Below are 72,089 nucleotides of genomic sequence, written 5' to 3'. Positions count from 1 at the left end.
CACGTATTAGTATGAAACTCAGTACACATATAGACCTCATCGGGCCGAACAACTTTCGTGCTCTAAGTTAAACGCCACGCCAACAGGAAGTCAGCTATTAAGGGTTGTTTGAAAAACGCATGCTCTGGAATTTGATATACTCCTCCTAGACGATTAATCCAATCGCCACCAAACTCGGTCAGCATGAAGTCAAGACACTGATGATGAAAAACTGCCAGGGGATTTTTGATATCTCGAACGGTTTGGCCGTGGCGAGGCAACGAATTTATGGCGAGAAAAAGGAAACAGGAAATGTGTTATAACGTCTGCATACATATATTGATCTTTATGAAACTTCACGAGTGTGTTCGTTATAGGAGTCTGATCACATGGATGTGACTATTGTGAGTCAAAGTTATAGCGCCACCAACTGGCAGCAGGAAGTGTATCACTTTTTGAAATGTTTTGAGATCACCCTCTTATTTTTACCTGATTTGCTTCAAACTTCATCAGTGTAATGTCAATACACAGCAGATGTAGACCTATGACAGGATTTTTGATATTTGAAATATTGTTGCCATGGCAACAGGTCAAACTGTAATAATATTCTTGAGTGTTTTTGAGGCTCTTAACATGCTTCAAATTGCATGAAACTCGACACACACATCAATATTGTCAACCAGTAGACATGGACAAAGCCATAGAAATGGGCGTGGTGGAGGGGCTCAGTAGCGCCACCTTTTGACAAAAGTGGGGGGGTTAGTTTTTCCTACAGTCACCAAACTCGGTACACATATTGTTCTCATCAAGCCGGACAATTTTCTAATTTACATTCATTAGCTCCGACCAACAGGAAGTCAGCTATTTTGGTTTGAATGTTAATTTTTTTAAAAAACAGGCTATGAATTTTATACTACTACTCCTACAGGGTTTATCCAATTTACACCAAGCTTTTTTTAACTTGTTGCTAACACATTGAAGTTGTTTAATTGCAAATGGATTTTGGATATCTCAAATGGTTTGGCCGTGGCGAGGCAACGAATTTATGGCAAGAAAAGGGAAACAAAGTGTTATAACTCCTGCATACATTAATTGATTTTGATGAAACTTCGGCTTAGTCTTCGTTGTACAAGGCTGATCACATGGATGTGACTATTGTGATTCAAAGTCATAGCGCCACCAACTGGAAGCAGAAAATGTGTCACTTTCAGCATACATTGAGATCACCCTCTTATTTTTACCTGATTTGCTTCAAAATTCATCAGAATAATGTTAAAACTTGGCACATGTAATCCTTTGAAAATGGGCAGGGAGGAGGGGCTCTATAGTGGCACCTTGTAGTGCAGTAAATGTGGAGTGAATTTGACATAGTCCTTTGATGTTTAACCGTTTTAAGTGCCTATTGCCCGCTGTGCACAGTTGCCCTGAAGCCACCGGGGTGGCGGTGCCACCGGGCTTGGGCCCGCCATCGCTGCTCGCAGCTATATTTTGTTTTGTTTTTTTGCCATGCATATAGACATATGTGCCTGTTGCCACTCTATACTGATACATTTGATCCTTACACTGTTTTTTTTTAACCTGTTCTTGTATGTACCATAGAGAGAGACTTTTTATTGCCTAAAACATTAATAAGTGGCTTGGTCCCAGGAAACCATACAGCGATAAGCAAGTTTAAACCTTTGTCCCATATCTATGGTGTATTATGGTACATTATAGTCCTCTGAGTCATGACTGTACCAAAACCTTTTCACTGAGCAACATATGACTTAACTCACAATCACTATGTTAATTTTCAAACAACCTACAGAGTCAGACCCCTCTCATTTATCATTTACTTTAATCTGTCTTCCCATACAGATCCTCCTATTCTTTGAATTTTACAATTATGTCTCTGTTCTTCCTGGTATTTAAAAAATTAATGTGCATAATATGTCATAGCCAAGAAATGCCACCTACCACATTGAGAATTTTACTGTTACTCATATGCGATTTTTCCATCTATGTTGCAACAATAATCTCACATCAAACAACACAATGTTGCAACATTTGTTATTATTTTATAATGTATGTATTATTCCATATTATTTTATACATAATGACCAAAAGTCAAAAGCAAAATAAAATATTGTTGTTGTTTTTTAAACATGTAAAAATAAAGTATTTTCCTCATAATTTGATGGTTTAATTAATAGGGTCATTAAACCTAATATCCCATCCAGACATCACTTCTGGCTTATTTGTTTAAGTTACTGTACACCGATCAGGGATAACATTATGACCACCTTCCTAATATTGTGTTGGTCCCTCTTTTGCTGCCAAAACAGACATGACCCATTGAGGCATGAACTCCACTAGACCCCTGAAGGTGCGCTGTGGTATCTGACACAAAGATGTTAGCAGCAGATCCTTTAAGTCCTGTAAGTTGCAAGGTGGGGCCCCATGGATCGGACTTATTTGTTCAGCACATCCTACAGATGCTCGATTGGATTGAGTTCTGGGGAATTTGGAGGCCAAGTCAACATGTCCATGTCTACAACAATGATTAGGTAGGTGGTACGTGTCAAAGTAACATCCATATGGATGGCAGGACCCTAGCTTTCCCAGAAGAACATTGCCCAAAGCATCAGCCTCTCTCCGCCGGCTTGCCTTCTTCCCATAGTGCATCCTGGTGCCATGTGTTCCCCAGGTAAGCGAAGCACACACACCCGGCCATTCATGTGATTTAAAAGAAAACGTGATTCATCAGACCGGGCCACCTTCTTCCATTGCTCTGTGGTCCAGTTCTGATGCTTTTTTTGAAATTTAATTCAAAAAGTAAAAGTTAAATATATTCTAGATTTATTAGACATAAAGTAAAATATTTCCAGACTTTTTTGTTTTCATTTTGATGATTACATCTTGCTGTTCATCAATATTAAAAAAAATCAGTATCTCAAATTATTAGAATATTTAACGAGTTCGTTTGCCCATATAATCTTTAGGGTATTAGGTTAGCTAATTTGGCTGGCTGTCCACTGAGGAGGGGCTTAATAAAGAATCTTCAACTCGAGCTCTGATACAACCCCCCCCCCCCGTGAATAAATATAGGATTTGATTACATAGGGCAAGGTACCTGAGATGAAGGTGGAGTTTGGGGAGGTGGAGGGATGCTGGAACAGCTGAGACTGAAGAGAGGTAAGCAGCTGCTTATATACTCTGGCTGTTGATTGGAAGATTAGATGGGCTCGCTCCTCCCTAAATTACGTTTAGGAACTTCACTTAATTTCAAGTTCTATTAAATTACCATTCTCGGGGTATAAATACTGGGTTTAGGTCAGTAATCCCAACAGCCGTCATGGGGAAGTCTATGTGGGTCTACAATGAGGGTAAGCCACAGAGGGTTATTGCTGAAAGAGCTGGCTGTTCACAGAGTGCTGTGCCAAAGCATATTCATGGAAAGTTGACTGGAAGGAAAAAGCGTGGCAGGAAAAGGTGCACAAGTGAAAGGAATGACCGCAGGCTTGAGAAGATTGTCAGGCGAAGCCGATTTAAGAACTTAGGAGAGCTTCAAAAGGAGTGGACTGAAGCTGGAGTCAGTGCATCAAGAGCCACCACACACAGACGTCATCAGGAAATGGGCTACAACTGTCACATTCCACCTACCAAGCCACTTCTGAACCAAAGACGTCAGAAGCGCCTTATCAGGGCTAAGGAGAAGAAGAACTGGACTGTTGCTCAGTGGTCCAAAGTCCTCCTTTCAGATGAAAGTAAATTTGCATTTCATTTGGAAATCAAAGTCCCAGAGTCTGGAGGAAGAGTGGAGAGGCACAGAAACCATGTTGCTTGAAGTCCAGTGTGAAGTTTCCACAGTCAGTAATGACTTGGGCTTCCATGTCATCTGCTGGTGTTGGTCCACTGTGTTTTCTGAAGTCCACAGTCAACGCAGCCATCTACCAGGAAATTTTAGAGCACTTCATGCTTCCTTCTGCTGACAAGCTTTATGGAGATCCTGATTTCATTTTCCAGCAGGATTTGGCACCTGCCCACACTGCCAAAGGTACCAAAAGCTGGTTCAATGACCATGGTGTTACTGTGCTTGATTGGCCAGCAAACTCACCTGACCTGAACCCTATGAGAGGAAGATGAGAGACACCAGACCCAACAATGCAGATGACCGGAAGGCCGCTATCAAAGCAACCTGGGCTTCCATTACACCTGAGCAGTGCCACAGGCTGATCGCCTCCATGCCACACTGCAATGATGCAGTAATTCATGCAAAAGGAGGCCCAATCAAGTATTGAGTACATAGAAATGAACATACTTTTCAGAAGCCTGACGTTTTTGTTTAAAATATCCTTTTTTTACTGATCTTATGAAGTATTCTAATTTATTGAGATTGTGAATTGGTGGGCTTTTGTTAAATGTGAGCCAAAATCATCACAATTAAAAGAACCAAAGACTTAAAGTACTTCAGTCTGTGTGCACTGAATTTATTTAATACACGAGTTCCACAATTTGAGTTGAATTACTGAAATAAATTAACTTTTCCATGACATTCTAATTTATTGAGATGCACCTGTATATACCACCCACTAACAGGTACCGTGATGAAGAGATAATCAGTGTTATTCACTTCACCTGTCAGTATAACTGAGCAGAGTAATACTTTTAAGTTGGAAAGAATGTCTGCAAAGTATGTTTTCAAAAAAGAACACTGAAGGTTTAAATCTATCTTGAATTTCATGGGGTTCAGGTGATGATACTGATTCTGTGGGGAGAGAGAGAGACAAACAAAGCATAGATTGGCCCAACAACAGAACAGCTCTGGACATAACAATATACAAAGATTTCTAAAGTATCAAACTCATCTTTACAGCATTACTTCTGTTCATTTATTCCTGTATGTACTGCTCTGCTGTCATAGCATTTTAACTGCATTTACCACTGTATGAAACGTTGATCTTTTTATATTTATTCAGTATCATTCTGGAATGATAGATTTTACAATTGTTGAAAACAGCCTTATAAACCCAGATTTAGAAGCAGTTACATTTGCTGCTTTGAGTTCATTTCTGGAGTCTGGTCCTCCTGCCATAGTGTTAAGACACACCTGAATACTTTAAGTCTCCTAAAAATTCTGTATATGGACACTTTATTACTCTCTTAATTTTGTCCCATGTTTGAAACCCAATTTTGGGTTCCACATTTTGGCTTTCCTTTGAAAAAATAATGACAGGATAGTGTGTTATATGTTATTTGAAACTAGAATTGAAGAATATAGAATATGTCTGTATTCAAGAATAACAGTGAAGATAATTTAACCTGACAATATGCTGAAAATAACTTTGAATGCTTCTTCATACTGATATTGGACAGATTTGTATCTGCTGGATTTAAAAAAAAACTATAGAATAGAATAGAATAGAATAGAATAGAATAGAATTTATACATGGCATAGCTTGTGGACTACAATATACTAACTATAATACAGTACAAGGAACAATACCAAACCATAAACAATACAGTATACAAAACCATATACAAACTGTGTTACAGTATAGTTGAGGAGGTCGTGGGAGGTAAAGAATGATAAATTAAGGTGCTTTTAATTTGACAGGGTGCTATATAAACATGGATTATACAGTGCTGTTACTTATAAGGTCACTTAGGAGTGTTTGTTGAAAAAGTTGACAGCTGTTAGAAAGAAGCTGTTCTTTAATCTGGATGTTTTTGTTGATCTCAGGCATCTAATCTTTTCATCCTATGTGATAGATGTACAGATTCCACTAGACTAGTGGGAGATCTCTACCTGTGGTTTTTTGCACACTGATGGATGATTTCAGGATTCTTTATACAAAGGCTTTGAAAAAAAAAAGTGGTGCTGACTGATTTCAAATTTTCTCAGTTGTAAGGACGAACAGTCTTTGTGTTTTACTGTCTGTGTTGAATTGCTGTTTTAAAATGCTGCAGAAGTTGATTTTCATAAATTTGAATGCGTGTTATGGAAATTGGTTTGTTGATGGCTGTTGTCCTGTGTGTCTAAATTCCAAAACACTATCTGATTTTTAGATTCTGTGGGTAGCCATGTGTAAAAGGTTGTAAACGTTTAATTGGAATTACGTGTGGCTATGATTTATGTGGTTGCCAGCAACAAAACTAAACAATGTTCTTGTGAAATGTGGGAAGAGTGCATTGATCTTTGTACAAAGAGGTCCACTTGGCTGAGCCATTGTATGATACTGGGTGCGGTTTAGACTTGGTCTGCCTTGTTGTAAGGTTAAACACTTAAACACTTTAGTCATGGACCTTATGTGGCATTTTGCTGCTGACCAGTTATTATTGACCCATCCTTGTCAAATTCTGATGCACTCTATAATTTATTATTTGATTTTAGCTACTGTGCAATATCATCAGACATATATTTAAATTGTAAGGGTTTGTATATAAAATGTATATAATCAGAGTAGCTCGTCCTGCTGACGTTAAATGCGACATCGATGTGCTATATGCTGTTTGCTGATAAGCCTTTTGGTTCTTTTTTCCCAGTTTTGTCTCATCACAGATACAGTAAAGTAACCCCGAGTGACCATCCACCTGATCTCCATGTGAAATTATTCCATCTACACACACAGTCACACACACACACACACACACACACACACATATATATATATATATATATATATATATATATATATATATATATATATATATATATATATATACATACAGTACAGTCCAAAAGCTTGGAACCACTAAGATTTTTAATGTTTTTAAAAGAAGTTTCGTCTGCTCACCAAGGCTACATTTATTTAATTAAAAATACAGTAAAAACAGTAATATTGTGAAATATTATATTATTACAATTTAAAATAACTGTTTTCTATTTGAATATATTTCACAAAGTAATTTATTCCTGTGATGGCAAAGCTGAATTTTCAGCATCATCACTCCAGTCTTCAGTGTCACATGATCCTTCAGAAATCATTCTAATATGCTGATCTGCTGCTCAAGAAACATTTAATGTGTACAATTGTACAAAATATTTGTGTACAATATTTTCTTTCAGGATTATTTGATGAATAGAAAGTTCAAAAGAACAGTGTTTATCTGAAATCTAATCTTTTGTAACATTATAAATGTCTTTACTGCCACTTTTGATTGATTTAATGCATCCTTGCTGAATAAAAGTATTCATTTCTGTAATTTCTTTTCAAAAAAATAAAAATAAAAATTCTTACTGACCCCAAACTTTTGAACGGTAGTGTATAATGCTACAGAAGCTTTGTATTTCAGATAAATGCTGTTCTTTTGAACTTTCTATTCATCAAGGAATCCTGAAAAAAAAAAGTACACAACTGTTTTCAACATTGAAAATAATCATAAATGTTTATTGAGCAGCAAATCAGCATATTAGAATGATTTCTGAAGGATCATGTGACAATGAAGACTGGAGTAATGATGCTGAAAATTCAGCTTTGCATCACAGGAATAAATTACTTTGTCAAATATATTTAAATAGTACACAGTTATTTTAAATTGTAATAACATTTCACAATATTACTGTTTTTTACTGTATTTTTAATTAAATAAATGTAGCCTTGGTGAGCAGACGCAACTTCTTTTAAAAACATTAAAAATCTTAGTGGTTCCAAACTTTTGGACTGTACTGTATATATACTGTACGATATTAATAGCATTTCTGTTCCTTTCCATGATAGTGTTTCATATATATATATATATATATATATATATATATATATATATATATATATATATATATATATATATATATATGAAACACTATCATGGAAAGGAACAGAAATGCTATTAATATCGTTCAGACACTTTAGGTGCTGATTCAAGGTCATCAGTTCAAAGACACATAGATATGACAAGATTATTTGTGATGTGAGTTGCTATTATTAGTTATATGAGGGGACACTGATAACTCCAAAGATTCTATACAGAGTACATTGATCATATAATTGGACATAGCCTCAAATATGACTTCACTTTTTCTGACACAGTACGTGTTAAAGTCTGGATATCCTGCAGATTCAGGGCTTTTCAGAAATACCAAATGTTTGGAGGTCTTTAAAATTACTGACATCTCTTATGGAAATCTGATAATATTTTGTAATTATCATTTAAATCTGACTAATTTTCAAATTGTTTATCATAAATCAACATCTCAGGAAATTGTTATGGGGTTTCAAATCAGAGTTACGAAAGGATATCAATTTCATACGTTCATACTGTAGTGGACACCAGGACTTAAAGCATGTAAATTAGACATTTTGGGAGACACAACAAGTGAATAGGGAAATAAATGATATATCAATATTCTTATGAAATATTAGATATTCTTTTGAAAATGTTGCCAAGTATTAGTCACATTATTACGCTTATTTTTTCCATTACATGTTGCCCCAAGAACATATTAATATGCAAATTAAAATACATTGTATAGATGCATTGTATTAAATGGGACTACCTATTTATGGCCATTTTACACACACATCACATAAAGTAAAATAATATATCAAATCATTCGGTTATATCTTTCATAACATAATTGAGAATCATCTTTGTACAATGCTTGGTTAAAAGAAAATCCTGAAACCTAAATATTAATTGGTGAATAAAAAACAATCCATTGTTTTTGCCTATACATGTCTTTTCATTCCTTGTTTTTTTTTAGAATAGGAAGTTCTAAAAGTCCCTATCAAAAATAGGAAGTTCTATGAACAACATATGAATAACACACACACATTTGTTTCTTACGCTTCAAACAGTTTAATGACTGGGGTAAAAAAAACAAAACAACAACAACAACAACAACAACAAAACCCCCACTAAATTCACAAAACTTTTCCCCTCGTTCTCAGGATGATATGAGCAGATTATGACATTATTTCTGTGGAATACCTCCACCTACTGGACGTTGACTGAAACATCCATGCATGTAACTTTTTAATTTTCCACACTATAGTACAGTACCAATTCTGTGTAGAAAAACCTATAATCACGTTGTAGTTTTATATATATATATATATATATATATATATATATATATATATATATATATATATATATATATATAGTTTTTTACTTGCAATAATTATACACAGCAGCCAACACTTTTCCACAATCCCACTTGCCAAACTGTTTTTTCACAAATACTGTAACAATGTATTGCTCATTGTTAGATAATATTATTTAATGCATTAACTAATGTTAACTACTAGGGACCTTATTGTAAATTGTTACCGAATAGCTATAAGAAATTTTTGTGCTGTCTGATTTGGTAAATATGAGGTTTTGCTCTTCACATTAGCTCTAAAATACATGTTTCTGTATATATTTCTTATACATATTTGGCCAAAATAATCATTAAATTATGAGAAAGGTGTTTTTAAAATATTTTGCGCATGCATTTACATTAAATCATCCATTTTGTGTATGTCAGCGTCAACTGTGTTACTCCCTATAAAAATCCCTATAAATCAGCAATGGTTTGTTCCAAAGTAACATGTCCAACATCACGTGATGTAATTTCCCTTTTTGGAAGGACATTTGAATACAGTGTGGGAAGTCATAACTTCTCCTCTTCAATATTTTATCTATATTATTGTCTGCAAATAGAGTAGATTAATTGACCATCATCTGTGTTATCAACACTTTCTATGAACTCAGTATCCATAATATTATATACACATTATATTCACATTTGTCAAGGGTTATGGTGCGATCAAGTCCTCCTGGGAAGTTCGTATTGACGACGTGGGAAGTCGTGTTTACGACGTCAGGTGCGTTCAAGTCACTTTCGTCGGCGCAAGATGGCGGTGTACCTTCTTTTAATGAATTACACGAAAATACAGCAAGGATTGTTAACTCTGCTAATAGAAAATGAAGAACAAAGAATGCGCATCAGGTGTGTTTTGCTTTTTTATTTTTTAATGAATTTATGAAGCCACCGTAATGTCGTTATAATTGTTATATTACAATTATCATATTTTGTGCAGACAGGTTACTTACAGTAGTTGTAAACAAAAAAGCCTGAAAATGTCACTGCTAAATACCTTAAAGGGCACCTATTATGCCCCTTTTTACAAGATGTAATATTGGTCTTGGGTGTCCCCAGAATGTATTTGTGAAGTTTCAGCACAAAATACCCCACAGTTAATTTATTATAACCATTTGAAAATGTCATTTTTGGGGCCTGTTTTAAAAAGAGCTGTTTTGGTGTGTACCACCTTAAATATAAATGAGCTGCATATCCCCGCCCTGCCTTTGGATGAGGGCGTAACTTGCATACCTGTGGCAATAAACAGTCGTTAGAAGCAGAATGGCTGAGAGTGAGAGATCCGCTGTTTTGTATGGCATTCAGCCGTACATGTTTGAACCGGAATCAGACCCAGATGATGAAGAGACTCCGGCAGAAGGAACACAATTGAGAATGGAGCCGGATGTCTCTGAATGGTTATTTGATACATTTATGTACTTATAGAGTTTTAATCGCGTCCCCTTTGCAATTATGGATGTGCACACACACACACACACACACACACACACACACACACACACACACACTGTGATAACGTTCGCGCAATTTTTTGAAACTACAAACACAAATACTGTGATAACGTTTGCTAAGTAGGCCTAAACATACACAGTTTTTAATACAATATCTTTAAAAAAAAAAAAAAAAAAAAAAAATATATATATATATATATATATATATATATATATACGTGTGGATACACACTATACAAACAAGGTTTAAATTATATACACAGACATTCTACGACGACGACAACAACTTTAGACGCATTTGTTATTGAATTGCCTGACATCGACTGAAATGACTATTTGCTCAAAAAACATTAAATACACTTACTTCTTCTGGAGGTGACGTTGGATCGCGAACAGTAGGCAACGATCCACACTTGAGGATTAACTTTGAAGCAAGACCTGCTTTAAATTGACCCTCGTTCTCAAAACAGTCAGTCAAAAAATGATTTGCGCAAACATAAACGTATTTTGGAATTTTGAGTGGCGCCTTTCCTTCGTAAATAAAATCCATCCACTGCGTTTTCAGTGGCTCTGATGTCGGAAGTAAGTGAAAACTACTATGTTCATTATTACATCCCACAACAGAACACTTATGTTTCTTAGGAGACATTACCGGCTGTCGTTGAAACAATGGAGGATGGTTGACCGATCACCGAGGGCGGGGTCTATGCCAAAACCAGATTGTCAATCAAACCACGTGGGTGGGGCTTAGCGCAATTCTACGTCACATTTACATTTACATTTAGTCATTTAGCAGACGTTTTTATCCAAAGCGACTTACAAATGAGAGTAGTAGAATCAATCAAATCAACATGAGAACAACAATATGCAAGTGCTGTGTTAAGTCACAGTTATGTCAGTAAAGTGCTCATAGCAAGACATTTTTTTTTTTTTTTTTTTTAATAAATACACAAATAGTTAGAAGAAGAATATTAGTCAAGGCAAGTGCTACTATTACTGGGTTAAGTGCTGACGAAAAAGATACGTCTTTAGCATTTTTTTGAAAATGGCTAGAGACTCCGCTGCTCGGATAGAGCGTGTCAGGTCATTCCACCAGCCAGGAACAGACCCGGAGAAGGTCCGTGAGAGTGATTTTGTGCCCCTATGTGATGGCACCACAAGACGGCGTTCACTTGCAGAACGCAAGCTTCTGGAGGGCACGTAAGTCTGAAGTAGTGAGTTAAGGTATAGCGGTGCAGAGCCAGCAGTCGTTCTGTAGGCAAACATCAGAGCCTTGAATTGGATGCGAGCAGCTACTGGCAGCCAGTGCAGACTGATGAAGAGAGGAGTGACGTGCGCTCTCTTCGGTTCGTTGAAGACCAGTCTTGCTGCAGCATTCTGGATCAGTTGTAGAGGCTTGATAGTGCATGCTGGAAGGCCAGCCAAGAGAGCATTACAGTAGTCCAGTCTGGATAGAACAAGAGCTTGGACAAGAATTTGTGTGGAAATGTTCCGATAGGAAGGGTCTAATCTTCCTGATGTTGTACAAGGCAAATCTGCAGGACCGGGTTGTTGCTGCAACATGATCTGTGAAGCTTAAACAATCATCCATCACCACTCCAAGGTTTCTGGCTGTCCTGGAAGGAGTGATGGTTGAAGACCCAAGCTGAACTGAAAGGTTGTGATGAAGTGTTGGGTTGGCACCGATCACAAGCAGTTCCGTTTTTGCAAGGTTGAGTTGAAGGTGGTGGTCCTTCATCCAGGCAGAAATGGCTGTCAGGCAGGCTGCAATGCGACCAGCAACCGTCGGATCATCTGGTTGGAATGAGAGGTAGAGTTGTGTGTCATCAGCATAACAGTGATAGGAGAAACCATGATCCTGAATGACTGATCCTAGTGATGATGTGTAGATGGAGAAGAGAAGTGGTCCAAGTACAGAGCCCTGAGGTACGCCAGTAGCAAGATGATGTGACTTGGACACCTCACCTCTCCAAGATACCCTGAAGGACCTACCTGAGAGGTAAGACTCGAACCACTGGAGTGCGGTTCCCGAGATGCCCTTCGACATGAGTGTTGACAGGAGGATCTGGTGGTTCACTGTGTCAAAAGCAGCAGACAGATCCAGCAAGATGAGTACTGATGATTTTGAAGATGCTCGTGCCAGTCTCAGGGCTTCTGTGACTGAGAGCAGGGCAGTCTCAGTTGAGTGGCCACTCTTGAAACCAGACTGGTGGTTGTCAAGGAGGTTGTTCTGTGTGAGATAAATAGACAGTTGGTTGAATACAACTCTCTCAAGTGTCTTAGCAATGAAAGGAAGAAGGGATACTGGTCTGTAGTTTTCTAAATGTGCTGGATTCAGGGTGGGTTTCTTAAGCAGTGGGGTAATCCTAGCCTGCTTAAAAGCTGTGGGAAATGTTCCAGTGTGAAGGGAAGAATTGATAATGTGAGTGAGTGCAGGTAGAATTGAGGAGGAGATGGCCTGAAGAAGATGAGTGGGGATAGGGTCTAGCGGACAGGTAGTGGGGTGATTGGAAAGGATGAGTTTGGAATAGCATCTGCCTCGGATAGCATGGAGAAGGAGGGGAGAGTTTGTGTGTTTTCAATTAAGATGTTATTATCAGTGTGTGGTGTGGAGAATTGGCTGCTGATGGTTGGTATTTTATGTGTGAAGAAAGTGGCAAAGTCATCAGCTGTAACAGCTGATGTGGCAGGGAGGGGAGGAGGGCAAAGAAGAGAAGAGAAAGTTTTAAAAAGTGTGCGGGAATCATTTGAGTTGTTAATTTTAGTGTGATAGTAAGAGGTTTTAGCATTGGAGATATTAGTAGAGAAAGAAGAAAGGAGTGACTGATATGAGCTAAGGTCAGTAGGATTTTTAGATTTGCGCCACTTCCTCTCTGCAGCCCCGAGTCTAGACCGATGCTCACGGAGAACATCAGAGAGCCAGGGGGCAGAGGGGGTGGCGCGGGCTGGTCTGGTTAGAAGGGGGCAGAAATCATCTAAGCAAGATGTTAGAGTGGTGCAAAGAGTGTCAGTAGCAGTGTTAGTGTCCAATGATGAGAATTGGTTAGCGGGAGGAAGTGTGGATGAGACCGAAGAGGATAGGTGGGATGGTGAGAGGGAGCGTAGGTAAAGTAATGAGAAAGTTGTCTGAAGTGTGTAGTGGAGTAACAGCTGAGACAGTGAGAGCAATCTTAGAACAGGGCGTTCTGAGACAGTGCTTATGAATTATTGAGATTGTAAAAAAAACACTGGGTGGATTTTTCTCATTCTAGGGTGGTTTTGCTCACACACTGCCAACACACATTTATGGTCAAACACCATGTAAAAGTGAATTTTGCATAATAGGTGCCCTTTAAAGTATTGCAATTTATATGTAATTTTGTTTCTTTTTCTCTCCCTCTGTCATGTTCCAGACATGCAGTTCTACAGTACTCCTCTCTGACAGCCCAGAGAGTTCTGAAAACTGGTTTAGAATGGGAAGTCCTTCTGAACATGGATCCTCGCAGTTTTCAAAGTCACATGCGCCTCACTAGAGAGCAGTTTAACTGCTTTGTTGATCAGCTGAAAAGATCAGGGCTTTCAGATGACCAGCAGCCTGGAGGTCTGTCCCGACCAACTGTTGTTCAGAAAGCCCTTGTGTTTTTGTGGTACATGGGCAATCAAAATTCCTTCAGGGAAATTTCTGACAAGTTTAATGTTTCCCGTGGAGCAGCCCATAATATTGTCCTTGAGGTTTTGAATGTCACCTGCTCACTTGCTCAGATGTACATAACATGGCCCACAGATTGTGACAAAAGAGTAATTTCAGCTGTGTTTTATCGCTTATGTGGCATTAGGGGCATCATTGGGGCCATAGATGGGTGCCACATACAAATTCAAAGGCCAGTTGTCAGAGGAGGTGATTATATGAATAGGAAAGGCTTCTATTCCCTTCTCCTACAAGGCATTGTGAATGACCAAGGACGCTTCCTAGACATTTTTACTGGTGTCCCAGGCAAAGTACATGACTCAAGAATGCTACGAGCCTCTACATTTTTTGAAAACTGGCAGCAAAGGATGGGTACAAGTTACCTACTTGGTGATACAGCATATATCTCTGGTGACTATCCCTTCATCATTACGCCCAAGCGTGACAATGGTGCACTTTCTGACGATGACCTGCAAAGGAACCTGAAAATCAGCCGTGGAAGGGTCTCAGTCGAGCAGGCCTTTGGGAGGATGAAGTGCATGTGGAGAAGGCTGCGTGATCTCCAAAATACGAGACTAGACATTTTGGTGAAAATAATTGTGGCAGCATGCACACTGCACAACATGAGTTTAAATGAAGGACAGTCAAATGTATGTGAAGAGCATCCCCATGGATGCCCACGACTCCAGGATGACAACTTGTAATCTTGTTTTGTAGGTGTTCCTTACAGATTTATAAATACAAGTAACAAATACATTTTTAAAAATTTCTCTATTTTATTATTGTGTAGCTTTTGTGTTTTTATCTTAAGTTGTTTTGAACTGTGGCTTTTCCTGAAATTTGTTAATTTTCTAGCTGAGAATATTTATCATTTGTTGTTTTGCTGAAAGGTATTGAACAATCTGGAAGAAATGGAAAAAACTATTTTATTACTTTTTTTTTTAACAATAGTACAATTCTACATTTGTTGTACTTTTCCTTCCATTTTGTGTTTAAAGTAAGGAAATTGAAGTAAACTTCAATAAACAAGCAATGTCTGGATTTTAAGAACTTAGTTACTTGTAAACAGGTTCTTGTATGAAGTGCAATTGAACAAAATGACAGAGCAACTCCATTAAACCTTTATAACAAAAGGAACACAAACACTAAGCATTTTTAAAATGCAGGTAAAATAATTAGCATTTTAGGGAACAATACAGTTACACTTTCTACTGCTTTTCCAGAACTGTTTGTAGAAGTGTGTCTAAAGTTTTCTGTGATGCAATCATCTGTGCCATGATTTCATCATGCCGCCGCTGGGTAGCTTCCTCCGATGCCTTGAGAAAATGAAGAAGTTCATGTTGACCAACACTCTTTTTCTTCTTGCGGCGACTAGAATTGATGGCTGAAGTATCAGAAGATTGGGTTTCAGCTTCAGGAGATGGTGGCCTGCTACTGGAGGAATATTGTGTAGACGCATCACTCGGCCAGGGAGAAGAGGGCCTTGAAGAATCCTTTCTGAGTGCCTCGGGTTTCTTTATTTGGACACCCATTGCATCACCGATTACTGGGAAGTCAACGTCGTGATTACTTCCAATCAATTCTTCCATCTCAGTGTAGAACTCAAATTTGATGACACCTCGTCCTGTTGATTTGTTATTGTCTTTAATTTTCTTAAAGGCATCCTCCAGAGTTACCCACTTTCTTGCCACTTTTGCCTTATCAAATTGCATATTAAACTGCTCGGTCAGTTTCTGGGCTATTTCTGACCAGAACATTTTCTTTTGTCCACGAGCCATCCGTATCCTAGCACCCAGCTCAGCCAGTGATTTTGGTAGCTCACCTTCAGCGCTGGTAAGGTATGCACGCATCAAGTCAATGAGGTACAGAGTTAGCTCTCGAGTGAAAATGTGGTGTGGGGGATAAGTGGACAAAGAAGGTACTGAAGTAGAAGGCGGTGAAGTAGAAGGAGGTGATGAGGTGAAGCCAGAGGGTTCAGGGTTGGAGTAGGTAGTGCAGGATGGCAATGTGTTAGAGGTAAAAGCATGGACATTGCTGCAATCTGTGTGGAAAAAACAGAAATGCAAGAATCATATTATGTACCTCTTATGCTACCATTTTTCCAACTGATAACTTGCACAGTACAAGTAATTGTTAAAAAACCGTTACTGCAGTTTTCAAAAGACAGACATTTGACACAATTTAAAACATATTAATGGGAAAATTATTCTTGTTCAGTTAATTGTACTGGCTTTTTATAGTGGTGTCTTTAATTTATCTTACTGATGTGTAATGATCAGCTGTACAGTATATTTTCTTCACTTTAATGAACGAATATGCTTTTGAATCAGCTGCAAGATATTTGCAGATTGTACAGATAAGTACAGTACCTGTCATCACTGTCACATGATCCTTCAGAAATCATTCTAATTCATTCTAATATTTTTATGGAAATGGTGATACATTTTTTAGGATTCTTTGATGAATAGTTCAATGAACAGCATGGATTTGTATTTATTACATTTATTAAATCATTAATTAAATACAATGTTTTGTAAAATTATAAATGTCTCCACTGTCTTTTCCATAACTTAATGCATCCTTTCTGAATAAAAGTATTAATTTATCTTGTTTAATCTTACCACAAATGTTTGAATGGTATTATTGTTTCAACAAATATTTTAAGCAGCAAAAATGGTTTTCAATGGATAATAATAATATATAATCATAAATGTTTCTTGAACAGCAAATCATGATTTCTGAAGGATCATGTGACACTGAAGACTGGAGTAATGATGCTGAAAACTCAGCTTTGATCACAGAAATAAATTACACTTTACTATATATTCACATAGAAAACAGCAGTTTTTTGTGTGCTATTTTTTATCAAATAAATGCAGCCTTGGTGAGCAGAAGAGACTTTTTTCAAAAAAAATTTTTTTTTTAAATCACTTTTAACAAGTACTACTAATCTATAATGTTTTATTTAGATAAACTGACAACAATATAAATAGATTCAATGTGTGTCTCAGACAAAGAAACTGTAAACTGATGCAAATAACAAAAAGTAAATTACCTGTGGTGTTGATTATGTTGAGTCGTATTGTCATTGCCTCATCAATATAAAGTAAAGGGGAACCCTCGGTTTGGTACAGCACCTGGGTCACTGGTATTGTCAGATCGCGATCCCAGTGCAACTGGTTTTCAGTATCAAGAAATGCTATAAAAGTACAAATATTTTAACAAAATGCCTGTGCATCATCGCAAATCGAACCATTTCTCGCCTCTAGGTGCACAAATGATAGCATTTTTTGTTGTATTTCATTAACCTTCTGCATATAACAAGCACATGATAAATGTCAGTTTCTAGGACGAGTAAACATTAAATTTCAGCAAAAATTTACCTTCAACTACAGAAGTGGCATCCATTGATTCCGCCATGTTTCTGACTGACACGCCCCCAACTCGTACAGATCGGAGCTTAAAGAAAATTACGAGCTTCCCACTGGTATTTACGACATTGTGGTGGCGTTCATGTCGGTTCTGCTCGTAAATACGATCTTTACGACATGACTTGAACGCACCATTATAAAGCATTGAGAATTCCTCATGATTGACTTAAACCTTTGTAATATTATAGATTTGACATATATCTATTTCTGCTTAGTCATGACTGAGAAAGTGTTATGATGTTATGGTATAATGGTCCTTACAACTTGAAGTGATCATGATGCATTATAAAACTTAATTTACCTTTATAATATATTCATTAACGTTTAGTTAACGTTCAGTAAAAACATATAGTTTTTCTCTGAGGCATGGTAATCTTGGAAAATCAAGAAAACTAGATTTAAATTCATATTTTCTAAAACTAGCCCCAAATTCATATTTTCAAATCAGTTAGAAAGAAAACCTCAAAAAAATCAAGCATTCTGCGTTAGTTCAGGCAGGCCTCGTAGTCAAGCTCCGCTATCAGCTGATTTGCAAATTCCAACCCCACCCATATCAGCTGATCTGATTTCTATGGACTCTATTGGCAACTCTAAAATAAGGCGCATTACTTAAACACAGCTTCCGTCTCTCTGCTTGCTTGGCTGCTTCCATTGCATGCTGCTTGCAACCCACCTCCTCCCCAGCTCCTCCTTAAACTTGTGTTTAACTAAAAAGTTTGTCTCTTGTCATTTTTGACTTAAGTGGTCCTGACTGAACTCTGGTGAATAGACTCAAAAACCTTCAAACAAATGTGTTATCAAACATGTGGTACTTCAATTCATGTTTCATTTGACACAGCATTTGTCTGTAACACAGTTGACAAAATAATGAATCATTAACATATTTAAAAAGTCATTAGAGCTTAAGCTTGCCAAATAATTAATTTAGCACATCAAGGGGATATATTATTCAACCACCTAGTTTATTTATCAAAAATGAATCCTGATTTCCTGACTTTTTTGACTGACCTGAAATGTATCCCTAAATATAGAATGACTCAAAAGCTGTTTAAGAAGAAAACTGTCTGTGTTTTCAAGTTGCAGGCCATGAAAAGACACATTAAAGCTGAATTTATTTAAATAAGGATAGTAAGTGTAAATCCATTCAGCTCAAGAAGAAATTAAGATGCTAAGTGGGTCTTACTAGTCGACGCAGTAAAAAGTGAGGTGGATAAAAGCAAAAAGTCTCCTAGTTTATAAAACAGACCTCTCTCGGGTCAGTGCAGATCCCTTGTCAACAAGTCACCAAGTTTCCATGACGTGCGCTCTTACTTTTTAGACTTGCCAGTCTGGGAAATCTTATTTGTTTATAGAAACTGTTTAATAAAATCAGAAAGTAGTTTATTGTATTGAAACAAACAGCCTTATTGATTGATTAATTACACCATAAATTTGAACGGGGAGGGCATCTGGCAACCAAAACCATCATGTGACGCTCTTTTTGATATAACAGGAAAGTAGGCCAGTTTGCTGGAGGTCCGCTGAAGCTGCATTTATTCTCTTGACATTCATTCACGGTACGATTTACCATTTTCCATATTTCCATAATTAACTCCAAATGCAAATAATTAATTTTATGATCGATGTGAAAATAGCTAATTGACAAAACTAAAAAAACAAACAAACATTAACATTGGCGTGCATTTTGGTTAGTAAAAGCTATATAATGTTACGTTCCAATTTGCACCGGGGCTTTTGCAATTTAATAAAGTTGTTTTAATACATTTCTTTAAGTGTTTTCTATATGAAATACACTTTGTTCAACAACAAAGGAGGAAGTTATGGAGTTCAGTTCCGGCGCTGCGATGGCCGAGTGGTTAAGGCGTTGGACTTGAAATCCAATGGGGTCTCCCCGCGCAGGTTCGAACCCTGCTCGCAGCGAAAAAATATTGTTTTGAGTAAATGAAAATTGCACTCGTATGACAGAAAAGTGTGTAAAGTATGTTGGTATTAAAAAAATGCTGAATCCAACAAGAAATTACATCTGATAGTAACTGAAAATAACCATTGCAGGCGAGGCAAGTAACAACCTTGTCAAGCACACTGCAATTCATATTTTAACTTTTGAGCAATTACTGATAAGTTAGTTCATACTGCCTTTAAATAGAACGCTTAGCTGTTTATGATCAAAATAAGTAGTCTTCACCAAGTCCATGTTAATATATTTTTTTCTTTCTAAATGTTATTAAAAACTCGTAATTTTAAAATACAGCCACGCATATTGCTATCTTCAATTCATATGTAAGCTTTTAAGTCAATTTGCAATGAAAATGTGACTTCAAACACGAAGGGTTAATCTGATTGCCGGGGAATCTGGACAGTTTCCAACACGTCTTCGATATAATTAGACGAGCATTCGCTTCGAGTGACTGACAGACCCCAGCACTGATCACCCGAGGACAGCTGTAGATACCGGTTTGAAATTCGGTTAGCAGATCATCAAAACCATTGTGAATTGAACAAGTTTTTTCACCTAGACTGGTTTCACCAAGGTATCTGTGGATTTGCGTTTATTTTGTCAGGTGTCGACTTCCTAGGTCATACCCGCATTTTGCATAACGATGGCCGGCTTTGGGAAGCTGCGCGTCGCTGTTGTCGGGGCCGGTGCTGCGGGACTCTGCGCGGCCCGACATCTGCTCTCCCGCTCGGACACTTTCGCGCCGCCTGTGGTGTACGAGCTCACCAAGAACATTGGAGGAACTTGGGTCTATGAGGAAAGAATAGGATGTTACGACAATGGCTTACCGATTCACAGCAGCATGTACAGGGACCTCAGGTGAATTGATCAGTGTCAGTGGTTATCTTTTTAGTGCTAATGTAACCGAAATAATTTATGTTTATTACATTGGACTGTGATTAAATATTGCAGGAGATATGGATTGACGACCCATAGTAAATTAACATCTTAATGAATTAATAAGAGTTTTTTTTTTATTATTAAAAGTAATGTAAATCCATCATTTTTATTTTATTGTTTACTTAATGTACTTTCCGTTTAAACTCTTCTTGGAGTATCACATATTTTAAGTGTATAAAGCTGTATTGTAGTTTTTAATGTGTTGCATGTATTCTCCTTGCATGACAGAACCAATATTCCCAAAGAGGTGATGTCCTTCCCTGACTTTCCTTTTGCAAAGCATCTCCCCTCTTTTGTCCATCACACAGAGGTACGGAAGTACCTTGAGCAGTACTGTGATCACTTTCGCCTGTGGGACCATATACAGGTGAAAAAGAATATACATTTTGCCCATTTCTTACATCTCCAAATACCTGCACATCTTTGTTCATGTTTAACGTGTCAGGTCAGTTCTTGCTCCTTGCATAGTTTGATAGATAATCATTACTTTCACTGTTTATGACCAGTCATTCCTGTTGGAAATCACATACCTTATCTTTTCTGTACATTTATGATCAGTCTATGGGATTGTGGAAAACTGCTGGAGAATTTATAGCCACCTATACAAAGGACTGAATGTTGCTGATTCATTCATTTGCTTGATAAACATCAGTCTGAATCTTTAAAAAAAAAAAAAAAAAGTATTGATGGGTGTATTCCTCTCTTCCACCAAGTTTGGCACCTCAGTGGCCTCAGTGACCCCGGTAGATGTGAAGGGAGGGTGGAATGGGTTGGCTTGGAATGTCACCTCCAATGATGGCATAGACCACAGCAAATCCACTACAGAGCGATTTGATGCTGTTATGGTGTGTAATGGGTAAGTGCACAGCAAAATGACTGAACTATGCTCTGCAAAACCTTCCTATGTGCAACATTGTTGAAATGTATGCCTAGATCAATAAGGTCATCGGGTACAATGGATTAAACAGTAACTAATGATGCAATGAAACTGTATTGCACTTTTACTTATATACTGTGCCAGTTTTCCTGTGTAAGATGTGATTATGTAATCAGGTGAGAAAATGATTACAAATTGAGTCTTACAAATTAAATTATGTGATTTATTTCAGACATTTCTATGACCCCTACATCCCTGCAATACCTGGACTGGAAAAATTCAAAGGTTTTCCCTTCCTTACATTACATAATAATTTTTACTTTTGTGAAGTGAATCAAAAGAATTTGATGTCTTGCAAACCAAGTGTGTGCTTAACAGCAAAACATTTTTAAAAATGTGCTTAGACTTGTTTTAGGCAAATGCCTAAAGCGCCCTTTGCTGTTGCAACATGTTATCAGTTTATCAGCATGGGGGGCTTACTGAGAAATGCTTGAGATATAACAGTGGCTTTGGTTGTAGAGTAGACAGTTTTGGTTAATCATTATATTACTTTATGTTTATCAGTGGAATAACTGCATTAGAAATTGGAAGTTAAACCTTTAAGTTTTTTATGATGTTGAGATTGGAATATTTGTTATCTATTTCTCAAAGTGCAATGAACGGTCAAGGCTTTATTGTATCACATTGTATAATAGAAAAGCTATATATGCCAATCTATTAATGCATGTAATGTACATTCAGTGCCGGTCCGAGACTGCTGGGGGCCCTAAGCAATAAAATCTATGCGTTCATAAAAACCCCAAAATGACCCAAACCCTTTAATCTGTTCTTTCAGTCAAACAACAGCGAGTTAAAACAGTCAGTAATTCCATAAAAAATACAATTACAATCAGTAGGGCAAATACAACAGAAAAAGATACAAATTAAATAAACAATTTAGTCTACTACTAATAATAGCCTACTATACAAAAACTGAATAAAGTAATCAAATGTAAAAAATAAAACTTGGGTATAGTCATCACTGTTTGAATTAAATATACATTGATTCTTAGTAAAGTTACTTAAGTGTTTCATTGAAGAGCAGTGAATGATTCTCTCGTTTTCTTTTGTTGTTAGATTAACAATAAAGGACACAGATAGCAGCAGGTTTATTGGGCTGCTGTCACTTTATGACCAAATGCACAGATCTACTGACAAGCATTCGATTACTTTCCCAACTGTTTATGGTCACTTAAGACATAACTGACTGCGCCAAGACTGGCATTTTGACATATTTTTGTGTGTATTTGTCCTTTTAAAGGGTTAGTTCACCCTAAAAATGAAAATTCTGTCATTAATTACTCACCCTCATGTTGTTCCAAACCCGTAAGACTTTCATTCATCTTCAGAATGCAAATGAAGATCATTTTGATGAAATCTGAGCAATTTCTGTCCCTCCATTGACCGCCTATGCAACTGCAACTTTGACACTTCAAAAAGTTCATAGTCTTAAGAGATCGTAAAACTAATCCCTATGAATTGAGTGGTTTAGTCCAAATTTTCTGAAGAGACTTGACAGATTTAATTTAGGCACAGAAGCTCAACCGAACCTGAATGATGTGCGAGAACAAACCTCTTCCGGAAGCTCAAACGTGTTGTGTAACCAATGAGGTTCATTCTCGTGTGTTACGCAGCAAGTTCTTCCACAAGAGGTTTGCTCTCTCACGCCATTCAGGTTTGGTTTAGTTTTTGTTCATGTTTTCTGAACGACATGAGGGTGAGTAATTAATGACAGAATTTTCATTTTTAGGTGAACTAACCCTTTAAGCACACGCCCGAAGCCCAAAGCAGCCTATATTTCGCTTCATCTTAGATTGTGCACACAGAAAGCTGCCTGGGGAACAGCATCTCGTTCGTGGCAGCTCAATACACTTTTAACTGTTTTAGTATCGAGGAAGTCTGACAGGAGACTGTATGTCACGACAATCATATTTACATGGTTTTACTTATTTGGACTTTCCTTTGAAGGAAGGGTGACAGCGCACAGCTTTAAAGGAAAGGAACGGAATTCAGCATAATGTTTTCATAATCCAAAACCAAAACTAAAATTCTATTAATCACATCCCTAGTCATTAAATCTTTGGAGAGCAAAGGGGCCCATTGGTGGTTCGAGGGCCCTACGCAACTTGCGGAGGACTGGCTCTGTGTACACATAATGCTTGCATGCTTTAGGGTTGCAGTTTTAGTAATTGTTGTTATTGCTATTAAACTTTGCAAAAAATAATGTATTTGTCCAAATGTTTGTTTTTTTTAGGGACGCTGATGCACAGTCATGATTACCGTAGTGCTGAACCTTTGGCAGGAAAGTCGGTGGTGCTGCTGGGAGCTGGTCTCTCTGGACTAGATATTGCCATGGAGCTCTCCAATGTTGATGCTAAGGTCCTTGTTATTAAACAATGTTAAATTGTTTAATTATTTGCAATGGTCCATATTTGACTAGGATGGAAGGCTGGAATACACTATGTCAGTGGTTCTCAAACTTTTTAGAGTGGAGTAACTTTAGACAACAGTGGAGTAACAGTGGAGAAGCATTTAACATCTTTCCGAGATGGAACTAATATTTTGTTGCAAAATTGAGCGAAGAATACTGACAATACTCCATTTAAAATGTTTGTCACTTAAAGGTGCCATCGAAAGTTTTTTTACAAGATGTAATATAAGTCTAAGGTGTCCCCTGAATGTGTCTGTGAAGTTTCAGCTCAAAATACCCCATAGATTTTTTTTTAATAAATTTTTTTAACTGCCTATTTTGAGGCATAATTAGAAATGCGCCGATTCATGCTGCGGCCCCTTTAAATTCTCGTGCTCTCCGCCCACGGAGCTCGCGCTTGCCTTGAAGAGCATAAACAAAGTTCACACAGCTAATATAACCCTCAAAATGGATCTTTACAAAGTGTTCGTCATGCATGCTGCATGCATACATCGGATTATGTGAGTATTGTATTTATTTGGATGTTTACATTTGATTCTGAATGAGTTTGAGGCTATGCTCCGTGGCTAACGGCTAATGCTACACTGTTGGAGAGATTTATAAAGAATGAAGTTGTGTTTATGAATTATACAGACTGCAAGTGTTTAATAATGAAAATAGTGACGGCTCTTGTCTCCGTGAATACAGTAAGAAACAATGGTAACTTTAACCACATTTAACAGTACATTAGCAACATGCTAACGAAACATTTAGAAAGATAGTTTACAAATATCACTAAAAATATCATGATATCATGGATCATGTCAGTTATTATCGCTCCATCTGCCATTTTTCGCTGTTGTTCTTGCTTGCTTACCTAGTCTGATGATTCAGCTGTGCAGCTCCAGACGGCTTGTGTAATGCCGTGAACATGGGCTGGCATATGCAAATATTGGGGGTGTACACCCCGACTGTTACCTAATTAGATTTATACAAGAAGGAGGAAACAATGGTGTTTGAGACTCACTGTATGTCATTTCCATGTACTGAACTCTTGTTATTCAAATATGCCTAGATAAATTAAATTTTTAATTCTAGGGCACCTTTAATATTACCCTTTTTTGTTGAACTGATAAAATCAATCATTTGCAGTCTTGTGAATATTTGGGGAAAAATTGCATTCTTGCTCATATAATATATCATCAACATTAAAAACAAGAACTCAGAGTTTTTGTATTGAAGAGAGTTTGAGTCATCGAGCACAGTCTGTGTTTTATAGGCTTTTTTGTTCTTAATGCTAGTAAGTGCTAAATCCCCACTTTTACAAAGGTACATTGTCGAGAATGGCAGTAATGTAGTGCGTTTTGATAAGACAGCATCTGCATTCAACATATTTGCATGCTGCTTGTATGGATGCAGTCAGTTTTGACCGCAAAAGATTGGATGTCATGTATTTACAACATTTTGCATGTTAGAAATACGTGCTTGGTTTGAATGTTATTTTAAGGTGGGGTAGAATACAATGAATGGCAAAACTCAGCATTTTGTTCGCGTACCCCCTCTTGTCATCTCACGTACCCCAGTTTGAGAACCACTGCACTATGTGAATTTTTCCCCCGATTTGCAGTCTGATTTGCAGTCTAAAAATAAGAGCCAGTCTGCAGTTTTGGGCAGTTGGAATCAACAGATTTCACAGAAAAGTGTAGTGTATGATGGGCACTGATTTTGATTTCATCCAGTCAGAGGATATCAAACACGTTTGATATTTTGATCTGGTTTTAGAATGTTTTAATTTGTCATGTGCCTCCTAGAAACGAGGTGCACATGTTACATGTACACATTAGGGGTGTGACGAGACCAGTATCTCACGAGACGAGACGAGACTCGAGATTGAGTTCACGAGACGAGACAAGATGGCGAAATACATGACTAGAAAAAATATTCTGCAGGTGTATTTGAAATGTTTTAACTAATCATTTTGTAATGAATGTCATTTCAGTTCTACTTTCTGAGACTGAATTATCATATGCAGTAAAAGACAACAATACTCAAGTAATGTAAAAGGTTTTGCCACTAACTCAACTGACTGACTTCTCTTCTGTATGATTTCAGTCTCTTCAGATCTTACTGTACATGAATTATGAGCTTCTACATCTTTTGACCTCCTAACTGAACTCCTCTCCACAATCTGATCACAGAAATAAAAACAGTATAAATAAAAATGGTAACACTTTACAATAAGGTCTCATTTATTAACATTAATGTATTAACCAACATCAACTAACAACAAGCAATATATTTGCTACAGTATTTATTAATCTTTGTTAGTTGATAAAAATAGTCATTCATTGTTAGTTCATGATAGTTCACAGTGCATTAACTAATGTTAACAAATGAAACCTTAATGTTTGTACTAGTAAATAATAAGAAGAGAAAACTGTTATTCATTTTTATGGTAACACTTTACAATAAGTGCAACCATAATCGCACTCTCTCAATATTCAAAGATCAAATAATACCAAATTTTTCTTTGATACAGAGCTGAGAGATGGTTACAACTACACTGCCCAGCCTAAAATAGCTTTCATATTGAGAGATATCTGCATTCATAAGGGAGCCGCTTTCAAAATGCGGGGTATTGAAATCACGTTTGAATGCGCGCACGCGCGCGCGCGTTTACTTTCACTTTTAAACGTCGCGCGTACTCTGTAAATATGGAGCGGCGGCGACCGTTATCCAACTGAATTAAATGTTTTTTTTTTTTTTAAATACAAAGCAAAACGACAGTGGAGGCATAATGTAAACGTAGCGGTGGCATATTCTTTCCTAATCATCCTTACACTCTGTCATGGCAACATCACGAGACTACTTTTCGCCTCGACGAGAAATCTCGTCACAGTTTAGTCTCGCGAGATCTCGTGCCACGAGATCTCGTCACACCCCTAGTACACATTGTAATAACTCAAATAAGTACTGAGTAATATTAATTAACTACATGAACGTACGTACTATAGAGTTACGATTAGGGTTAAGGTTTGGTTTAGGGTTAGTTACTTGTAATTATGCATAATTTACTGTTATTAATATAACAGTACATTATGCATAAATTTACTGTAAAATTTACTGTTATTAATATAATAAGTACATGTAATGTGTAACTACCTTAAAATAGTGTTACCAGTGCACGTTTCTTCAGGAGTTTGATGTGTTCGAAATGGCATGAAAAGTCTGTTAGTGTGTGATCCTCAGTGGTTTAGTGTATAATGCCCAGTTTTTCTCTGTAACTATAGTATTTACAAATTTATATTCACTTATACTCAGATTTGTGACAATAGAAACCTGTTCTGGTGCTTTTATAGATGATCGAATGTTTACTGCAAGCATAAAAAAACACCATCCAAAGTATTATATCTGGGATTTCTTTGCATATTTACCTTTATTTACACATTATTTACCTCCAGGTGATCCTGAGTCATGGACAGCGGCCTTTGACCTGCCCCCTTCCTCCAGGAGTCCAGCAGGCTCCTCCAGTAACCTCTGTACTGGATGATGGGACTCTAGAGTTTAAGGATGGGGAGAGGGCCAAGCCAGAGGTGTTCCTGTTTTGTACAGGCTACAACTTCACCTTCCCATTCCTGGATGAGAAAGTGGGTGTAAATGTGCAGGAGCACCTTGTCTGGCCTCTCTATAAGTTCCTAATTCCTCCGGCCTACCCATCTCTGTTTATAGTGGGCATCTGCAGAGCTATATGCCCCTTCCCACATTTCCATATTCAGGTTAGTTGTGAAAGATACATTTTGTTTGAGGGAATATGTGTGACTGAGGTATTTTTTTTAATCTTTTTTTTAGATTTTTTTTTTTTTTAGACACTTTACATTAAGGTTCCATTTATATATAGTTTTATATTCATTTATATTATAGTTATTCACATTTCAATTCAAATTTATTTGTATAGCATTTTTCACAAAACATATCCTTTCAAAGCAAGTAGTCTACCAGTAATATGTAGCTTTACAAATGAATATGAAGATACGTTTCTAGTTCTGACTGATTTTAAATTTTGGCCACCCCTGAAATGGGTCATACCATTAACTTTACCTAAGCTGTTAAATTAAATGCACTGTAAAACCATGCTCATTCAGGCATGGGCATTTATTGCATGGACGAAGAATATAATGTGTTTAAAATCCATATACACTGTTCAGTTGAATGATAACAAACCCTCTAATGCTTTAAAAAATGAACACAAGTAAACTGTCCACAACTTAACAACACTGAAAGAGGAACAGTGGAAACAGAAAATACTGAAAATATACTGAAAATAGCAGAGGGCCTAAAACAGACCCTCGCGACACATATTTTACTGACGTTAACTTGGATAATTCTCTGATTGCAAGCAGCAATTCGGGGCCAAGCCCCAGTAGGGGCAGTAGCGCAATACGGAGCAGGAAGAGCAAAAACAGCAGAAATTGAATGTACATGCAAAACATCTGGTTCAGAAGGACAGGTGGAAATGAAATGAAAATCAATAGAAGTTCAGAGAACGAACATGGAATGAACTAAAATACTTGTATCTCATTGAAGAGGAATAAAGATTAGCACAATCCTTATTTGGATAAAAAAGGTATCAAAATGACTCATTACACACAATTGTATAAAGGAACCCCACACGAGATTCGAATCCACGACCTCCGGGTCCAAGGTCCATTTCTCATCTCATTGCACCACTGTGCAAATGAATGTTTCCACACCTGCCGAAGTTTATTAGTTCATGTGAAAATGAACTCAAAATGAAGAATTCTTATAAAGCTGCACTTTAGATCATTCTGCAGCTCATCATGCTGTAGTGCAATACAGAGCAGGAAGAGGAAAAACAGCAGAAAATGAACAAACATGAAACAGCTGGTTCAGAATTACGGGCAAGAATGAACTCAGAATGTACATAAGCTTAGATGAAAATGAACACAGCATGAAACAAAAAGCATTTATTTCTAATCCAAGAGGCAGTAAAGGAATCAAAACACACTATTTTATAAAACCGCTCCACCTGGGATTCGAACCCACTAACTTCGGATACAGGGCTCTTCAGATAACTGGCTTTACACATTGAGCTACTTGAGGATGCACATTCAACAGACTGTGGAAGAAACCTTTTAGTCTAACAAAGAATTCACAAAAAAAGCATTACTTAGCATGCTAACCATATTAGCATGTTAAGCTAACTTAATGCTAATGAAGCTCATGGTTAACTTGATAACTGAAGAGCCACATTAAAGAGAATGACAACTGGTTAGCATGCTAAGCAATTAGCATGCTAAGCTAACTAGCATAAGACAACAAACACAAGCAAGGTCACATTCAGAGATGAATATCTTGGGAATGGTAGCGAATATCAAAAATCCATTCAGTCATTTCTGTGCGGCTCGGTCCAAAGATCACCTGAGCTGATTTTGGACAAAATTGGACAAAAATTGTAGGAGGAGTAGCGAAAAAACTGTTTTCCATTTATTTCAATATGGCGGACAGGTACATTTAAGGAAAATGACAAATGACACATCGTCGGAATCAGCATAAGCCAGGGAATAAAATGACATAAAGCATACACATTTTGGAAAGTGTTTTCAAAAGTTATAAGTGGTTTTGCAATAATCATTACATCTGTGGAACAGTAGGTGGCGCTGTGTTGAAACTTCTCAGGTACCTTCAGGACCTTCTAAAGGTCATACATACCAATTTGTGTGAAGATATGTCAAATTGTTTAAAAGTTATTGCAATTTATGACAAAATTCAAAATGGCGGACACGTGGTTCATCCGATGTTGACGAATTCGATATCCTCGGATTCGGCATGGCACAGGGAATCCATAGACACCAAGATCTTGATTTTCTAATAAAGTGTTCAAAAGTTATTGGCCAAAATAGCCATTTTTCAGATCTCATGACCTGTAGGTGGCGCTGTTCCCAAATTTGGCATGGAACCTCAGATCATGGTCTTGATCAAGTGTACCAATTTTAGTTTTGATTGCTCAAAGTTTGGCCGAGATACAGCCTCTATAGCAATTTTGGGTCAACCTCGTTAACTTCGTGACATCATAACTTTTGAACAAAGATGAATAAAAAAAATCTGTTCAGTCATTTCTGTGCGGCTCAGACCAAAGATCACCTGATCAAAGTTTGGACAAAATTGGACAAATTTTGAAGGAGGAGTAGCGAAAAAACGGAATACTGTACTTTTCAAAATGGCCGCTACTGTAATGGGCGGAGACTTAATGTAAGAATTTGAATAGAATCAGCATGAAGAGACGAATCAGATGTACTAAATTGTATTTTTCTAGAGCAAATGGTTCAAAAGTTATAAACTTTAGAATGTTGAATTTTTGAACTGGTGGTGGCGCTATAGAGTTGGTCCTAGAGACTCCAAAATTGGTCAGATTTCTAGACATGACCATCACTACAAGTGTGCCAAATTTCATCATTTTCTCATGTTCCGTTGATAGGGCTGCCATAGACTCCCATTCGGGAGGAAGAATAATAATAATAAAAGGGAAAACGTACAATTACAATAGGGGCTACAGCCCCTTTGGGGCTTGGCCCCTAAAAACTCATAAAGGTTTAGAACAACTTGAGGGTGAGTAAGTGATGACAAAAGATGATCTAAGAGTATGTCATGTGCTATAGTGTCGAACGAAGCACTAAGATCAAGTAAAACTAGTACTGAGATGCAGCCTTGATCAGAAGCTACAAACCCGATTCCAAAAAAGCTGGGACACTGTACAAATTGTGAATAAAAAAGGAATGCAATAATTTACAAATCTCATAAACTTATATTTTATTCACAATAGAATATAGATAACATATCAAATGTTGAAAGTGAGACATTTTTAAATGTCATGCCAAATATTGGCTCATTTTGGATTTCATAAGAGCTATACATTCCAAAAAAGTTGGGACAGGTAGCAATAAGAGGCCAGAAAAGTTAAATGTACATATAAGGAACAGCTGGAGGACCAATTTGCAACTTATTAGGTCAACTGGCAACATGATTGGGTATAAAAAGAGCCTCTAAAAAGAGTGGCAATGTCTCTCAGAAGTCAAGATGGGCAGAGGATCACCAATTCCCCCAATGCTGCAGCGAAAAATAGTGAAGCAATATCAGAAAGGATTTTCTCAGAGAAAAATTGCAAAGAGTTTGAAGTTATCATCATCTACAGTGCATAATATCATCCAAAGATTCAGAGAATCTGGAACAATCTCTGTGCGTAAGGGTCAAGGCCGGAAAACCATACTGGATCTTCGGGCCCTTAGACGGCACTGCATGGCATATAGGAATGCTACTGTAATGGAAATCACAACATGGGCTCAGGAATACTTCCAGAAGACATTGTCGGTGAACACAATCCACCGTGCCATTCGCCGTTACTGGCTAAAACTCTATAGTTCAAAAAAGAAGCCATATCTAAACATGATCCAGAAGCGCAGGCGTTTTCTCTGGGCCAAGGCTCATTTAAAATGGACTGTGGCAAAGTGGAAAACTGTTCTGTGGTCAGACGAATCAAAATTTAAGGTTCTTTTTTGGAAAACTGGGACGCCATGTCATCTGGACTAAAGAGGACAAGGACAACCCAAGTTGTTATCAGCGCTCAGTTCAGAAGCCTGTATCTCTGATGGTATGGGGTTGCATGAGTGCGTGTGGCATGGGCAGCTTACACATCTGGAAAGGCACCATCAATGCTGAAAAGTATATCCAAGTTCTAGAACAACATATGCTCCCATCCAGACGTCGTCTCTTTCGTCTCTTGCATTTTCCAACATGACAATGCCAGACCACATACTGCATCAATTACAACATCATGGCTGCGTAAAAGAAGGATCCGGGTACTGAAATGGCCAGCCTGCAGTCCAGATCTTTCACCCATAGAAAACATTTGGCGCATCATAAAGAGGAAGAGACAACAAAGAAGACCTAAGACAGTTGAGCAACTAGAAGCCTGTATTAGACAAGAATGGGACAACATTCCTATTCCTAAACTTGAGCAACTTGTCTCCTCAGTCCCCAGATGTTTGCAGACTGTTATAAAAAGAAGAGGGGATGCCACACAGTGGTAAACATGGCCTTGTCCCAATTTTTTTGAGATGTGTTGATGCCATGAAATTTAAAATCAACTTATTTTTCCCTTAAAATGATACATTTTCTCAGTTTAAACATTTGATATGTCATCTATGTTGTATTCTGAACAAAATATTGAAATTTGAAACTTCCACATCATTGCATTCTCGGGTTTGTAGAAGTCATTTGTAATTTTAATGAGCGCAGTATCTATGCTATGATGGGACCTGAATCCTGACAACATTTTTTAAAATCCACATATGGAAGATTTGAAATGGGTCTGTAATTTGCCAATTCATTTGAATCTAGTTGTGGTTTCTTTATGAGAGGCTTAATAACTGCCCGCTTAAAGGGTCTTGGGACATGACCCAGAGATCAGAGATATCATCACTTTGCTTTAGGATATCTATATCTGTAAGTCATATAATTAAATCTAGTGTTTGATTAAAACGTAGAGTGGGTCTCGTGATGTTTTGCTTGACCTGTTTTCTGCATTAGTTAATGTGAACTAACAATGAAAAATACTTCTAAAGCAGGTAATCATTTGAACATTTACTAATACATTATTAAAAACAAAAGTTGTATCTGTTAATAGTATTTAATGGACCAGAGCTAACATGAACTAACAATGAACAGTTGTATTTTTATTAACTACATTGCCAAAGGTTAATAGTAACAAATGTACTGCTCATTTTTAGTTAATGGTAGTTAAAGCAAAAGCTATTGGTAACTAATGGGATGGTATTGTAAAGTGTTACCTAATACTTATTTTAAAATACGTCCTCTTGTTTCCTCACTTTTTCCCCTCAGTCTCAGTTTGTCCTGTCAGTGTTGGATGGTTCTTTCCCCCTGCCTTCACGTGAGGATATGGAGAACGATATCGAGCAGGACATTGCCGCCCGTCGTGCCCGTGGGATTGCCACCCGCCATATCCTTAAACTGGATTCTGAGCAGTGGGCCTACAATGATGAGCTCGCCCGCCTGGGGGGTTTCCAACCCCTCCCACGCTACTGGAGCAACCTGTACGAATCCAACAAGGTGTTCCGTGCCCGAGACATGCTCAATTACAAGACCTACAACTACACTGTCCTCGAAAACATGGAGTGGAAGGTGCACGATTTGCATGGCCAGCAGCTGCAGAAGCCTCTGGCTGTTAAAAAACAAATATAAGCTATGATTGAAAAAATATACCATCATTCAGGTGCTAATAGGCATATGCCAGTGTAGCAAGTAAAATTAGGATATTAACAAATTGTTCAATATTTTGACTAATATGTTTATCAATTATTTGATAAAATATCTAAAAGTACTCTTTTATTTTTATGAGCCGAAATATCTTTAGTTTCTAATCTTGTTGTTTGTAATAAGCTGCTTTTAAAATAATAAACCATAAATAAACTTAAAACAATATGCACTTGCAGCGTGTTAAAATAATTCATGTCATCATTTAAAAAATGTCATCAGGACCAGAGATTCCCAACGCCAGGGGATGCTTATAGAGATCCACTCCAAAAAAATAAAAATAAAAAATTCACCATCATGTCATTCCAAACACATATGACTTTATTTCTTTTGTGGAAATATAAAATAAGATATTGAGAAATATCTCCATTTTTTTCCCCCCATACAACAGAAGTCAATGGTCACAATGGTAACATTATTCAAAATATATTTTTCAAAATAATAAAAAAAATAAAATTTATTTTGTGTTACACAGGAGAAAGTAAGTCATATAGATTTGTAATGACATGAGGTTAAGTAAATTATGACTTAATTTTCATTTTTGGGTGAACTATCCTTTTTAAGCAGGTTCCAGGGGATACTTTGAAAGATTGGATTGATGTTGTTTGCAATTAGTTAAATTGGTTTATTATAAACAAAACTGACTTAATGCTGAGCAAGATGTGTTATGTACCTGCAGTCTGCCTTTTTTGTGTCTGTTTGTATTTTGTGTGCTCTGTATGGAACATTAATGTCTTTTGTCAGTCACATGCCTGTTCAAGTGATGAACTCCACTAGTGGTTGTTTTCAGAGATGGTAACAGACATTTTATACTTGCGCTACAATTGTGTGGCCTGTGCTACAAAACTTTCAACCTCTGTAGCACCAGTACTATGTGCAAAAAAGTTAAGGATATCCAACACATTTCAGAATTGATGTTGTAGTGGGGCTTAAGATGTTCTAATACATAAAAGGTTGAGAAACACTGATCAAGACTTTGTAGTTGTAATTGTCTCTTCTCATTAGAATAAACGGTTTTTATTAAAGGTTAAAGCAGTCATAAATTGAAGAGTAATATCACAACCCAATCAAATGTATTTTCAGAATAATGTTAGATAGGCAGTACATGTTCCAAAAGAATAACCACAAGCAAAGTAGCCAATGGATGTCCAGTGCTATTTTATGAAATTAACACACAGACACACGAAAAGGCACCGCTGGGATTCGAACCCAGGATCTCCTGTTTACTAGACAGGCGCTTTAACCAACTAAGCCACGGCGCCTTGTGTCGACGCAACGAAATTTTGCTTTCAAGAATGCCACAGTGAGTCATAAATAAATAGCCATTACACATTAAATCATTTTTATACTCAAAACATTTGAACTTTGGAATGCCGCAAATAATGCAGAACTGTCAGAACATTTCATTTTGATATAGGCTGACATGAGATCCAGTTAACAGCATAGACACTTTTTAAGTGATTTACGAGCTTTAAATATAGTTAGTTAAATAACTCTAACACTCTAAATGCAATGCATTATCCAGAAGTTCGATCATGGAACAACTTCATGGAAGCACCGTGAAGAAACAACTGCATTACTCCGGCTGTTTATGTAACTCACGATGATGATGACGCTAATGCGGCGAATAATGCTCCAGCCACGCGATGGCAGCACACCATACATGACCACGAGCAGGCATACCATACAACAATTCTAGCATTTTGTGAACATATATCACAATATGACACACTGGAAATTTTAAACAGTGAAGCTGTTGAAATCATGATTAAGCAACGTGCTGCGCCGCGCATAAACATAGTCTACTCATATCTGGAACAATGCAGACACACAATCCAAGCACAATTCTGAGTCACTGTGGTTTTTTCCATGTGAGTAACTTTCACTGATGCCGCCATTCCAAAATAGGGTCTACAATGGAGATAAAGACCACGAATTATTTATTCAGTCACTTCACCAACCGCAATGTTGAAGTCGTTGTCTTATTCTAACTGCATTCACATATTTATTCACTTCCTTTTGGAAGCTTGAATCATCACAGAAGAAAGTGTCAGCATTCTCCTCACACAGATCATATAATTTAACAAAGCTAAAAACTAAAAGGTAGCGTGTAAATTGTAAGTGTTTTACAAAAGCTTTGTTCTTGTTAAATTGTTTAATTTTATTTTATAGTTTTCTCAAAACGGGATTCATTCCGCATGGATCTTGATTGACCAGGGGTTGAAATTAAAGGGATAATTCACCCAAAAATGAAAATAATGTCATTAATTACTCACCCTCATGTCGTTCCACACCTGTAAGACCTTCGTTCATCTTCGGAACACAAATTAAATTATTTTTGTTGAAATCCAATGGCTCAGTGAGGCCTGCATAGCCAGCAATGACATTTCCTCTCTCAAGATCCATAAAGGTACTAAAAACATATTTAAAACAGTTCATGTGAGTTCAGTAGTTCTACCTTAATATTATAAAGTGACTAGAATACTTTTGTGCACCAAAAAAAAATAAAAAAAATAAAAGACTTTTCAACAATATAGTGATGTGCCGATTTCAAAATACTGCTTCGGAGCTTTACGAATTGAATCAGTGACTCGGAGCGCCAAAATCACGTGATTTCAGCAGTTTATCAGTTTGATAGGAGATCCGAGTCACTGATTTGATTCGTAAAGCTCTGATGCAGAGTTTGAATGCAGGCCTCACTGAGCCATCGGATTTAATGAAGATGAACATGAGGGTGAGTAATTAATGACATTATTTTCATTTTTGGGTGAACTAACCCTTTAAAGGTTACATACACTGATTCATTTGTGCTCCGAATCTTCCTGAAGTAGTGTTTTGAAATCGGCCATCACTAAATAAGTCGTTATTTTGTTTTTTTTGGCGCACCAAAAATATTCTCGTCGCTTTATAATATTAATATTGAACCACTGTACTCACATGAACCGATTTAAATATGTTTTTAGTACCTTTATGGATCTTGAGAGAGGAAATGTCATTGCTCCCTGTGGAGGCCTCACTGAGTCATCGGATTTCAACTAAAATATCTTAATTTGTGTCAAGATTAATGAAGGTCTTACGGGTGTGGAACAGCATGAGGGTGAGTAATAAATGACATTATTTTCATTTTTGGGTGAACTAACCCTTTAAGTCGCAACATCTAGCTACTGGGGTGCCTCAGGGCTCAGTGCTTCGACCTACATGTCATCACTAGAATCTGTCATTCAGAAACTCTCATTGCTATGCTGATGACACACAACTCTACCTCTCATTCCAACCAGATGATCCGACTGTAGCTGCTTTCATCTCAGCCTTTATAACTCATTGCTAGAACTGCCCGGTCCTGCAGATTTGCCTTATAAAACATTAGGAATATTAGACACTTCCTATCAGAGCATGCTACACAACTTTTTGTCCAAGCTGTTGTTCTTCCCTTACAGAACAAAAATATATGGTAATATACTGCAAGATATAATGCGATATATTACATAATACATTTCCATAAATGGGAAACTAGTGCTTATATTTTTCAATATACTGTAATATATGCATTGACCATGTATAGCTATAATATTGATACATATAAAATATTTATAAATGAAGACAAAAATAGCTTTGCATTCATAAAGTTTTATCCTTTATTGTGAACATATATTGCAGATACATATTCCCATATAAATGTGAATGTATTGTACACACACATACACACTCACAGAATGAGTTACGATCAGTGGTTACAACAGATTTCTAGTTCCCAGCATGCTTTGCTTCTGACTGTTAAAGGAGAGTAAATGTTAAAATATTGGTATAGGGGAAGATCTGTTAGTTTTAAAGTTGTATTATTTTGGAATTTAAAAGGTTTTCTGGTATGTGTGAGTTTTTGGGGTTACCATTGTGCTGAAGAGTAGAGCCTGTGGTTAGGTTTATGATTGGCTGAACACCATTAAGACTGTAATAACTTTATGAAAAAGTTAAGGCTGTGCACGTCATAGCACAGTGATAGTCTCTTTGGTAGAAACTTCAGTACATGCAGGTGTGCTTTTGTTAACTACCTTGAAATGTTAATAATTATAAAATATAAGAAATGTGTTACATAATATATTTTACCATGTATATGTTTATACTGCATGAGTAAATATATCTGCAATATATTATGCATGTTGTACCATATCTGATCACATATAAATCTAAATATTATGAAGTTGTCCATTAGTCTAAAGTTAGTACATTTAGATAATTATTAGTGCATTTTTGTATGTTTAATTGCTTAAAGGTGCCCTAGAACCAGTTTTTACAAGATGTAATATAAGTCTAAGGTGTCCCCTGAATGTATCTGTGAAGTTTCAGCTCAAAATACCCCATAGATTTTACTATGATTTAACTGCCTATTTTGGGGCATCATTAACTATGCACCGATTCAGAGCGCGGCCCCTTTAAATCGCGCGCTCCCTGGGAGCACCCTAGGGCACCTTTAATTTGGAAAATCATTTCAGCTGTGTTATAGTTTTTCTGACAGCTAGATGGTATCAGAGTGATACATTCATGAAGCATTTATTTAGCTGTCAATGAAAGTTTGAAATGAATTGTACTTGTTGGCAGTTTAATGTCCACCCAAATGTCTCAGAAAGTTTAGGGGGACTATAGGGACTAGTGTTTAGGGTAACCAATAAGTTGTCTTGTTATTAATCCTGTGTAAACAGTTTAGTCAATGCTTTTAACAATTTTTCACATGTACTGTAATTTTAAAATTTTAATTTTAAAACAACTTTCATATTTAATTTCTTTTTGAAAGATAATTCCTTTAGACTTAATCCTCAGATGTGTAGACTGCTTCCAGATGTTTTTGCTCTTCTGTTCTGTACTATTCCTCTCTACTGTTTTTTTCTCTACACATTTTTCTAATTTTACTCAAAGCCACTGGTTTTCCAAGTGATGTAATATCCTATGTACAACAATGTCCTAGTAGTGCAGTGTAGAGTCATGACTTAAATATCTATGCATCATTCTGGGATATGTTTTACATTCCCGCTTGTCTATTTTTAGCTATAATATATTTTATTCAATTAATTATTTATGCACAAAAATCACTTTATTTGTAATGCATGATAAAATTAACAGTAAATATGATTAAAAAAGTGCTTTACAGTGCTTTAATTTATACACACACACACACACACACACACACACACACACACACACACACACACACACACACACACACACACATGCAGTATAATAGGATGTGACTAGTACTTTGCAGTCCAAGAAGTAGATATTTCACATTTCAATACAGATCAAGAGTGATTGTATTATGGATAGTTTATTTAGTTTGACCAAAACGTGGGTGGTGATGATTGAAAGCTGAATAGACATACCGCCGAGGCCGGCTGTTATTGTTTTTTTTTTGTTTTCTTGTTTTTTTATTCGAGCTGGAATGTGGAGACAGTGGAAGGTGACTAGAGCCAAATGATCTAAGACAGATTAAGAACATTGATTCAAATACAGAAGAACACATGTGTGTGGGTGTTTCCAACTGACTTGGTGGAGCCTGCTGTCTAACACAGAATTCAGTTTCACAATTGCACAAAAATTCATCCAGAGCTTAACAGTATATGCACTCTCATAATTTACTCTCACGTAATTTCATCACTATGATGCAATAAAAATGTCAGTAAGAAAAAAAATAGAGGAAATGGAGCAAAGCTTCCATAATGAGTCAAATATAAAGTGGACTTTTGAAGTCAGACTCGGACTACACATCATTACACTTTGCATTTGAAAGTGTTGAAATAGAGAAAAAGACAAACACACCTGAAGCGAAAGGGAATTTGGACTGAGAGATAGTAATGCTATGAAAGAAGGGAGATGGCAAATTAATAATCTCAGGTTTCTAAATCATTAAAGTCCAGATTTGATGGCATGGAAAGTATCATGCTTTAGTTCAACCTGTTGTATACAGTGCTATTATTATGTAATTCAAGGCAGTTACAAAAGTATTTCAGTAGATTAACTGATTTTGAATGAGGAATGAACAGTGGTAGTGAGAGAGCGGGGTGAGTGTGCAACATCTGCGAGGATAGACCTTACTCCGCAGAAACTATAGGAATCCCAAAACAGAGATTGCTTAGATTGACTTAGTTTAAATTTGGTTTTGGACAATGTTTTAACTTGCTTCTGATTAATATAGCTAAGAGAGTTGATTGTTTTGTGTACTGTGTGCTTAGTAATGACCTTTTAGCAGTGTTTGTTTGTGTGGGTGTTGGCAAAGCAACTCAATATTTTACTTCTCTCAGGTTGGCTTTTGTAGAACAGCATGTCTTCTGTAGTGTTTTTGGCGTCTTAAGGATTCCTCTTTTTCCACTTGAAAACACACCAAAGACCATGTGAATCATTGTGGTTTTACAGACTCACCTCCTTGAGCACTGGGAAAATATGAGCAAGCATTTCAACTGAATTGAATAAGGTCTTGTATTCTCAGCACAGAAATACAATTTTTTTATAATATATTGCTAGGTAAGGCTAAATGTTACGGAAGAGGCTTAGGGCCAAGCAATAATAAAAAAATAAAACTATCTCGAGATTAAAGTTGTTAAATTTCGAGAAAAAACTTGTTACATTTCGAGAAAAAAGTCGAAATAAAATGTTGAGAAAAAACTCATTAAATTACGAGAAAAAACTCGTTAAATTACGAGAACAAATTCGTTAAATTATGAGAAAAATGTCATTAAATTTTGAGAAAAAAGTCTAAATAAAATGTTGAGAATAAACTCATTAAATTACAAGAAAAAAGTCGTTAAATTATGAGAATAAATTCGTTAAATTATGAGAAAAATGTCGTTAAATTTCGAGAAAAAAATTGAGATAAAATGTTGAGAATAAACTCATTAAATTATGAGAAAAAAGTCGTTAAATTACGAGAACAAATTTGTTAAATTATGAGAAAAATGTCGTTAAATTTCGAGTAAAAATGTTGAAATAAAATGTTGAGAATAAACTCATTAAATTATGAGAAAAAAGTCGTTAAATTACGAGAACAAATTTGTTAAATTACGAATTTATTCTCAACATTTTATCTCGACTTTTTTCTTGAAATTTAACGAGTTTTTTCTCGTAATTTAAAGAGTTTATTCTCAACATTTTATCTCGACTTTTTTCTTGAAATTTAACAAGTTCTCGTAATTTAACGAGTTTATTCTCAACATTTTATTTAGACTTTTTTCTCGAAATTTAATGATTTTTTTCTTGAAATTTAACAACTTTAATCTAGAGATGGTTTTATTTTTTTATTATTGCTTGGCCCTAATCCTCTTCCGTACTAATACGTTCCTGTAGCCTTAGAGCACAATGTCAAGGTCGTAGGTTTGATTTTATAGGGAATTCCTTGTAAGTATCTGATGTAATTCACTTTAGACAAAAGTGTTAATAATGCATAAACGTAAAGGTTTGTTGACAGTATCATCTTCTATGTGTTACATATGTTACATATGCATATTTTCACAAGGTCCATTTACAATATTACATAAGATAGAGACACCAAAAAAATTGTAGTTATGTAATTGTATTTATTAATTAATTTGTTATTGTAATTTGTATTTGTATTTAAAATGTTAACTGTACGTATGCATGTACAAAAGTTTGGGGTCAGTAAGACTTTTTAATGTTTTTGAAAATGTCTCATGCTCACCAAGGCTGCATTTATTTAATTAAAAATACAGTAAAACAGAAATATCATTACAATTGAAAATAACTGCTTTCTATTTTAAAATGTAATTTATTCCTGTAATGGCAAAGCTTTATAGTTTTAGCGTCATTACTCCAGTCTTTTACTCCAGCGTCACATGATCCCTCAGAATTCATTCTAAGATGCTGATTTGATGTAAAGGTCTTCAATTTTAATCAAATGAATGCATTCCTGCTTAATAAAAGTATTAGTTAATAAATAAACCCCAGACTTTTGAATGATAGTGAGCATAATGTAGACTTTAATTGTTCTCTTTCACAGTTTTCTGTGAAAAAAAGACATCCCTATAAAGGCAAGTATTCATTTAGAGAGTAAAGTGAGTAATACTTTGCCAAAGGAAAAAGTTTAGTGTCAAACTCACATTTTTGTACCCATAAATCCTTGTACCTGCCAATGATTCAGTTCGAGCCACACTCCAAAAATAAGCGTGTCAAAAGTCAGCATGAGTGTGCGGTGCGATATTGTTGCTTTTTAATGTTGTTTTCATCTCCAGACTGATGAACACTTCCTGAACCATCTCAGACAGTGACTGTGGGGAAACACACTGAAGGTAAGAAGAGATAAGACCAATTAAATGGCAGCACATGTGCGGCATGTGTGATTCAGCAGCTCCTGTACCCACTGCTGTCACTGAGTCATAGATGCTCATACACATGCACACACATGCTGCATGCTTTCTGTTTTGTTAATGCCATAGATGTCTATAAGTTCTTGAAATGTCTAGGGCACAATATCTGTCTGGTATATTTGTTTCAGGGAGGTGTGTTGTGGATATGTGTCTCTGCAAGGTTCTTTGTCAGGTGAAGACAGGTTTATGTTATGTAAGCGTCTGGATCCTGTGACCTGTGCGCATTTGTGTGTGTTTAGATCATTGTGTGTGAAATGAGATTTATTTTATCACCTGCACTATATTGAAAAGTTTGGGCATGGTAAGATTTTTTTAATGTTTATGAAAGAAGTCTCTTATGTATGTATTTGATCAAAAATTGACTGTGAAATATTATTACAATTTGAAAACTTAACCTTTCTAAGCTATTTGTTTGGATGGTCTAAAGGGTTGCCACTTCACTTCTGTGTACTTGTGTTCTTTGTTGTGGCTCTTCTCGGGAGACCCCGAACATCCTGAGAGGGACTTTTTTCCATACAAACATACAACCAGATATCATTCCATTCTATTTTTTGTTTGTAGAGCTAGCAAGCTCAACCACAACATCAAGTCTCATGCCATTTAGATTAAGGGATTTTATATATATATATATATATATATATATATATATATATATATATATATATATATATATATAACATCATTTGGGGTCAAAAAGACCCCAGATAGCTTAGAAAGGTTAAGAATGTAATTTATTCCTTTGATGGTAAAGCTGAATTTTCTGCAGCCATTACTCCGCTCTTCAGTGTCACATGATTCTAATATGCTGATTTGGTGCTCAAGTAACATTTCTGATTATTATCAATATTGAAAACCATTGAAAACCCTGATACATTATTTTAGAAAATTGTAAATGCACCTTTCCTTATCAGTGTGCATCCTTGCTGAGTAAAAGTATTTTTTTCATACAGTAGTGTACTTCAGAAGTAGCATTCATGAAATATAAAGTTGGAATCGTTTGTTTTAGAGTCACAGTTATGGGAAATACTTTTAAAATTGAAAGATTTGAAGTCAAAAATTCAGAATGGAAAGTTGCAAAAAAATAAAATAAAAAAAATAAATTAAGTACCAGTTAATGTGGCTGTGGATGTGCGTGCAGATGAGGAGAAGATTCTGACCACAGTTTGTTCTCTGACTGCAACCACAGCTTCTACTCCTAAGACACCACAGCCACAAAACAGGTTTACACAAGTTGTGGCTCTCAAGACTTTGAACTGTCAGCCTCTGAATCATTTCATAAATCTGTAGACTAATTATTTTCTTTTGTGTACACCCTCTATGGCAGTGGTAGATGTTTATCTTGTTGGTTGATGTCTTTGCCAGATATAATTGTTTTGGCATGTTATGCCTGCAATTATGTAACCTTGAACAAAATGTCTCTTGTTAGCAACCTAGTTCGCCAGTAAAGCAAATGTTACAGTGATAATTTGAAATATATAAAAAATCATATATATATATATATATATATATATATATATATATATATATATATATATATATATAAATTAAATAGGCTCTTTCAAAACTAAACACATTTAAATATCTTTGGGGCACTGAGTAAAAGATGCCTCCTCAACATTTCTCAACTAAAAACATCAAGCATATCTATTGCAAAATACTCATTGTCATTGTCTGGTTTTCAAAAAATTCCACCCTTCCCATCAGCAACACCCTTCATCTAGAGAAACACGCAATTTCATGTAAATGTTAAAAGAGTTCAAGGCCTTGAATGGTTCATCTTTCCAACGAAGCTCATTTCTCATGCCTCTAAGTACAAGCTGTATTTGTAGACCTGGATATATGAATTTGTTGTGACTCTTGGAGCTCAAGGCTGAGACACAGGACATGTTTTTGCCTAATGCAGCGCTCTCTCCTCATTGGTCATATCCTGTGCCTTATCTATTTGGCCAGAGCTTTGTGGTTCAAATGCAGTCATTGTTCAGAAATAAATCTTGCTGCGAATCATATACACTGAAATATTAAATGGGAATTTGTGGTTGATCACTTGTTTAGTAGTAGTTCAGTGATGGCAGAGTAAATAAGTAGGAGTCTTTTTTGTAACCATAGTGTGCAATGATTCTTTTTAATGAAGAGCTAATGAGTTTAAATTTCTTCTCCATGAATCGCAATAAACTTTTGCTCCATATTGTTAAATAACATCAACATTGGTTTTTCAAGACTATTTTGTTATGTTAATGAAAGATAATGAACTATTACTGTTTATGTAAATCTCAAATGTAAGCTTTACAGTGGCCTTTAACTTGCTAGAAAATGAAACCTGGCTGAATTAACTTTCATTTTATTTGCAGAATATAAATTCATCATCAGGTTGCAAATCATCACTTTCTTGGGTGAACCACGCAAGTGCTCAGGGGTCAAGGAATACCCCATGTCCCACTTACACAGCATTCTTTGTCATCCACTCATCTTTTTACCCACTGTTTCCCTCAGTCATTTCCACTTACTCATCTCTTTCAAAATAGAGAACCCCAGAGAATCACATATCCTCCTTATTTAAACCCATCTGGGTATGGTTATGATAATATATTGATGTGATATGTATATCTAAATAATACGCTTCTTGGCTACTGGTTCATTAAATAGGATGACCTGCCAGATGCCTATTTGTGCAACAGAGAAACAAGATTTCTGCAAATAAAGAAGGCATTAAGTAACGTCCAGGATTAGGTTATAGGTTATGATGTTATGAACATCTGGAAACAACATTTCCTGTTTATTATCACATCAGCACTTTTTAGTCTAGAAAAGTTTCTTTAAATACACATAAATCATAATTCTTCATTTGAAAGATCCTCAATCAGCATGGCTGCCATTTTCCATGGACACTGCATAAAAGTTAAGTGAGCTTCTACACAATGTTCTGAATTTGAATTTTGAATTTTCAGCTCTGATACAGTTTTACTTTTAAAGGCCAATTCACACCGCACAGACAAACACCAACAAACACGTTTGTTGGGTTTTGTTTGATCAGTGTGTTACCCCTGTTGGCATCTGTTCGAGTTGGTCAGAGTTTGTTTTCATGTGACTGGCCATGTTCAATCAGTGTCTGTTGGGGCAGTGTAAACATGACAGTTATTTCTCATAAAATTCCAAATCCAGCTGCCAACTTGTTTGTTGGTGTTTGTTGGCGTTTGTATGTGCGGTGTAAATTGGCCTTGAGATCTCTTATATCCTCCTCTCTTCACAGCAAGATGCTCCCACATGTTTAAAGTTTCCACTTGGTCTTCCTCAACTACATCTGGTGTCTTTCACCCACTCTTCAGCTATTGTTTATCAGTTATTAGTCATAATGACCACAAATAAATTATTTCAATATTTTCAGACTGTTTGTATGAACTCCTTGACAACAGAATAAAACAATGCTGAAATTTAACATTAGGGTCAAATGAAAAGGTCAAGTGAGCCCTACCCACACAACAAATTACTGCTGGATTATAGTTGGTTAATGTGGGTTTGCATATTATATTTAATAGAAGGGTTTCTCTGTCGTAATTTTTTAACGGTACATTAAGACTAATGCACCTCTCTCGCTCTCTCTCTCTCTCTCTCTCTATATATATATATATATATGAAGACTTAAGATGCAAAAACCTCTTAGTGCTATCTGAAATTTTCTTCTAAAAATAAGCATTTTTATCAAGCTTGTATGTTTAGTTTCAGTAATTCCACTTTAATAGCAATTAATAGGTCCTTTTCTTTGCCATTAAAGTGAAATAACTGAACATACAGGTTGACTGGACCATTGACTTTTTACCATTGAGATGAGTGGGAAAAAGTGTCCCAATCAACCTGAATTCACCCTACCAATAGTGGTTGTTGCCACCAAGTGCAAAAAATATAACATTGGCTTTACTGAGAAACTTGAGGGTGATGCAGTGGAGCTAGGAGACCATGAAGCCCACCTCTGCTTTTCACACACACATTTTGTGCTAAAAAATTTACCCCAAAACAACAACACTCTAAGAAAATGGTGCTATATAGTACTAAAAGTGGTTCTTTGCCTCCTAATAATAGGGGAACCACTTTAAGTGCTGTATAGCACCAAATCTTGGTGCTTCAGTGGTTCTTCAGCAGTTCTTTGGGATGACTGGGTTGCTATATAGCACCGCTACCATATACAGAACCTGTTAAGCCCCTGTATGGTTCTTCAGCGGTTCTTCAGTGGTTCTTTGGGGTGGTTAAGGTGCTATATAGCACCACTGCCGTAAAAGAACCTGTTAAGCCCCTATAAAGGTTCTTTACGAGCCAAAGAACCACTGTTGGTGCTGTTAGCACCATTTTTGTTGAAGAAATACAATGCGATATGGCACCTCTTATGGGTTCTACATAGCACCATTTGACAAAGGTTTTTTTAGAGTGAACAACGAAAAATTAATATTATGTTCTGCGTGTTAAAATAAGGTATCATTCTGTAGATGCATATTTTTGTTTATTATCAGTTACTATCAGTTTTGTTTTCTGAGGGCTTGAAGCTGGAGTTTTTGAATATTGCATAAAAGCACTTAATCTTTCAAAATGTGGTTTTAGATTGTTCCTTTCCCAAACGTTCCTTGGATGGATGCCTGTGGTTACAGGCTACACTTAGCAAACTCATTCCATTGGGAAATGGAGTTGGCGTTCCTTTGTGAGCGCTGCGAGTCCAATTTTCCATTCACAAGTTTACTAGAGGAGAGGCTGAGTTGACATGACAACATGACACATGACATCATTATTAGAAGGGTGTTAAAAGTAAAACGTTACTGTAACACATCAGTATTATGTACTAATAAAGCAGACTAATTCACAATAGTACTACTTGGCAGAATTTTTATATAGGCCATTATGTTTGTGGGAATGAAGTGTAAATTTATAAGACACCTACGTGTAAGTGTATAAAGAGGAGATATTACAATACATTTGACATTGTATTTTACTGTTTAGTGCCTGTATGCGAGTCATAAAAACAAAGACATGTAAAAACATCTGTGAACTTAATTAAAGCATGACATAATGTTTACTTTATGGCCAGTGAATTTTGTATTTTGACACTTCATTGTCTGGTCCTTTCAAGCTCTCGCTCCCTTTACAGTTAGTTGCTAAGGAGACAGATTTTGTATTCCAGTAAAACAGCTGGTAAGTACTTTAACATTACTTAAAAGAAGTACATGGCTTGTGTGTGTTTTTCCTGTTTTATAGACATGCTTCTCTGCAGACTTGCTTTTCATATTGAGTGCCATGTTTGGCCTTGATGATAAAGCTCATTCCAGAGTGGATTAAACGTGACATGAAACATAGCTCCAGCCTCCAAGTTATTTCATCAGTAGTTTTTCTGAGTCCCCTGTCCTTCTGTCCCTAGACACCAAACTATTCCTTACACTCAGAGAATGTAGCCTTCTTTGTGAGCATGTGTGAAGGAATGTGTTTGTGGTAGAACCAAATATGGTCATGTGATACATCTTCTTCCCAAAGGTGAGTCAGTGGTTCAGCTTAATGTTCTTAATTACTCCAGATGAAGAACCTATTTTTATAGACATTCTGGAGTGTTGAGGGGATGAATCTACCCATCCACTCACCCATCTATCTATCTATCTATCTATCTATCTATCTATCTATCTATCTATCTATCTATCTATCTATCTATCTATCTATCTGGCCAGTGAAGATGGAGTGGAAGTGGCCAGCGGTGTCATGGTCGACAGGAAGATAATCTTGGAAAAGGTCTTTAGACGCAGCCTGACCAAAGCCTTCCAGAGCGTCCCACACCAAATCGACTTCAGCCACCCAGAGATGGCCAAGCAGGTGATCAACTCCTGGACATCTGACCACACTGGTGGTAAGTAGGCCTAATTAAAGTTACTGCTATTTTGAATAAATTGCCATAAATTGTATATCACTTTGGATTAAAAACATCTGCTAAATTATTAAGAGTAAATGTAAGTTCATTCATCATACGCTTAATGTGTCTATTGTTTTCATTTCTTAGGAATGATTTCTGAATTCCTGATGTCCAAATGCCGCCCACTTCCATGGGATCTGGATGACACCCTTCGACCCTAAACTTACTAGGGAACAGCTCTTCCACAGAGCCAACGGCAGTGCTGTATCTGTTCCCATGATGACAACGACTCAAAAATTCAACTATGAGTATCAAGGATTCGTTTAAAGGAACTGATCTATCTATCTATCTATCTATCTATCTATCTATCTATCTATCTATCTATCTATCTATCTATCTATCTATCTATCTATCTATCTATCTATCTATCCACCCATCCACTCACCCATCTATCCATTTATCTATCTATCTATCTATCTATCTATCTATCTATCTATCTATCTATCTATCTATCTATCTATCTATCTCTTGTTTTGAACCTCATTTATTTTACTCGGTTATATATTTAGTCTGGCAAAATAATAATAATAATAATAATATATATATATATATATATATATATATATATATATATATATATATATATATATATAATATGCACATTAAAAGTGGATTTGAGAGTTTTATTAAACAGCGAAACTCTATTCAAAGCTTTAATGACTGAACGAAGAGCTGTGACTTCTGCCTTAGACTAAACGTATGACTTTGCTGTTTAGCAGTCCCGTAAAAATGAAAAGAGACAGACGAGGAAAGAGACTGGGTGGGAAAAGTGTTTATGTTTGTCTGTGTGAAAAAAGGGGAGAGGGGGACGAAAAAGGCAGACAAGGATGACTTCATAACTTCCGCTAGTGTGTGAGCGGCTGAAGGGGAGGTCTTAAGTCCTTTAAATAGCGCAGCGCTACTCACAGACACTCAGAACAACTCTGGACTTGCACCGCTTTGGAGGATCACAATAACACGCTATATCTACAAAGAAACTCTACAAAAATAAAGCATCTTTCAGGTAATTGTATAATCTTGTTCTGTCTATAACCGATAAAGTTTTAAACTATTTTCGTTGTTATTATGCCCACGTTTTGGTCTGAACAGCATGGGAAAAACTTGAAAATTTGAAACTTAATTTAATTACTAGTTGTGTAACTATCAGTTATGAGTGAACTGTTGTAGACAAAGGTTTTTATGTATTTATCTGAGTCAAGAGAGACAAACAGAAATAGCATTGCGTTTGAACAGTGGGTGTTGTGTCTTGCACCTGAGGGAGAATTTTCACAAGGGAAAGTGAACATTTCTCCATGATTTTGCCAAGTAAACCACATATTGTGACCAGAAACATACTTAAGAAGAAATTAACTATCTTTACCAAGCATTTACAATTTGAAATTAACACCGCTGACATTTCTCTCCTCTTTCTCACTTATTCAGAATGCAGAGCCTCAGTATACTGCTGATCTTCACCCTTTGCGGGTCAAGCTTGTGCAACCTTTTTGAAGAGAAATATACAGACTTTGGACTTCAAGTGTTCTCTGAAGCTATTCAGTCTGCTCCGGACAGAAATCTGGCTCTCTCTCCCTATGGCATCTCCTCAGTGCTGGGCATGGCTCAGCTGGGTGCCTATGGCAGCACACTTGAAATGCTCACCTCCAAGATGGGCTACTCACTGCAAGGTAGATAAATAAGAGCAGTAGATGTAATTCAGATGAACTGAAAATTTTCTTCTGGAACAGCTTTGAAGAAATGTAATTCAAAATATATCATTTGAATCTTTGTATAGAGCCTACATGTATCATTTATATAATATACTCAGATATTTAAATCGTAATAGTTTGCATTCCTAATGCAATGTGTAAAGTTTATCTTAACTCTCTTCTTTCTTTCTCTTTGATAGCACGAGGAATGCCAAAGCTCCAGAAGCTTCTTCAGAGAGATTTGGCCAGTGAAGATGGAGTGGAAGTGGCCAGCGGTGTAATGGTCGACAGGAAGATAATCTTGGAAAAGGTCTTTAGACGCAGCCTGACCAAAGCCTTCCAGAGCGTCCCACACCAAATCGACTTCAGCCACCCAGAGATGGCCAGGCAGGTGATCAACTCCTGGACATCTGACCACACTGGTGGTAAGTAGGCCTAATTAAAGTTACTGCTATTTTGAATAAATTGCCATAAATTGTATATCACTTTGGATGAAAAATTATTAAGAGTAAATGTAAGTTCATTCATCATACGCTTAATGTGTCTATTGTTTTCATTTCTTAGGAATGATTTCTGAATTCCTCCCATCTGGAATGCTGAGTGAACAGACACGTTTAGTCCTGTTAAATGCCGTCCACTTCCATGGGATCTGGATGACACCCTTCGACCCTAAACTTACTAGGGAACAGCTCTTCCACAGAGCCAACGGCAGTGCTGTATCTGTTCCCATGATGACAACGACTCAAAAATTCAACTACGGTGAGTGTCAAGGATTCGTTTAAAGGAACTGATAGACGGATTGATGGCAGGAAAAAAAATGCTTAGGTGGTTTACAATGTTACATATATATATTTTTCTTCATCCAGGTGAGTTTGTGACTGAGGACGGTGTGGACTACGATGTCATTGAGGTGCCTTATGAGGGGGAGTCACTAAGTATGCTTCTGGTGACACCATTTGAGAAGGATGTGCCTCTGATGGCCTTGATCAAAGAGCTAAGAAGCAGCAGGATTCACCAATGGAGAAAAGAGATGAGAAAGATTAGCAAACAACTGGCTATTCCAAGGTAACCGAGACTTTGATCCATTTCTGTGAATTTTCTTGGGTTTTTTTTAAAAAGAAATTGATAAACATTTAAAACAGCAGGCCTAATATGTGTTACATGATGATATTTTACAGGTTTTCTATGGATACAGAAATTGATCTGAAGTCTACACTGAGCAAGATGGGTCTTGGAGATATTTTCAGCCAGAGCAAAGCTGATTTCTCTCGCATTACCAGTGAGTATTGGAAATGATTTTGGCAACTATGTAGCTGTTTTGTTAAGGAATAAATGTTAATGGATTAATCTAATATAGTTGTTTCTCTATCTCTGCTCTGTCCACCTAGCTGAGGAACCTTTATGTGTATCCAAGGTCCTTCAGAGAGTAAAACTTGAGGTGAATGAAGAAGGAACCAAAGGCTCATCTGCCACAGGTACAATCCCTAAATTACAGCCTACCACAACAAAGATTTAATAGCATTAACAATCATTACAGCGATACCAAAATGCATTTTTGACATTATTCTGTGGTTCCACAGCGGCTGTCATCTACTCTCGCATGGCTGTCGAGGAGATCACGCTGGATAGACCGTTCTACTTCCTCATTCAACACAAACCCACTGGTCAGTTGTGCTTTCACCTCGTTACATTACATTTTGATGGCTTTTTATCTAAATAAATGTCAGTGTAATTTAGGACTTTTGTTTGTTGGCTTCCTCAATATTAATACCCCCTGGTTAACTTCACAGGTGCATTGTTGTTCAGCGGTCAAGTTAACCAGCCTCAGGAATACTAACAGACCAAGGTTGTGACTGAAGTAACCACACACGCAGAAGGACCAAGGAAAAGTCTGCACACAACATACTACTGAAGACAAGAGATCTGCAAAACTTTCTATATCTGCCATTTGAGCATAGCTTGGAGTGCCAAACTTTAATAAGAAATGTATAAACAAGGTTATTCAGTATGTTATCTCTGCTATAGTGGGGAAAAGATCTAGACTATAAAAAGAAAGGACACGAATTTAAAGCCTCAGCAGACAGAAGTTCTACATGCACTAACTATTTGAAGATTGTATTAATTTCTATGCTTGTTTCATCTGATGTTTAATGTGCTTGTATTTTTTTTTAAAGTATTTATATTTATTTATTGTCGAAGGTCATATTTTCTTGAAGATTGTGTATAAAAATTGTTTCCTTTTATAATAAAAGCAACCATATGCGACCATAAAACACTTCTGCATTCTTTATTAAATTACTTTGGAGCTGGCGACACCTTGTGTTCAAAATTTGGCAACAACAAAAAGTCAAGTATATTACAACACTTTTCAGATTAAATGAAAGGCGTAGGTAGGCTATTGTAATAATAAACTTTCAGATTAATGTGTGATTAGCAAGAGTTAGTTCTTGACTACAGATGGCATTGCGATGTTAGTGGCAATTAATGACCAAACTGAGCAGCACGAATCTGGGTTATATTGTACAGTGAAAAGATAAAATTTCTTTGACTCACCCTATCTCGGTTACCATGGTAACCCGAATCAGCCCCCCGTTTTGTCATGGCAACAACATCTGAACATCTTGCCCTAATGTCAGAGGCAAAGCTGTTAATTTTCACAAACCCCACTTCATTCCTTTTGTAGACAAACACATCACTATTTTCTTTTTTAAATATTTTTTAAAGCAGGAATTAATTTCTTGTGAAGGCAGCAAACGGACTTTCTGCAAGAGATCTTGTGGAGACAGGAATTCGCACAGCGCATGCGCGCTGGTGGTGATGACGTTATACCTGACTCATCTCTAGTGACGGAAAGTCCGCTTCAGTTCCGCGAATCGGTTCTTTCAAACAGTTCGTTTCAATTAACCGATTCAACAGTTCTTTTAAGTCATGATAAACTGTGGCCCTTGGCATCTCGGCCTAGCATATTACATACTCCAAAATTTTGTCGACACATTATTACGTTACGTTTCATTAATACGGCCGTTTACAGTAATTCATCAATCTATTTCGTGAACGAATCGGTTCACACGATGCATTGAAAAGATCCGACTCAAAAGAACAATTCGTTCACGAATCGGACAGCGCTACTTCAGGCAGCTTCAATGGGGCTCTGAAACTACGAGCAGTCAATTAGACATGAATTGATATTATTTTGCGGTATTTACCAAAAAGCGGGTTGCTGTTCACTGAAATTACCCGACTGCTCTCATTAAGCCGTCAGAATGGTAAGTTATACTCTTATAGCGCCATTAATGTGCACTTTTCAAGACAGAGCTAGATAGCTAAAGCTAAGTTAGTACCTGGACACCTCAAAACCTGTTTAAAGATTCACTTTTCACCTGTCGGGCCCTTGGTGGTCTTTTCAGTTTGGACGCGTTGTTTGGTTAAACGTCTCTCAAATAAATCGTGAAATTCTCTAGATGTCATAGATTGAAAAGCGTTTGTTCATTACCCGGTTAGTTTGACAGCTAGGTTTAATGTGTTAAGTTGATATTATTAATTAATCAGATAAATGCTACTGCTTGGTGCTCAAACGGAGTATTTTCTAAATACCTGAGGTATTGATGATTGAACCTACATTTTCAAAATGAAATAATTTTCCGAAATAAATTGAAACTAAATTTTTTAAAAGTTGTCTTTTGACTCTTTTGATCCGACCCGGAAACGGTTGTCTATTTGCAGCAGTGTAATTGTAATATGAGATTCAGCTGAACTGTGAGTCAGAAATAAATGCCTTAAACTCTACGGTACATTTAATCGCGGGTTGTTAGCATCATAACAGTGTGTTCTCTCGAAACCATGTCGTTATAGAAGTATTTCACAACATATTTCCTTTGTTTAATCAGTTAAGCATGAAAGGAAGTGCTGCTCTGAGAGATAACATCCAACACATCATAAAACAGTGTTTACTAACTGAGGAAAGGACTAATGCTCATGACAGAGGAAAGCAAAATGTGATGACTTTTTACACTGTCCAAACATTTCCCTGTTTGCCATATTTAATCAACTGGCTGACCTGAACTTGCTTATTCTTACATCTATTAACAGATGTTACAAACCTTACAAGTCTAAAGAGAGCATTTTTCCTATATAAGACCTTTTGTTTTCCCCTCTTTCTACATTGCTAGAAAAACAGCAGAAAACATTGGTCACAGTAAGTAAAGATGTGTAGTTTAGCAGTAGACGGTGATCTGATTGTCTGTTCTGTAGATTTTAATATTCGTTATTAACAGTAGATTTTCATTAATGTGTGAGTTTAAAGTTCAACATCTGTGTTTAATCTACTAACAAGTGTTATAAGACATGCTATTGATCTAGTAAATACAATGCATAGTTTTAGCAAACTTGTCTATACATGTGGAGGCTAAATTTTCACTTAATTTGTCTGTGAAATATAGACCTTTTTATAGCATTGAAGAATATAGTCTCTTTCCCTTAGGAGGTTACTATTCTCGTCTTTGGCCTCAATACATTTTTTTTTTCTGCCACATCTCTGTCGTCTTTTTTATCTCTTTCTTTTTTTTGGATATTAAGCGGCTGTTGTACATCAGAGCCTTTCGCTCACAAGTGCAGTGCACCATTTTTAGACTCTTTCAAGGGCTGATGTAGGCTGACAAATTCTGGCACATAGTGAATGTCCTCAATTTAGCAAGCTGATAAAAATGCTCCACAATTAAACTAATGTGTGCTTAGAGTAGTATTCCATGTGACAGTCTTGTGGTTTTTAATCATAGTGTGTTGTATACTAGTTCTGTGATCATAAAAAATGAGATGGTTATAGATAGCATTTGGAGTGGATTGAGCTGAATGCACCGTGTTGGATATGTGGGCCGTGTCTGTTGGGAGCAGATGCAGTGCTCTTCAGCTCTCTTCTTAAATATTTAACACATCTGAAATGTATAGGCCAGCTCGTTTTCTAATTTTATAGTGACGGATGATGCTGAACTTCTTTTGGGGAGGGGAAAAAAGTACAATTTTTACACAATTTTCCATTACGCCTTCATCCTTTCTGATATGTCTGGTTATGAGTACAGTTCTATAAAATCATCATTTGTATGTGGGTAGTTGACAAATAACATGGACATGACCCTTTTTTTCGACATCAGGATTTTAAGTTGTAATTTATTTGAATGTGTAGGTGTATGCTTTGTCATCAGTTGATAAATGTCTTTCACCACCAGTTATAGTTGCTTTTGGTCATTAGTCCAAATTAGTCCACTTTATTTAAAATGTTCTTTGATAAGTAACTGCATGCCATGCCATTACTCACTTATAGTTTTTGATCATTATTCAGTGTTTTTTGTTGTTGATATTGCAAACTAAAACTATAAAGACAGTTGTTTTCATTAATTAAAATTCATTTAAAATAAAATTAAAATATAAATATTAGATGAAAAATTTTATGAGTTAAGTTTGTTGAAATGCTAAAATTACTAAACCTAAATCTGATATATATAATATATATATATATATATATATATATATATATATATATATATATATACACACACACAGACACACACACACACACACACACACACACACACACACACACACACACACTGCTCAGTGTAATTGAGTACACCCCCTTTGAAAAGTAACATTTTTGAACAATATCTCAATGAACACAAAAACAATTTCCAAAATGTTGACAAGACTAAGTTTAATATAACATCTGTGTAACAGATAAAAGTAAGGTTAATAATATAACTTAGATTACACATTTTTACTCAAATTAGGGTGATGCAAAAATGAGTACACCCCACAACAAAAACTACTACATCTAGTACTTTGTATGGCCTCCATGATATTTAATGACAGCACCAAGTCTTCTAGGCATAGAATGAAGAAGTTGGCGACATTTTGCAACATCTATCTTTTTCCATTCTTCAAGATTGACCTCTTTTAGAGACTGGATGCTGGATGGAGAGTGATGCTCAACTTGTCTCTTCAGAATTCCCCATCGGTGTTCGATTGGGTTCAGATCAGAAGCCACTAAATCACTTTCACCCTGTTCTTCTTCAGAAATCCAACATTGGCCTTAGATGTGTGTTTAGGATCATTGTCATGTTGGAAAAGTGCACGGCGACCAAGGGCACGGAGTGATGGTAGCATCTTCTCTTTCAGTATAGAGCAGTTAATCTGTGAATTCATGATGCCATCAATGAAATGCAGCTCCCGACACCAGCGGCACTCATGCAGCCCCACATAAGGACACTGCCACCACCATGTTTCACTGTAGGCACCATGCATTTTTCTTTGTATTCATACAGTTTTGAAGCCGTCAGTTCCAAAAACATTTATCTTGGTCTCATCACTCCAGAGTATAGAGTCCCAATAGTCTTCATCTTTGTCAGCAAACTGGCAAACTCTAGGCGGGCTTTTTTGTGCCTGGGCTTTAGGAGAGGCTTCTTTCGTGGACGGCATCCATGCATGCCATTCCTCTGCAGTGTACGCCGTTTTGTGTCACAGGAAATAGTCACCCCAGTTTGGCTTTCTACTTCTTTAGATAACAGCAGTGAACTTGCGTGCCGATTTTCTTCAAGACGCTCCTGTCGAGGTGTTAACTTCTGTGGACAACCTGGACGTCTCTGTGAGATGGTTGCAGTTCCATCATTTTTTTTTTTATTTTTGTTCCACTTTTGCTACAGTATTCTGACTGATAAGTAAATGATTTGCTGATCTTCTTGTAGTCTTCACCTTTCTGGTGTAAAGAAATTATTTTCTTGAGACATTTCCATGTGGTGCCATTGCTGACAGCATGAAATGGGAAGGGGTTTTAACAGTCTTTTATAGTCAACTGTCTGCTGGACACCTGTGTAATGAATAATTAGACTTACCTGTGGTTCAATTCTTGTTATTAGACATTTGTAGTCTAAAATTTAGCTTTGCTCCAGAGACTTTCAGTGGGGTGCACTCATTTTTGCATCACCCTAATTTGAGTAAAACTGAAAATTTTGTTCTCCAAGTTATATTATTAACCTTTTTTCATGTTATAAGTTAAATAGATGTTATATAAAACTACATTCAACATTTTGGAAATAGTTTTTGTGTTCATAGAGATATTGTTTAAAATGTTTCTTTTCAAAGGGGGTTGTACTCATTTACGCTGAGCAACTGTATATATTTAAGTAACTAATAAAAAAAAGTCAGAAGCACAACAAAATTGCTAAATCTTCATAAAAATAACAATAATAATAAAAGTTAATAAATACTATAATAGTAGATAAATAATTCTAAAATAACAACTTTATTTTCCGCAGAATTATTTATTTTTTACATTCTTTGCCATATTGATATTTTCTGAGGAACTAACTATTTTTCTTTATGCAATCCTCTCCTGTCTTTCTCTCTCTCTCTGTGCGATCCTCTCCTGTCTTTCTCTCTCTCTCTGTGCGATCCTCTCCTGTCTTTCTCTCTCTCTCTGTTTTTCTGTAGATGCGCTTTATGCTTCTGTTCAGCCGGCAGGGGAAGCTGCGACTCCAGAAATGGTACACGGCTACAGCTGAGCGTGACAAAAAAAAGATGGTCAGAGAGCTCATGCAGGTGGTGCTGGCCAGAAAACCCAAAATGTGCAGCTTCCTGGAATGGAGAGATCTAAAGATAGTCTACAAGAGGTAGAAAACCACACATGCATTTGCTGTCTTTGTGAGACAGAAATGTCGGTTGCAAATGTGTCACTATTTTTCACATACACACAAAAAGTTATCTGAAATAAAAGCTAAAGTTAAAAAAAAAAAAAAAAATGTAGTGCTGGTACACACTAAACACCTTTTTTCCCATCTGGCCTGTTATTTATGTTCTGTAACTGTCTAGTGAAGCATGCATCAAATTATTGTGAACAATGAGTCATTTAATGCGTCACTTAAAGAGTGGAATTGTTTGAAACATCAAGATACATTTCTAGTTACCTACGCACATACACTGACTTGATTCATTACCTCTTGGAAACTCTCACAGTGCACTTTTGCATTGCGTAATAATATGTGTAAAGTGTTGAATACTGTCACTGCACTTGACAATAAAAAGAAGTGTAGTGAGAGGTTATTGTTTTTTTTTGCCACAAGGGGGCACTAAAAGTAAAGCAGCTTTGTTCTGTTGCGTATGATGCTTGTTTTTCACTTCAGCACTGCATCTGATGATATGTTCTTGATTTGCCAACTACTTAATGTCATTGAGGTTTGATTAAAGTGCCCCTATTATGCTATTTCAAAGGTTTCTAATTTTGTTTTGGAGATCTCCCACAATAGGTTTACATTCATCCAAGGTCAAAAACACTAATTATCATAATATACATTGCACATCACCTCATTTTTCAAAGAGTCTGACAGTTCATTTAAAGATTGAGTCTCTCTCTAAACCCCTCCTTTACGGCCCAGTTTGTTGTGGTTGGTCTACCGCTTATAGTGATAAATGCTCATTACCATATCTGAATTTTAGCACAAGAGGCTTCCTCAGCGTTTGATACACAGTGATACGAATGATGCTGTTGTTTTTACTGTATCAATTCAAGCACGAATTCTCATTCTTTTGAAGTGCATGCAAAGTGAATTCTCAGTGCTGAAAACAGCGTCTTTACGACATGTCAACAACTCAAACCAAACTTTTCAAAGTCTCAACTAACTACAGTGTTTGAGGGCGGGTCAAAAGTAAACATCATTCGGGGGCAGCCAATGAAGACCATAGGTTCAGAATTGATTCTTTCTTTTAAGAGACAATAACTTTATTTGTCGTGCACTTTAATGTTTAAAACTTTGCAGACCTTTTAGCTTCACAAACAGCTATATTTAATGGTTGTGAGAATGTGATATGGCTTGGTGCGATCATCAAATCGCAATGGTTGCGATGCAGTTATGTAAATATAGTCTGACGCACTGCATGTTTCATAGAAAAGTCAAAGCACAGCACTGTTCATTTTCAGTTTAGATTCACACAGTAAGTGGTACTCTGCAAGTGCTGTGTGTTTAAATTGCTTATACAACATTTTGTATCTATCTCTCTATATATCTTTTTTTCAGTTTTATTTAAATTCACAAAAAATGTTTTTTTAATTTAAGGTTTAGTTAATGATCGTAACCCTGGTTTTTATGCTTGCTTTTTTTCTTTTTTTTTACATGATTGACTGCATATACACTTTTTTTGATGGATGTATTATAGGTAACCCATTTATCGGGGTGTGTTTGGTTGTGTAGGTATGCCAGTCTATATTTCTGCTGTGCGGTGGAGGAGCAGGACAATGAGCTGATTACCCTGGAGGTCATCCATCGCTTTGTGGAGCTGCTGGATAAGTACTTTGGCAGTGTGAGTCATTCCTCACCACCACCCCTCTTTCATCTGGCCTCTCTATTTCTCTCATCCTTACTCGCCATTTCATACCTCACATCACAGCAACCCAAAACCTCTGAAATTCTCTTTACTTTCCTATCCTTTTTGCTTTTTCGTCCATCCACTCCTCTGCTATTTGTCCTATGTCCACATGCCACATGACACCCTCTGTATTGATATTATTTGCTGTTGTTCTCATGGCTTTTCTGTTTTGATGATGTGACTGTTTTGGTTGCCTGTCATTTATTAAGGTTAATTCCCTTGTGCGTCATAGTGTTACAGTTTTGAGTGTAGCATTCACAATGTTTCTCTTGGACCATTTTAACATTCACAGAATTGTCCTATTACAGTTATTGTTTTGATTTAGTTGTTCTTGCCAATTATTAAAGGGTTAGTTCACCCAAAAATGAAAATTCTGCCATTAATTACTCACCCTCATGTCGTTCCAAACCCGTAAGACTTTAGTTCATCTTTGGAACACAAACGAAGATCTTTTTGAGGAAATCTGAGAGCTTTCTGTCCCTCGATAGACAGCTACATGACTACCACTTTGACGCATTAAAAAGTTCATAAAGAGATCGTAAAACTTATCCATATGAATTGTGGTTTCGCTTTATATGATGAACAGATTGAATTTGGGCTTTTATTCACATATAAACATTGATCAGCGTACATAAACAAAAGCTCAACCGAACCTGAATGACGCGCAAGAACAAACCTCTTCCGGAAGCTCAAACGTGCTACAAAAACACATGAGAATGAACCTTGGTATATCTCGCACGTCAAGCAAACATGCTTGAGCTTCCGTTTACCACAACTTATGTGAAAGTTGGTGAATGTATATGTGAATAAAGGCCTAAAATCAAACTGTTATAAAGCGATCGAGAAAATTATATATGTTTTGGACTATATAAAACGATAGTCCAAAAGCAGAATTACAAAAAGGAACACATTACTTATGGATGATGATCTAGTTGATCTCAATTAGAACAAAAATTAACAAAATTACAGAGTAAAGAAGATTTTAAAATTTTAAAAACCATACACAAATTTTAAAAAAGTCTAAAATTGTCAAAACTCAAACTTATGTTTCTCTAAGATCCTACAATGATGAAAATGTTTTTTGTTTAAAGTCTGTTTATATAGGGATTTTAAAGGTTTAAACACAGTTTCACCAGCTTGACCCCAACATGTATGACCGTATGAAATGTAAGAAAGTATTGTAGCATGCATAAAAGTCTTAGCTACATCAACAGAGAGATGTTGTCTAATTTGTCTAAAATTTGTTATTTAATATTCCTCACCATTTTCTTTACATGTTTTTTTTTTTAAAACTAAGATTTGAGTCCAATATTAGACCAAGATAATTTAACTCATTAACTATTTCTATCATTTCACCATTAATAAAAATATCATTTGTCTTTGAGAAGAACAATCCTTTTGTAATGTTTAGGCTAAGACATGATTTCTGTGTAATCCTTTCCAATCCTTTCCAGCAGCTTTTAACTTCTCATCTGCTAACTCTGCTGTTCTCGCATGTGTAAAAATAACAATATCATCAGCATACATTTACACTTGTATCCCTTCACACTATTGTGGGAGCTCATTAATATACAGACGAAATAATAAGGGACCTAACACTGATCCTTGGGGTACACCCATTGTATAATGTAAGTTACAGGTTACTTAACCCCTTTTTAATTTTTACACATTGTTCTCTATTTGATAAATATGAGGATATCCACCCTAATCCTCCAGATGAAAACTGAAAGTTAGACCGTTTAGAAAGGAGAACTTCGTGATTAACTGTATCAAAGGCTTTACGCAATTCTAAAAATAGCACCAACTAATCTTCCTTTGTCAACTTTACATTTTATTTGCTCTGTTAAATGTAAATGGCTGTTTCAGTAGAATAATTTACTCTGAAACCAAACTGCATACAATGTAAACCAGACTTAACTGTATTAAGATAGGATGTCAGTTGTTCAGAAACGATCTTCTCTGCAACTTTTGAAAGTATTGGCAATATGCTTATGGGTCTATGATTACTAACTTCATAATGATCTCTAAATGTAAAAATAGGAGTAACAATGCCTTGTTTCCATGCAGTAGGAAAAACACTATATTAAAATGAGATGAATTAAATGAGTAAAGACAGGGGTTTGAATATCTTTGTGAGTTTTTACAAACAAAGTATCCAATTGATGAACATCTCTAATAAGCTAATAACTTTGTTGACTTGCATTTCAATAGTCTTGGTTAGATTAAAACTTTTACCCACAACATCAATCGGAAACTTCTTTCAAATTTTCCCCCTAATTCATTAACAGAATTAATAAAAAAAAAACTATTAAAAGCAGTAGCAATGGCATAATCGTCTTCAGTTTGCTTTCCCTGAACTTTAAGCTTGGATTCTTGTGCACATAAACAAGATTGTTTCTCATGTCTCCACTGTTTTCTGTGTGTGTTGTACACAATGTAGGTTTGTGAGCTTGACATCATTTTTAACTTTGAAAAAGCTTACTTTATCCTGGACGAGTTTCTTATGGGGGGAGAAATTCAGGACACTTCCAAGAAGAGCGTGCTCAAGGCCATCGAACAGGCCGACCTTCTACAAGAGGTGTGTGTATGTATGTTATTTATGTTTTCTTGAATGTTGTTTGCATAGAAAAGCCTAATGATGTTACTTAAATTCTGTTGTTGTGGCTCCCTCATTTATATACTCACAACTCCTCTGAGAATTGCACATTGTAAGCTGCCAAGTTAATCAGGGCATTGTGTAACGCCTCAATGGAAACCCTTGTCTCCTTTTCTCCGGACAGGAGGATGAGTCACCCAGGAGTGTCCTAGAGGAGATGGGGCTGGCCTAGTACTAGTTTCCAATGCAGTCAAGACAGGTGGTAAATTTCGGTACTACTGAGACACATGAAGTGGGTCCAAGGGGAGGGAGAAGAAAATGGGAATAAAAGAGGTTAGGTGGGGTTAATTTTGAACTACTGAGATCAGCATGTGATTGTATTTCAATTCCAACCTTTTTTGTCTTTTACATTTTAAAATGGCTGCCTAGCTGGGAACTCGTCTTTCTTAAGAGACACTTTTGAAAGAGAGTTGCAGATAGACATTTGAATTTAGCAGTTGGAAACATATTTTAAAAAAAATTTGAGGCTCGCCACTTTAAAAACAGGTCATGCAATCTCAGCTTTTAGTTTTATTCCAAATAATGATTTATTGTTACATTGATCAAGTGACCTGCTTTGGAAAAGCTACCTGTTGTAGATGATAACCTAAAAATTGAATCTTCCTAAATGCCATTACTATACATCTACTGTAGCTGCTCAGGAAACGATGACATTGACCATCCAGCCATTTTTATTTGTGTGAGATGCAAAAATATTTGTACTTGTACCACTTTAAATTAAGTGCTATGGACCATAAGTAAATCTTCTAATGGGTTTTTTCTAATGGATCGATTTTAAAGAGATATTCACCAAATGGGAGGAATATTAAATAGACATTTTTAAATGGCTGCAATACTGAATGGACTATTTTTTTTGTTTGGTCTATTCATTCTGTCCCTTGAGCCACAGTAGTAAAACGCCTGAATGTGTATCTTACTTCGAGAACAGGGCACTGAATCTCAACCACAAAATGGCGCTGAAGCTCTTTCCTGTTTATCTTGGTCTACATCCTGCTTTCCAAAGACATGTTTCTGACTGTAAGCGTGGCGTTGGAGTTGTAATAATTAAGGGAGTATTTGTAGCCTGTTTCAGATAACAAAAGAGGGCTTTGATATTAAGTGTGATGTATTTACATAGCTTTTTAAACGTGGTGTGAAATAAGGGAATATTTTGAGATGATGTGTTTCTTTTTTTTTTTTTTTTTTTAACAATTGATTCATTTTAGCATGAGGGCATGTTTTTCCCTGTGTAAAAACCGTCAGGTAACCAAAACAGAATTATGTGTGAATGTAATTTTATAAATAATAAAACACACTTTTAGCCTAAACTTCCACGTACAATGACTTTTTCTTTCTCATCTTTTTCAGTTTTTAGTGAATGTAACCTTATACCTAATGACAGCAGTTACAGATTATACAGAAAACTTGCAGACCTGTCTTCATGTTTGTTTGATTGATATTTCTACATTCGTCATGCCGTGACCTCTGATGGTATAATGTTTGCATCCTCAAACAAAAAAGACGGATGCTTTGTCAGGAATGTATTATTTGTGTGTGTGTGGAGCAAAGATAAAGAGTGCTGAAGAGAGAAAATGAGAGAGAGAGAGCGAGAGATTGAGTATGTAAGTGGATGAGTCACCAGTCGGTCGTTTGTGACAGTGGTGCAGTGAAGCTGACTGCACCACCATTGTGGCAAGAAACAGACAATGAAGGAGTGATGGAAAAGTAGAAAAAGAGATTACAGGCGAAGGCACAACATGTCCATATAATGACAACAGACAGGCTTTTAGAGGAAAAAGATCATCATAAAATCAGTGATGATTAAAAAGATGGAAGTCAAAACACCACAGAAATGAAAGACAAACACTTTCAGTTTCATGTGAGCTAATAATTTGCATTGGTAATCATCATCACTTTAGCTTCATCCCTCATTCTCAAAATGTCTTGTTAATGATGTCTGTTTGTGTTTCCTTCCCTTTGTTGGGGATTTATGAAAACGGAAATCTTTTGCCTGTTGTGTTTTTTCACCATCATCAGTGTGCAGGTGTCAAACAATTTGACCCGCAGTGTGATTGCAGCCCTCCCTCCTTTTTCTAAATATAAACTCGGCTGTTGGTCAGAGTGTCTTCCTTTATCTCCTGTCAGTGGAGATGGACATCAGACATGTGCCCTTCAGCTTTTCACCCTTCTGTCAATTGCATTTCTACAGCACTTAGTGACTAATTGTGTTTCCGGTGGTTTTTCATGCAAATGCGATGTCTTCGTTTTTTTTAATGGATGTAGCATTATAATGCTTGTTTACAAGTCCACTAATGTGCTTTTCTTAATATGTGTGCAGGGTTTATGTAGTGCATGAATTCTAAAATATATTTTTATTATTCTCCTTTAAATATGCAGTTTAAAGGATTATTGTCTGAATTTAGGTAGAGCACTTTTTCTGTAAAAATAAACATACATTTAATTAAAAGTGTGCCTAAAACAATGTATATTCAATGCATAGCTATTCCTAACTTTACTACACTATATTATGCAAGATTCTGTGTAACTGCTTGTTGCTCTTAAAGGGACAGTTCACCATTTACTCACACTCATGTAGTTTCAACCCTGTATGATTCTTTCTTCTGTGGAGCATGAAAGCTGTTTTGGTTACCATTGACTTCCATTGTATGGACCAACAAAAACAAAAACAAAACAAAAAATCAGAAGAAATTCTGAAAACACGCTGAGGGAGACGTTGAAATTTATTTTGGTGGTAATCCACATTATGCCACTAGTGCTATAGATTGAGCTTAAAGGGTTAGTTCACCCAAAAATGTAATTTCTGTCATTAATTACTCACCCTCATGTCGTTCCACATCCATAAGGCCTTCGTTCATCTTCGGAAAACAAATGAAGATATTTTTGATGAAATCCAAGAGGTATAAGACAGCAATTTAGCCACCACTTTCAAGGTCCAGAAAGGTACTAAAGGCATTGTTAAAATAGTCGATGTGACTGTAGTGGTTCAACCTTAATGTTATGAAGCGACGAGAATACTTTTTTCGTGCGCAAAAACAAAACAAAAATAATGACTTTATTCAACAATAACTTCTCTTCTGTGTCATTCTCATACATTGTTTACAAGCACTTCCAGGTTCTATGTCAGAACAGCGACTTATTGACCGGCTCCTGCATCAGCATCACATGCATGCAGTGAACAGCGTCGGCCAATTCTCAGTCGCCGTTCTGATGTAGAACTTGGAAGCGCTGAACGTAAACAGCATATGAGAATGACACAGAAGAGAGAATATTGTTGAATAAAGTCATTATTTTTGTTTTGTTTTTGCACACAAAAAGTATTCTCGTCGCTTCATAACGTTAAGGTTGAACCACTGCAGTCACATCGACTGTTTTAACAATGTCTTTAGTACCTTTCTGGACCTTAAGTGTTTTTTAAATTGGTATATGGTTGAGTCATATACCTCTCGGATTTCATCAAAGATATCTTAATTTGTGTTCTAAAGAAGAACGAAGGTCTTATGGGTGTGGAACGACATGAGGGTGAGTAATTAAAGGGTTAGTTCACCCAAAAATGAAAATTATGTCATTAATGACTCACCCTCATGTCGTTCCAAACCCGTAAGACCTCCGTTCATCTTCGGAACACAGTTTAAGATATTTTAGATTTAGTCCGAGAGCTTTCTGTCCCTCCATTGAAAATGTATGTACGGTATACTGTCCATGTCCAGAAAGGTAATAAAAACATCATCAAAGTAGTCCATGTGACATCAGTGGGTTAGTTAGAAGTTTTTGAAGCATTGGAAATACATTTTGGTCCAAAAATAACAAAAACTACGACTTTATTCAGCATTGTCTTCTCTTCCGGAATCCTTTCCATTGAATTGATTCCATTGAATCCTTTCATCTGTCGGCATTGGTAATGCACTTTTACGTTGTTGTTTTTGGTGATTAGGACATCCGTGACATGCACACTTACGCACCATTTTAAAAAATATAGCATTACCAAAATACAAACAATGTAGAATAGCTTCAATACAGCGTGCGTCTCCCTCAGACTGTAAACGAAGCTCGGGTGCACCAGATAACACGTCAGCAGCGTCTTATATCAGCAGCGTCACTGCGGAGTCGTGAACCTGGATTGACAACAGACCCGGAAGAGAATACAATGCTGAATAAAGTCGTAGTTTTTGTTATTTTTGGACCAAAATGTATTTCCAATGCTTCAAAAACTTCTAACTAACCCACTGATGTCACATGGACTACTTTGATGATGTTTTTATTACCTTTCTGGACATGGACAGTATACCGTACATACATTTTCAATGGAGGGACAGAAAGCTCTCGGACTAAATCTAAAATATCTTAAACTGTGTTCCGAAGATGAACGGAGGTCTTACGGGTTTGGAACGACATGAGGGTGAGTCATTAATGACATCATTTTCATTTTTGGGTGAACTAACCCTTTAATGACAGAAGTTTAATTTTTGGGTGAAATAACCCTTTAACTTGTATTGAACCCTGACAACTCCTTTTAAAGGTACACCTTTACACCTTATAAGTAAGTAGGTAAAGCTTTATTTATATAGTGCCTTTTAAAACGGTACAAAGTGTTTTACAGAATAGAAATACACAAAGAAAAAACATACATACACATATAGAAATAAGATAAAACACTGAGATAAGATGATAAAATGAAATACAGCCTGAAATAAGATAAAATGAGTCAAGGAAGGGCCTTGTGAACAAAAAATATGTTTAGAGATACTTTTCAAAAGTGAGTCAGTGGCTTGTAGGTTGTCAGGAAGAGAGTTCCATAGCTTGGGACTGAAATAACATTATCAGCCTTTAGTATTAATATGTACCCTTTCAGTTTGTTTACAATAGTCAGCAAGCTTTTGCTTTTGTTGCATCAATGCCATTATATTTTCCTATAGAAATTTACAAGATAATGGAAATTCTGGAAATTCACAGCCAATAAAATATATAGCCTCATTCTCAAAATGGCCTTTGCGGCAAATGAAATTCCGCAGTGTCATTTCATGAGTAAGTCATTATAATTGCAAAGTTAATCAAACATGTCTTTGTGATTACCTGAAACACTGTTTAGCTTCTATGGAGCACATTTTATGACAGTAAGTATAATATGCTGGTCTCACACTGATAGTTTGATGGATCACTGCTCTCATTTCTCCCCTGTATGAGTCTTTTTCCATTGATCTAGCACCAGCGCATCTCCAGTGGAAACTGAGTTTCTGCCAAGTGCCTCTGCATGTTCTCTCTCTCTCTCTCTTTTTCTCTCTGTCTCCCCCCACCACCTCCTTCCGCCCATCATAATTGCCTGGCCTCTCTGCCTACCTCATGATGAATTTTTAATGTCATGTTGTTACTTCCCTCCCATTATCCTTATGGACAGTAATTCTTTATCTGCTATAAACAGTGTGTCTCACCCTCTCTTTACCTTAATAAAGGCTACTCCTGTGAGATTTAGGTTAACCTGTGAGACCTCTCGGGAGATGGTGCCCTATAGAATCTAAGAGCAGACTGGACAGTAATGCATTGTATATTAATTCAGTCTTATTGTTTTGCACTTGCCCTTTAAATGATGTAAGGTAAGGACATTCCTTCTGTTCATTGCCAATATAATTGTTCAAAAAGCTGATCTTGGGACAATGTTTACAGGCAAACCCACCCTAGAGCTTCCCACCTCAATAATGAAATGTGAAGACCGCTTCAGGCCAACACACTGATGGACTTGGCAGAGATTGTTTTTGGTGGAGGCGGAACATATGGGCTTTCCGTGGGTTTTCCCATTATGCTGAATCTTTTTTTTTTTTTCTGCATCGGGGGTGTTGGGTTTTGAGTCATAGAGAATGTCGGACATATTCGATATTTGATCAGGAGAACAAAGTGCTTTTCATTCCTCTGTTTTCTGGGCAAGCCTTCAGGGCAAAGAAATTGTGTTTGTCATTTTGTTTGTGTGCTGGTGCGCAGGTGTCACAGAAAGGGGGTGCTTTTCTCTTTGATAAGTGCACATGTTTTCTTTCTGGCATTTGTCAGTGTGCAAAATTGCCTGTTCATGCACAATTGGATTTAACACACATTGGTAGATGTTTCTCTTTTTATTTAATTGAATCGGTTGGTATTATGGAGTTTGTTAGACTGAATTTGACAATTACTCTTCCCGGTGGCTGTGCCTGAGTAAGTGAATATGACAAAGGATTGTCGGTGTGTGTTGGAGGCTGAGGGTTCTGCAGTAGAGCGAGTATGACTCACCTCTCAACCATGTGACTCATGAATCATTGCTCCTCCGTGGGCTGCGCTCTCCTTATCAAGCTCTCCTTCGCCCCATTCTCTCTATTTCTCTTTCTCTATGCCACCCCCTCACTTTCTTCATTAACGTTATTATTGACTACCTCTCGCCACTTGTTTGGTATCTCTTTTATTCCAAGCCTTTCTGTTGTTGATTACAATTTCACTAGTCGTTTCATTAGTCTGTCACTTTCTTTGTCTCCCCTCCCTGTCTGATTCAGTTTCCCTAATTTTCTTTTTTTTTTATTGATTTATTTATAGGAAATTGTAGCTGTCACTCCTTGTTTGTTTCCAGGCCTGTCTCATTCAGTTGTTGTTTATAACATTCTGAATTGAAAATTGCTGTCATTGGGTATCAAGTGATTATGTACTAACAACTTTGCACTTTATGAAGGACCTTGTTCACAAAACCATGTTCGACTGATGTCGTTGTACCCTTGAAATAGTCTTTTTCAGAGCTCTCTGGTAAGAGATGGATGATTGAAATGAATAAATTAATAGGAATGCAATTTATATTAATATCGATGGTAGTAGTAGCCTAATGGTTAAGTATATGGTGAAGTTGGAAAATAATTGACTGCTTGAGGTCACAGTTCTACTGCCCTATTGTTGTTTTAATTAAAGCACTGAAGTTCATCTTGTTCTGCGATAACTGTTCCACAGTCGTTTTGATTCAAAAAGCATCTAAATACACTACAAAAATCATATTCCTAATCCATATTTTTGTTTAATTTATCAGTTAAAATATCTCAAGATCTTTGAAACTAGATAAATTTACTTTAACAACACTCCATATCTCCATATGTAAGTGCTTTTGTCTTATTGTACTGGCAGAATTTTTTTTAAAAACTAGATTTAAGTAAAAGAAAAAAAAAAAAAGTTTTTATTTATTATTATTCATTACCTTATGCAGTGTACCTTCTCTGGTCTATTGGTCTTTAGTTTTTTTTTGTTTTGTTTTTTTTTTCCTTCAAAGTAGACTAGTGAAAAATGCAGTTGTCATTTTTTTGCAATGTGCTAACCAATAAAACATGAGCAGGGACAAACGTCATGTTTTCAGAGTTCATGTATATGGGCTTTTTAAAGCAGGTGAGTTACATTCTTTCAAGATATGTCGATTTGTATTCTTTCACTCAAAATTAAATGTTCTGTCATTTATTAATCTTCATGTTGTTCCAAACCTTATGTGGAATACATAAGAAGATATTTAGAAAAAAGCTTCCGTGTATTTTATCCATACAATGAGAGTCAGTGTTTTTTGGATGCTTTTGACTTTCATTGTTTGGACAAAAGCAGAGCCATTCTTTAAAATATCTTCTTTTGTGTTCCACAGAGGATAGAAACTCATTCATGTCTGGAACATGAGGGTGAGTAAATGATGGCAGATTTTTCTTCTAACTATCACTTTAAGTGTATTTACAGGAATGAAAAGCAAACCTCACTCCTGAGCATGTCTCATGTGGTGTGAAAGTGGGGCGTCTCTCCCTATAACAACGTTCCTTGCTGAAAGTCTTTGATTGCACACAGCAGTCCTAGTGGGAGTACTAATGTGCTCAGTCTCTCATTAGTCAAGACCCCTGCCCTGCTTGCTTTCTTGTTTCTTTTCCCTTCATAATCCTTTTAAACAGTAAATCTGCCCTCTGGCCTTATTTTAATGTCCTTTTGTCTCTTAATAATGTGTGCGTGCACATACGTGTTTGTATTTGCCCACGTACAGCATATCAAAGCGGAGAGAAAATTCGACCTGGCATGCAATTAGGGGGAAGTTATGTGGCATTGATTGGCTCTGGGACTCACACAGTTTGTTGGGCTAATTGCTGATCAAATGAGCTCATTAGAGAGATCATCTGTGAAGGATTTTCACACTGAGATGCTGAATGTTCATGTTTAACTTCCTTTTGGTAATGTACTGTGATCTCAGTATTGTTTTTGTGTGTGCTTTTCCTATTGTTGTAAGATATAAGATGGAAAAAGGTAAACCAAAACTTTAATTGTAGCAATTTATGCTAAGGTTAATTTGAGTGTGATGTGTGTAAATGTATCAGATCTGTACAAATCTCACAACCATGTTCTTTACAAGAAGGAATTAAAAAAACAATCTTAATAAAAAATAGTCAAGTTTATTTATTTCTCTCTGTGTAGCAAAACTAGTCATCAACATGCGGTTATTTACATCCAGCAAACGCATGTTTATTATGTTACGTACAAGATACATCTAGAAAGGACATAAACATTTTTTCCTCACACAAGACTCAATGGCATTTTTACTGGGATACACTAGTCATTCATCTTTTTTTTTTTTTTGTAGTTTTTTTTCAATGCTTAATGTCTTCAAAGAAGCAACACATTTTAGATGCAAGTTTACAGTAACGTGCAGAAACTTTACTCCTCCACTGGTTCAGCTCTCCGCATCCATTTTCCCTCTAGCTTCCATCTGTCAGTCTTTCAAATCATTTAAAGAAAATTAGAACGGTGTATCCCTCCCCCTTATGCTTGAATATTCTTTCTTTCAGATTGACAATTTTTCAATCTCTTTTTCAATCTACATTTTATTCAATCTCATTTGGGACAGTTTCAGCCAATTTAATCTTACCTACAGATTTTTTTTAAAGAAAATGTTTACTGATTTTCATTTCAATTTTCACTTAAGTAACATCAACATTGTTGTTTAGTATATTAATTAATTAATTTAAATGAATAGATTGTCTATGCTATTTTGATTGAGCTCTCGTTGGCCCAGTGATTGATTTTGGTATGATGTAACTGGCCTAGGGGCAAGGTTACCTTTAAATAATCCATTAATATTTGACACATTATTTTTTTAATTATCTTATATATATTATATATATATATAATTTATTTTATTTGTAAAACAAAGTCAAAAGGCTGATCACTGCTTCCCAGCTCCACTGAATAAAGTTTATGAGCTTGAGAACAAACCTTTCAGCCAGTCTGTGACCAAAAATGCTGCTCATCTGAAAAGGGGAAGAGAGTGTCTTAAGGCAATTAAAAGTTGTATTCAAAACAGCTTGTATGAAATAATAAATTTGTTTCTTAGAAATCGTTGGAATGTATGAATGTCTTTTGCACCAACTTTCTTTCTTTTTTACATAAAAAAACAATGGTATAAACACACTGAAGGAAAAAATTTGAAATGCAGACAGCGATAAGAAACTAATTCTATGTACAAGACTTAGAGTGTGTCCTCTAGGCTTCAAAAGGAAACACACAAATGGTAAATGCTCAAGCAGAATACTCTGAGGTACAAGAAAGACTACATTTGGTGTATTGAATTAACAAAATGTATATTTCCACCATTATGGCACTGTGATGTTTTATCATTTCTGTCTGAATGAATATGTTTGCACGTTCTTTAAAGGTGCAGTTAGAATATTTTTTGCTATCCCATTAAGATCAATGATATTGACCACTGGGATTTAAAATGTCCAAAATACAAAAAACTAAACAAGAAAAAGATATGCAAGTAAGACTTAGATAATGGAGTTGCTTCCATAATAATGGCAAGCTTTTCAAGATTCCATCTTGAATGTCTTTGTAAAGGATGAAAACATGGTGTTTCATGATATCAGGTATCTTTATAAAGGCCTTCATAGGGTATGCAAAACTTGAATGTTGAGTATTTGAGATGTGCCGGGCTCAAGCGCCCTTTCCTCTCACCGCTCAAGTAGCTTTGCTGGTCAGTCTCTCCGGGGGGGAGGAGGGTGGAAGATGTGGTTAGATGGACATGAAGATCCTAAATGTGTTCTTTCTTAAGGGTAAACTTTGTATCTGAAGCAAATAAGTAAGTACGAAGGGATTGATTTCAGTAAAAGAAACCAGAACATGATAGGTTGGCAAAGAACAGTCTTTAAGTTGTTCCCTTTCACTTTCTTCTCCTCCACGTCTTTATCACTCTTTTTTGTCTCCCCTGTCTGCTCACTGAAACATCCGGGGATGTTTCATAAAGACTCTCTCAATGAAGTTCTCTAGCTCCTCTTCGCTGTCCTGTGGCGGCTGCCTCAGCGGACTGTAGTAATCATCCTCCCTGGTGACTACAGGAGCTCGGGCTGGGTAATAAAAGGACGGCCAACGACGTGGAGGTGACCGTGGTTTAGGCATGGGTACGGCTTTGAAAGTCCGAGGGTGAGGGAAGTAGAGGTTCCGCTGGAAGGCTGGTTGGGCTCTTTGGCGAGACTGCGCCCAGGGACGGGACTTCCGTCTGGGGGAGTAATCAAAGTCATAGTCCAGTGAGTTTCCCAGGACATTATTGAGGGCGAAAGAGGGCTTGGAATAGTAGCGGGATTTTGGTTTTGCAGGTGGGATGTAGATGGGGTAATACCCTCTGTAGGGTTTTTGATAGAACTTGAAGGAAGGGTAGGTACGAAAGGGCCACTGCTGCCTCGTCCAAATATCTTGCTTGCTGGGCTTGACTGAGGTTCTGTCTTTGAACCAGGCTTTTAATGGGTTTGTGTTCGGTTGAGGAGGCTTAGAGGGAGGAGGTTTACGTAACAGTGTGGAAGGTGCAATGGGGGCTGGAGGCGGCACGAGAGGACGTTGCCATGGGAGATTTTCAGGAGCATCTTTTT

General features: G+C 36.6%; 4 protein-coding genes and 2 non-coding genes across 8 annotated transcripts in view; 4 read left to right on the top strand and 2 right to left on the bottom strand.

Annotated features, from left to right (window-relative positions):
* Positions 1-18,997: 18,997 nt before the first annotated feature.
* Positions 18,998-34,133, top strand: zgc:77439 (uncharacterized protein LOC378987 homolog). 2 transcript variants are annotated; one of them, XM_048184079.1, is made up of 8 exons: positions 18,998-19,151; positions 20,157-20,410; positions 20,720-20,858; positions 21,205-21,347; positions 21,601-21,653; positions 23,662-23,786; positions 27,279-27,593; positions 32,734-34,133. In XM_048184079.1, exons 2-8 carry the CDS (start codon positions 20,196-20,198, stop codon positions 33,091-33,093), a joined length of 1,350 nt encoding a protein of 449 aa, XP_048040036.1. In that variant the 5' UTR covers positions 18,998-19,151; positions 20,157-20,195; the 3' UTR covers positions 33,094-34,133. The 2 variants fall into 2 exon arrangements, with proteins under 2 accessions (XP_048040036.1, XP_048040035.1); XM_048184078.1 differs by lacking the exon at positions 18,998-19,151 and adding an exon at positions 19,903-20,061.
* trnas-uga lies at positions 19,434-19,515 on the top strand. Its single transcript has one exon. It is a non-coding gene; the product is annotated as a tRNA-Ser (tRNA).
* Positions 34,134-34,353: 220 nt separating the features above from the next.
* trnat-agu lies at positions 34,354-34,427 on the bottom strand. Its single transcript has one exon. It is a non-coding gene; the product is annotated as a tRNA-Thr (tRNA).
* A 13,804-nt stretch (positions 34,428-48,231) lies between these two features.
* On the top strand, positions 48,232-52,417 carry serpine1 (serpin peptidase inhibitor, clade E (nexin, plasminogen activator inhibitor type 1), member 1). The gene is made up of 9 exons (XM_048184071.1): positions 48,232-48,469; positions 48,889-49,130; positions 49,352-49,576; positions 49,716-49,910; positions 50,018-50,216; positions 50,330-50,430; positions 50,540-50,626; positions 50,732-50,815; positions 50,942-52,417. The coding sequence occupies exons 2-9, from the start codon at positions 48,890-48,892 to the stop codon at positions 50,986-50,988; spliced, it is 1,179 nt and encodes a 392-aa protein (XP_048040028.1). The 5' UTR covers positions 48,232-48,469; position 48,889; the 3' UTR covers positions 50,989-52,417.
* ap1s1 (adaptor related protein complex 1 subunit sigma 1) lies at positions 52,262-62,522 on the top strand. 2 transcript variants are annotated; one of them, XM_048184077.1, is made up of 6 exons: positions 52,262-52,417; positions 56,631-56,809; positions 58,385-58,493; positions 61,000-61,137; positions 61,340-61,414; positions 62,144-62,522. In XM_048184077.1, the coding sequence occupies exons 1-5, from the start codon at positions 52,415-52,417 to the stop codon at positions 61,385-61,387; spliced, it is 477 nt and encodes a 158-aa protein (XP_048040034.1). In that variant the 5' UTR covers positions 52,262-52,414; the 3' UTR covers positions 61,388-61,414; positions 62,144-62,522. The 2 variants fall into 2 exon arrangements, with proteins under 2 accessions (XP_048040034.1, XP_048040033.1); XM_048184076.1 differs by having other exon boundaries at positions 61,340-62,522.
* Positions 62,523-69,603: 7,081 nt separating this feature from the next.
* vgf (VGF nerve growth factor inducible) overlaps positions 69,604-72,089 on the bottom strand; it is a 6,907-nt gene continuing 4,421 nt past the window's right edge. Inside the window, exon 2 of the mRNA XM_048184070.1 lies at positions 69,604-72,089. This exon is cut by the window's right edge and continues 1,321 nt beyond it. Within this exon, the coding sequence (XP_048040027.1) occupies positions 71,440-72,089 (650 nt within the window). The 3' untranslated portion in view covers positions 69,604-71,439.

The sequence above is a fragment of the Megalobrama amblycephala genome, linkage group LG3 (genome assembly GCF_018812025.1).
Source record: "Megalobrama amblycephala isolate DHTTF-2021 linkage group LG3, ASM1881202v1, whole genome shotgun sequence".
Classification (NCBI taxonomy): domain Eukaryota; kingdom Metazoa; phylum Chordata; class Actinopteri; order Cypriniformes; family Xenocyprididae; genus Megalobrama; species Megalobrama amblycephala.
The sequence above is the reverse complement of the archived record's forward strand: the minus strand, read 5'-3'. Positions and strand labels throughout refer to the sequence as shown.

What these genes read in the sequence shown, in the direction of transcription:
- zgc:77439 (XM_048184079.1), top strand. Translation starts at nt 20,196, where the DNA reads ATGGCCGGCTTTGGGAAGCTGCGCGTCGCTGTTGTCGGGGCCGGTGCT. An exon ending in TGGACTGGAAAAATTCAAAG is followed by an intron (nt 21,654 to 23,661) that starts GTTTTCCCTTCC and finishes TGTTTTTTTTAG; the next exon opens with GGACGCTGATGCACAGTCAT. An exon ending in TCCCACATTTCCATATTCAG is followed by an intron (nt 27,594 to 32,733) that starts GTTAGTTGTGAA and finishes TTTTCCCCTCAG; the next exon opens with TCTCAGTTTGTCCTGTCAGT.
- serpine1 (XM_048184071.1), top strand. Translation starts at nt 48,890, where the DNA reads ATGCAGAGCCTCAGTATACTGCTGATCTTCACCCTTTGCGGGTCAAGC. An exon ending in GATGGGCTACTCACTGCAAG is followed by an intron (nt 49,131 to 49,351) that starts GTAGATAAATAA and finishes TCTCTTTGATAG; the next exon opens with CACGAGGAATGCCAAAGCTC. An exon ending in GACATCTGACCACACTGGTG is followed by an intron (nt 49,577 to 49,715) that starts GTAAGTAGGCCT and finishes TTCATTTCTTAG; the next exon opens with GAATGATTTCTGAATTCCTC.
- ap1s1 (XM_048184077.1), top strand. An exon ending in TGGATAAGTACTTTGGCAGT is followed by an intron (nt 58,494 to 60,999) that starts GTGAGTCATTCC and finishes TACACAATGTAG; the next exon opens with GTTTGTGAGCTTGACATCAT. An exon ending in AGGCCGACCTTCTACAAGAG is followed by an intron (nt 61,138 to 61,339) that starts GTGTGTGTATGT and finishes TTCTCCGGACAG; the next exon opens with GAGGATGAGTCACCCAGGAG.